Source organism: Eurosta solidaginis, chromosome 2 (assembly GCF_040869045.1).
Source record: "Eurosta solidaginis isolate ZX-2024a chromosome 2, ASM4086904v1, whole genome shotgun sequence".
Lineage (NCBI taxonomy): Eukaryota > Metazoa > Arthropoda > Insecta > Diptera > Tephritidae > Eurosta > Eurosta solidaginis.
In genome coordinates, this window is record NC_090320.1 from 215,764,241 (window position 1) to 215,833,807 (window position 69,567).

General features: G+C 40.3%; 3 protein-coding genes across 5 annotated transcripts; 2 read left to right on the forward strand and 1 right to left on the reverse strand.

Moving 5' to 3' along the window:
• The first annotated feature begins 773 nt into the window (after positions 1-773).
• On the forward strand, positions 774-16,360 carry Nfs1 (Nfs1 cysteine desulfurase). Of its 3 annotated transcripts, none has more exons than XM_067767065.1 (7): positions 774-910; positions 981-1,156; positions 1,336-1,427; positions 1,504-1,715; positions 15,102-15,310; positions 15,379-15,970; positions 16,038-16,360. In XM_067767065.1, the coding sequence occupies exons 2-7, from the start codon at positions 1,009-1,011 to the stop codon at positions 16,189-16,191; spliced, it is 1,407 nt and encodes a 468-aa protein (XP_067623166.1). In that variant the 5' UTR covers positions 774-910; positions 981-1,008; the 3' UTR covers positions 16,192-16,360. The 3 variants fall into 3 exon arrangements, with proteins under 3 accessions (XP_067623166.1, XP_067623168.1, XP_067623167.1); XM_067767067.1 differs by having other exon boundaries at positions 782-910; positions 1,005-1,156; XM_067767066.1 differs by lacking the exon at positions 774-910 and having other exon boundaries at positions 917-1,156.
• A 2,652-nt stretch (positions 16,361-19,012) lies between these two features.
• LOC137242600 (very-long-chain (3R)-3-hydroxyacyl-CoA dehydratase hpo-8-like) lies at positions 19,013-20,633 on the reverse strand. The gene has a single exon (XM_067769871.1). The coding sequence runs from the start codon at positions 20,496-20,498 to the stop codon at positions 19,761-19,763; it is 738 nt and encodes a 245-aa protein (XP_067625972.1). The 5' UTR covers positions 20,499-20,633; the 3' UTR covers positions 19,013-19,760.
• A 4,839-nt stretch (positions 20,634-25,472) lies between these two features.
• LOC137242601 (uncharacterized) lies at positions 25,473-27,396 on the forward strand. Its single transcript, XM_067769872.1, has 5 exons — positions 25,473-25,699; positions 25,762-25,903; positions 25,969-26,231; positions 26,303-26,444; positions 26,533-27,396. The coding sequence occupies exons 1-5, from the start codon at positions 25,552-25,554 to the stop codon at positions 27,152-27,154; spliced, it is 1,317 nt and encodes a 438-aa protein (XP_067625973.1). The 5' UTR covers positions 25,473-25,551; the 3' UTR covers positions 27,155-27,396.
• Positions 27,397-69,567: the final 42,171 nt, after the last annotated feature.

Genomic DNA, 69,567 nt, shown 5'->3' on the forward strand with positions numbered 1-69,567 from the left:
GTAAGTGACGGGTGACTACGCCTGGGTTGTGGAAGGCTAGGACGCAACTGCTGTTTTGGCCCTGGGACTTGACGTCCTTGGGGTACCCGGTGGATTTGGGTATGCGGCCTGGCTACATGGCGCAATGAAACCCGCTAAGGCGCAGACTACGGGACGTCCTAGGGCATGAACAGCAAGGAGCCACAAAAGATTAATAGAAGTTACGGGGACGTCTGGTTTTGGGATCTAGCCCAGAACAACCTGTCCGAGTATGACCGTCCTAAAAGATACTTTTCCGGCAGATGCAGCAAAACCATTGCCCGGGGTCAGGAGACGGATCCGGATTGGGTTCCATACCTTCCCGGAGCAAGAGAATATGGAGCAGTCCCGCTGCAAGGAGCTGCTGGGAGGATTAAAATTTGTGGGAGGGACGCAACAAATTAAATTGGGTTACACTGAAATGACAGTCCTTGGTCGGGAAAATCCCGAGTCGCTCCGGTACATAGAACCGACTGCCTTGGGAAACGCGCGCATCTACGTCAAAGATGACCCTTGAGCGAATGAAAAAAAGAGCAAGAAAAAAAGAGCTAAAGGTAAAGTGTCAATTCATACGTCATAAAAACAACTGATCTAATGTTTACATGCGCATTGCGAAATCTTTAGTGATTTGTGATGGAAATCAATGTAATGGATTAATCGTGCCATACCAACGCTAACCCCATACCATAGCCAACCAATTGGATTTTAGTTTCTCGCCATATCCATAACCTAAAAATATTTGAGTTGGTGAATTTCAGAACGCAAGAAGTTTTGATACATTTTGAAACACAGAAGCTGGTAACCATTCCAGCTGATAATCCGTTTGGGTATCTTTTGTTGTTGTTTGCTGTTTACAGCGTGTATCTGATAACAATTTTGCAAATTGAAGAAGGTAGATTATTGTGAAATATTTAATTTTTTAAGTTATTCTCTTAATTAGATTGACACCTTAAATATTCAAGACTAAACAGCTTACAATACTTTAGCAAAATGCTACAAATACTTGGAAGGCTACCGAAAAATACTTTTGAATCTAGGTTCTTCACAACTCATCGAGGTACATTGGCTATAATTGCTTTGCCGTCTGCCTACAAAAGATCTAAATCTATCGACGCACAACCGGCATCATTTTCTGAAGGTAATTACTAACCCTACCTAACTTTTTCGTACAACCTCCACCGCTATTGCGGAGCAAACGGTTCGCAAGGTAACAGTTACTTACATACATATGTGCGCACTTCGTTAAGTAAATGTCCCACAAGAGCGGTGCATATCTTAAACATGTTATTGATTTTTCTTTGTATCTCCTATTTGAAGAATTCCGTCAAAAGCAGATTCGATTCAACATAAAAGCAGAGCAAGTCGATGGAAGACCACTTTATCTTGATGCACAGGCGACTACACCACTAGTATGTGTAAATTTGTTCTTTTTTCATAACTTCTGTTTATGTTATCAAATGCCTCCTTAACATCATGCATATGTAGGATCCGCGGGTATTAGATGCAATGCTACCGTATTTGACGAATTTTTACGGAAACCCACATTCACGTACACATGCCTACGGTTGGGAGTCTGAGAAAGCTGTGGAATTAGCACGAGAACAAGTAGCTAAACTAATTAGTGCGGAACCGAAAGAAATCATTTTTACTTCAGGTGCTACTGAGTGCAATAATATTGCCGTTAAAGGAGTAGCGCGGTAAGTTAATTCACGCAATTATATATGCTGAAAAACAGATAGAAATCAATAACACCAACAACCACAACAATAACACCCTTGCAATGTAATTGGTAAGAAACACATGCATATGGAGTGTTTAGCAGCCAAGTCAGTAGATAATAGATAGATAATTAATTGAGGATCGCACTGCGACCATTGATCTATTGTGCCCTCAGCTGCTTCACAGCACCTCATCCAAGCCGACATCTTTGATGAACCCTAGCAGTTCACCTGGCTTGAGGGATTTGATGTGAGAATGCTCTGGCCATGGTGAGCCCATAAACTTAGCCCTACGTCTTGCGATTGCATCACACTGCAGGAGTACATGGTTCGCCGTCTCCGCTGTTCGATCACAAAATCGGCATGTGTTGCTCGATATTATACCCAGCTTTTGCATGTGACTGTTGAGTCTACAGTGTCCTGTAAGAATAACTGTTAGGATTCTTAGGTTATATTTCGAAAGGCCTATTAATACCCTATATCGAGTTGTGTTGTAACCCCCTAACAGCGACTTAGATTGTCTCAGGCCTGGCATATTACGCCAGTGTTCTTCCCTCTTTTCCCTCTCTTCTACTAATAGATGCCCTCTAATTTCCTGCGTGCCTACTGGCAGGAACGGCTCAGGACCAATAGGTCGTATCGTTGCTGCCTCTCTGGCCAGGCTGTCCGCCTGCTCATTACCCTCAACTCCCCTGTGGCCAGGAACCCAGGCCAACAGTAGTTCATTGTGTGCTCCCAGTTGATTTAGCTTTTCAACGCACTCAAGGACCAGTGCTGATTTTATTTCAGACTCCAATATCGCCTTGAGGGCGGCCTGACTGTCACTGAGTATGGCAATTGTTTCATTGGAGTATTCGCGCTGAAGGTTCAGGTCATGATTCCTCATCAATGCCCACGTCGAGACGTAGGCCCGTTTCTTCCGCGCTGCAGTTTATAACGCGCCACGTTTGCGTCTTGAGGCCCTCGTTTTGGTTCGTGAGGAGCCGGATCGCAAATTCTTTGGGGCGTTCCGCACTTCTGGGGAGGAACATTGTCACATTATGTGTGGGCGGTATATCATCCCCGCGCCTCGTACATAATGGTGGCCCTGTCCACCCCTCGAGTGTTGGTACTACCTCTTCGAGCCACTTTGCGGTTCTCTCGTCCTCGTGGTCTACATTAGGGCATGCCCACAACCCCTGAACACTCCCTCCATGATCTGTTCCTGGAGAATCGTCAGGTCCTCTTGACTAAGGGCATCCGCTGGGTAGTTCCTGGGCAGAACAGCCACTCGGATACCCCTGAGGGCGTCCGAGTAGCTATACTGCCTTGGTGCTGACTCAGCGGCTATCCCGGTCGCCCTGGCCAAATTCTCCCGGGGCATGGTTGTCGTCTTCTGCGGAGCATGGGCCCGTTGCCTCTTCGAACTGGGAGTTTCCTCCGGCGTGATCTGCCCGATCCTACGCTTTTCAGCGGGAGCGCGTGTATGCTGGCCAGCTGCCGCTGGAATAGAGAAGTAGAGAACATTCCGCCTCTGTTCCTCCGTTCGGCGGTAGCTGTTCTCTGCTCGTGGGCTGGTTTATGCCTGTGCTCGTCCTGCTCTTGCTTTCCTGGGCGACAGGCCCTCCTCGAAGTATCGGAGATACCATTTTACACCAGGCGCCATTTATCTGTAAGCGTGGTAGTGCAGGTTGCCTGCCTCTGTTATGCCTTCTGTTGGGCCGCTTCCACTCTTCCCGGTTTCGCTCAGTGTTGTTCCCTTTCTGGGACCTATCGCAGCTGCCTTGTGAGCTGCTTCCAGAATCATGCTCCGACGGTGGGCGCCCATGTTTACTCGGCTCTCTAGAGGGCCTGCTAGGATGGACGTTGTTACCTTCGCTCATTAGTCTAGAGGTACCGTCGGAGCTACGCTTAGTTGCTGTACCGCTTTCCTCGGGGGGCCCGCGATGCACTATGGTGGTACTGGGCCCTCCATGATTCGCGGATTTTGCTCGACGCCTGCCCCTCCTGTTCCCCTTTCTTGATTTGCCCGCGCTGCTCACCAGTGGCCGAGATGCCGCTGGGGATCGCGGGTTTCGTGGCCTTTTGCTTATTATGCTCTTCTGGCCCGCTCTGCTTTCCTTGGGTATTTGTGTTGCCTTTGGGTTTACGGGCTTCAGGTCCGTTCTCTGCGCACTACAGCGATGGTGGAGGGAGATTCATCGTCCCTGATATGCTCTAAGAAGAGCATTGCCTCCCGCTGCTCTTCTTGGAGACTGTTTTCTTTGTTATGTTGGTGTTGTTGTTTAGTTTTTTGTTGTTTTGATTATTGTTTTTAGTCATTTTTGTCGTACGACAACATGCTTGACGTGGCAAGCGTAGTTGTCAATTATTTATATGGGGAACTGGCAGAGGCCCTTGACGCGGTAAGGCCATGATTACTCCCCAAGGTGGCCCGGTGTTGGGGAGGCGCCGTTATAATACAGCCGGTGTTGTGAACCTCCTGGCTGCAAACCAGTCCAATGGGCACGGTGACGCATGACACCCTGGATTAGGAGGTGATAGTTCCTGGTTACCGATAGCATTCGACCACATCTGTCAGGTGAGGGCGGTTGCACCGCTCCCATCTGACCAATTAGTATCAAATGCGATCGGCATAAGCCCTGCACCGCTACAATGTGACTATCTTCGCAGAGGAGCCAAGTCAGTAACTCAAAATTTTTTACTTACATTTCCGACATCCCAAAAAATCGTGTTTTATATTCGGTGGGCAAAATATGTGCTGCCTTCGCTTACTGTCATTCGCAAGCAATAACTAGAAAGCTTTAGCACCTGAAAGTATGAACAGTGAGGTAGGACGTAAGTCTACAATACGCAAGTCAATTTCAGGCAAATACTGAAGCTGATTGACTTCTAAGCCCTCCATTTATTATTTGCTTTTTCGGTTCATCTTGTCATTAGGGTTTGTCAAATTTATTACGCTGTTAGTACCAACGATAACGCTGCAGATTTTCCTCTTTTATGTTTAATTGTAACCGCTGCGTCTTCCATCAGTAAATATTCATGAAAACAAACTCTGAAGTTCTTGGTAACGTTTTACAAGACGGTGCACCACCTAATTTTTATCAACGTTATCAAAGGTGGTATCAAAAGACGCGTCTCGATCTCCGTTTTTAAAATCCGGAAGCGAAAATAAATCGAATTTCCATGTGGTTGTTGTTTTTTGCTAGATTTGTTGTACACACAGACACTAGTGCAGAAAGGTTTTTTTCGGGCATTTAATTTTGATCCCCAAACCGTTGTCGGACCCACCCAGGGTTATGTTTTTAAATCGCGGCCGAAGGCCGCCAACGCTGAAAGGTGTTCTGTGCAAAAAAAAACTTCGGATCCTCTCGGGGTCATTTTACAGTTTTTTGTAAATAACTTTCGACAGAAATACAATTTTTAATTTCCGCTTCTTAAAACGGAGGTCGATACCACCTCTTTTGATACCACCTTTGATGATTTTGGATACTATCCGTTGCGAATCCTGTTTCCGAGGCTCTGACGACCCGGAACTCTTCATGGATATAGATGGTGGGAGGACAGTATGGCCTAGTATGTCGCATGTAGTCATAACAAATCGTTCGCGAGATGGTCAGGCTAGTATCTTAGCAAGGACCATCAACATCGACAACACTCCCCAAGGCCTTCGGGTTAGTGGTCACTCCAGCGGATTGGGGGGGTTAGAATATACCCGTGGTAGGTATGCCTGTCGTAAGAGGCGACTAAAATACCAGATTCAAGGGGCTGTGTAGCGCAACCCTTCAGCCAACGCAATATATAGCTTCTCCAAACCCAATTGTCAACCTCACCTATCCGCGGCGAATCCTGTTTCACTAACAGACGAGGCTCTGGCGACCCCAAGCTCCCCATGGAACTTGGGGTGGGGAGGGAGGGATGGCCTGAAGGTTTAATGTGGTCATATAAATCGTTCCCAAGATGGTCGGGCTAGTACCTTAGTGGTGATGTGTTACCGGAGCGTATCGGATCTGTATCAGGCAAAGGACCATCACATCGATAACACTCCCCAAAGCCTTCGGGGAGTAACCTTATCGCTACAACAACAACAAGAACAGCCTTTGGGGAGTGTCCTTATAGCTACAACAACAGCAACTAGGAAATGCGTCATATCCGTACAGCAGGACCTCAATATACTGTCACAAATTCTCCTACGCGACTCCTAGTTTATGTAGAAAGAAAGGCGGAGAGAATCTAGAAAGTTCGAAGTGATGTGCTTTTAATTATGATCTAGCAAATGAGCAACATGCGTTTTGAAAGGGAATCTAAGAAGATTAATATGTGTTCAAATTCTTGGATTCGCTTTCAGAACCCGACTCCCGTCACTTATTTCTCTTTTAAAACCCCAGTGGAAATGATGTAGTCGTTTTATAAATTTGTTTTTATACTCAGTTGAGCAGAGCTCACAGAGTATATTAAGTTTGATTGGATAACGGTTGGTTGTACATATATAAAGGAATCGAGATAGATATAGACTTCCATATATCAAAATAATCAGGATCGAAAAAAAATTTGATTGAGCCATGTCCGTCCGTCCGTCCGTCCGTTAACACGATAACTTGAGTAAATTTTGAGGTATCTTGATGAAATTTGGTATGTAGGTTCCTGAGCACTCATCTCAGATCGCTATTTAAAATGAACGATATCGGACTATAACCACGCCCACTTTTTCGATATCGAAAATTTCTAAAAACCGAAAAATTGCGATAATTCATTACAAAAGACAGATAAAGCGACGAAACTTGGTAGATGAGTTGAACTTGTGACGCAGAATATAAAATTAGTAAAATTTTGGACAATGGGCGTGGCACCGCCCACTTTTAAAAGAAGGTAATTTAAAAGTTTTACAAGCCTTAATTTGGCAGTCGTTGAAGATATCATGATTAAATTTGGCAGGAACGTTACTCCTATTACTATATGTACGCTTAATAAAAATTAGCAAAATCAGAGAAGGACCACGCCCACTTTTAAAAAAAAAATTTTTTTAAAGTAAAATTTTAACAAAAAATTTAATATCTTTACAGTATATAAGTAAATTATGTCAACATTCAACTCCAGTAATGATATAGTGCAACAAAATACAAAAATAAAAGAAAATTTAAAAATGGGCGTGGCTCCGCCCTTTTTCATTTAATTTGTCTAGGATACTTTTAACGCCATAAGTCGAACAAAAATTAACCAATCCTTTCGAAATTTGGTAAGGGCATTTTATGACGTTAACTCTTTTCTGTGAAAATGGGCGAAATCGGTTGATGCCACGCCCAGTTTTTATACACAGTCGTCCGTCTGTCCTTCCGCATGGCCGTTAACACGATAACTTGAGCAAAAATCGACATATCTTTAATGAACTTAGTTCACGTGCTTACTTGAACTCACTTTATCTTGGTATGAAAAATGAACGAAATCCGACTATGACCACGCCCACTTTTTCGATATCGAAAATTACGAAAAATGAAAAAAATGCCATAATTCTATACCAAATACGAAAAAAGGGATGAAACATGGTAATGTAATGGGATTACCTTAAAAAACTTTATAAAATGGTTGTGACACCTACCATATTAAGTAGAAGAAAATGAAAAAGTTCTGCAGGGCGAAGTAAAAAACCCTTAAAATCTTGGCAGGTATTACATATATAAATAAATTAGCGGTATCCAACAGATGATGTTCTGGGTCACCCTGGTCCACATTTTGGTCGATATCTGGAAAACGCCTTCACATATACAACTACAACCACTCCCTTTTAAAACTCTCATTAATACCTTTAATATGATACCCATATCGTACTAACAAAGTCTAGAGTCACCCCTGGTCCACCTTTATTGCGATACCTCGAAAAGGCGTCCACCTATAGAACTAAGGCCCACTCCCTTTTAAAATACTCATTAACACCTTTCGTTTGATGCCCATATTGTACAAACAAATTCTAGGGTCACCCCTGGTCCACCTTTATGGCGATATCTCGAAACGGCGTCCACCTATGGGACTAAGGATTACTCCCTTTTAAAATACTTATTAACACCTTTCTTTTGATACCCATATTGTACAAACAAATTCTAGGGTCACCCCTGGTCCACCTTTATGGCGATATCTCGAAACGGCGTCCACCTATGGAGCTAAGGATTACTCCTTTTTAAAATACTCATTAACACCTTTCATTTGATACCCATATCGTACAAACGCATTCTAGAGCACCCCTGGCCCACCTTTATGGCGATATCTCGATACGGCGTCCACCTATGGAACTAAGGATTACTCCCTTTTAAAATACTCATTAACACCTTTCATTTGATACCCATATTCTACAAACAAATTCTAGAGTCACCCCTGGTCCACCTTTATGGCGATATTTCGAAAATGCGACCACCTATACAACAACCACCACTCCCTTTTAAAACCCTCATTATTACCTTTAATTTGATACCCATATCGTACAAACACATTCTAGAGTCACCCCTGGTCCACCTTTATGGCGACATTTCGAAACGGCGTCCACCTATAGATCTAAGGCCCACTCCCTTTTAAAATACTCATTAACACCTTTCGTTTGATGCCCATATTGCACAAACAAATTCTAGGGTCACCCCTGGTGCACCTTTATGGCGATATCTCGAAACGGCGTCCACCTATGGGACTAAGGATTACTCTCTTTTAAAATACTTATTAACACCTTTCTTTTGATACCCATATTGTACAAACAAATTCTAGGGTCACCCCTGGTCCACCTTTATGGCGATATCTCGAAACGGCGTCCACCTATGGAACTAAGGATTACTCCCTTTTAAAATACTCATTAACGCCTTTCATTTGATACCCATTTCGTACAAACGCATTCTAGAGTCAACCCTGATCCACCTTTATGGCTATATCCCTAAATGGCGTCCACCTATAGAACTATGGCCCACTCCCTCATAAAATACTCTTTAATGCCTTTCATTTGATACACATGTCATACAAACACATTCCAGGGTTTCCCTCGGTTCATTTTCCTACATGGTTATTTTCCCTTATGTTGTCACCATAGCTCTCAACTGAGTATGTAATGTTCGGTTACACCCGAACTTAACCTTCCTTACTTGTTTTGTTTTCATTGTTTCACTAAAGCATATACATATAACAATTCCCGAAGGCTTAAGGTATGTAACGGATATAGGTAGTCCTTCTGGCTCTAGCCCGGCTGTCGGGAGGGATTTGTTTTTACCCCTCCAACCTTAAAATCTGGGTATTTTAGTCATCCCTTACGACAAGCTAGCCTACCGCTTGAATATACCCCCAGCGGGTTATGGGGTCAGAATATACCCGCGGTAGGTATGCCTGTCGTAAGAGGCGACTAAAATACCAGATTCAAGGTGCTGTGTAGCGCAACCCTTCAGGTTGTCAGCTATATAGCTTGTCCAAACCCAATTGTCAACCTCACCTATCCGCGGCGAATCCTGTTTCACTAACAGACGAGGCTCTGGCGACCCCAAGCTCCTCATGGAACTTGGTGGTGGGGAGGGAGGGATGGCCTGAAGGTTTAATGTGGCCATATAAATCGTTCCCGAGATGGTCGGGCTAGCACCTTAATGGTGCTGTGTTACCGGAGCGTACCGGATCTGTATCAGGCAAAGGACCATCACATCGATAACACTCCCCAAAGCCTTCGGGGAGTAACCTTATCGCTACAACAACAACAAGAACAGCCTTCGGGGAGTGTCCTTATCGCTACAACAACAGCAACTAGGAAATGCTTCATATCCGTACAGCAGGACCTCAATATACTGTCACAAATTCTCCTACGCGACTCCTAGTTTATGTAGAAAGAAAGGGGGAGAGAATCTAGAAAGTTCGAAGTGATGTGCTTTTAATTATGATCTAGCAAATGAGCAGCAACATGAGTTTTGAAAGGGAATCTAAGAAGATTAATATGTGTTCAAATTCTTGGATTCGCTTTCAGAACCCGACTCCCGTCACTTATTTCCCTTTTAAAACCCCAGTGGAAATGATGTAGTCGTTTTATAAATTTGTTTTTTTGTTTTCATTGTTTCACTAAAGCATATACATATAACAATTCCCGAAGGCTTAAGGTACATATGTAACGGATATAGGTAGTCATTCTGGCTCTAGCCCGACTGTCGGGAGGGATTTGTTTTTACCCCTCCTACCTTAAAATCTGGGTATTTTAGTCATCCCTTACGACAACCTAGCCTACCGCTTGGATATACAGCCAGCGGGTTAGGGGGTCAGAATATACCCGCGATAGGTATGCCTGTTGTAAGAGGCGACTAAAATACCAGATTCAAGGTGCTGTGTAGCGCAACCCTTCAGGTTGTCAGCTATATAGCTTGTCCAAACCCAATTGTCAACCTCACCTATCCGCGGCGAATCCTGTTTCACTAACAGACGAACTTGGAACTTGGTGGGGGGGAGGGAGGGATGGCCTAAAGGTTTACAGCCCAATTCTAAAAGAAAATTCCGTGCGAGTTTTTTCCCTTCTCCCATTCCTCGTATTCTAAATAAAAATTCCTTGAGATTTTTTTCACTTCTCCCTTTCCTCCTATTCTGAAAAATGTTCGAAAAAGCGGAAACCGGTTATGGGAGAAAAGTAGGTATTATGAATGTGAGGGAGAGGGAGATTTCTCTGCCATTTCATAGGAGTGTTTTCACTAGATAAATTGAAGGGAATGAATACGCTTCCCAAGGCAGTCGGTTCTATGTACCGGAGCGACTCGGAATTTTTCCCGACCAAGGACTGTCATTTCAGTGTGACCCCATCTAATTTGTTTCGTCCCTCCCACAAATTGTCATCCTCCCAGCAGCTCCTTGCAGCAGGACTGCTCCATATTCTCTTACTCCGGGAAGGCATCGAATCCAATCCGGGTCCGTCTCCTGACCCCGGTCCTGAGAAATGGTTTTGCTGCATCTGCCGGGAAAGAATCTTTTTAGGACGGTCATACTCTGTTCAGTGTGTCTCGTGCAAGGGATGGTTGCATCGGACAGGTTGTTCTGGGCTTGATCCCAAAACCCGACGTCCACTTTTATAAATCTTTTGTGGCTCCTTGCTGTTCACGCCCAAGGGCGTCCCGTAGTCTACGTCTAAGCGCCCCCCACTACCTTCCAGCAGCCCCGCTGCTCAGCAAGCCACAACAAGCACCCGCTGCTGCTCGCGCCCCACGGCGCCAACAACTCAAACAGCTTCTACCACTCATAACTACAATCTTCGCTGTAGAGTCGGAAGCAATGCTGAGCAGCAGCCCCTGCCCCCGTCTTCTCTCCCCCCCCCCCCCCCCCCCCCCCCCCCCTCTTTTCCGGCAGCAATCGTGTAGGTCAGGGAAACAGACTTAGTCCCTACCTCCGTTTGCACCGTTTGCCAGCATAGAATATATATGTACAGAATATAGATGTTCTGGTCTCCGCGACGGCAACCCCCCGACGGGTTTCATCGCGCCATGTTGCCAGGCCGCAAACCCAAATCATCCGGGTACCCCAATGCTTGCCCAAGGACGCCCAGTCCTAGGGCCACAACAGCAATTGCGTCCTGGCCTTTCCCAACCCAGGCGTAGTCACCCGTCACTTACCCCCAGAGCGGCCACGTCTCCCCTTATGCACTTCAGAATTCTGCAGTTAAACTGTAATGGACTAACTGGGAAGATTACGGAGATAGTCGATTTCATGAAGCGGCATAACATCCGCATTGCAGCGATTCAAGAGACTAAACTCACAGCAAGATCTGCATTGCAGGCCTGCTCTGGGTATAACGTCCACAGGAAAGACCGCGAAAGCGGAAATGGAGGCGGTCTCGCGTTTATCATACACCACTCTGTGCAATATTGTATATTTGATCCTGGCATCGACCGCAGGGTCAATGTCTTAGAACGTCAAGGCCTATATGTCCGGTCAGGCGATGCAAACCTAGAAATCATCAACATCTACATCCCTCCTGCCACCTGTTGCCCCAGTGGATACCGCCCTAATATCAGGGCCTTACTCACTGGCAACAATCGCATTATCTTAGGCGATTTCAATGCCCATCATGATCTATGGCATTCAAACTTGCGGGCGGACAGTAGGGTTGAGATGTTGGCGGATCAAATAGAAGAAACGACGTTCTGCACAATAAACGGAGACGCCCCCACACGTATGGTAGGAAGCTGTCACAGCTCGCCAGATATCTCAATCGTGAGCGCAGAACTCGTAAACTGCGTCAACTGGCAGCCGATGGTAACATTGGCATCCGACCACCTGCCCATACTTATTTCGCTTGAGCGTAACGCCGACTTCATCGTCACTGAAAAACGCACTTTCATAAACTTCAAAAAAGGAAAGTGGGAAGAATATAAATCCTTTACAGACAGCCGCCTAGCTGCCCTCCCTATCCCGACTGATGCCCGCCAAGGGGAGCGTGCCTTCCGTAAGGTCATTAAATCCGCCTCGGCACATTTCATTCCCGCCGGGAGAATTCCCGAAATCCGGCCACACTTCCCGGCGGAGGCCGCAAACTTAGCGAGAGAACGTGACCTTATAAGACAGCTTGACCCAGGCGACCCCCAAATAAGGGATATAAACCAACGCATCAGATTGCTTGTAGATGAACACAAGCGGGCGAAATGGGAGGAGCACCTAAGAGGTTGTAACCTCTCTACTGGTGTGGGTAAACTTTGGTCCACCGTAAAGCCCCTATCGAATCCGACTAAGCACAAAGACAAAGGGATTTTAGGGATTCAAGGGGTTGTGTAGCGCAATATATAGCTTCTCCAACCCAATTGTCAACCTCACCTTCGAGCGGCGAATCCCGTTTCACTAACAGACGAGGCTCTGGCGACCCCAAGCTCCTCATGGAACCTGGGGGGTGGGGAGGGAGGGATGGCCTGAAGGTTTAATGTGGCCATATAAATCGTTCCCGAGATGGTCGGGCCAGCACCTTAATGGTGCTGTGTTACCGGAGCGTATCGGATCTGTATCCGACAAAGGACCATCACATCGATAACACTCCCCAAAGCCTTCGGGGAGTAACTAATCGCTACAACAACAACAACAAAGTTTCCATCGCCTTTGGCGACAAAGTGCTTTCGGACGCGAAAAAATGCGCGAGTGCTTTCTGCCGACAATATATAATGCATCCTACGGTCGACAAAGATAGACGGAGAGCCAATAGACGCGCACATAAACACAAATTCAGCGCGTCACCAATCACCATCACCGCTAAAGAGGTTGAGGACGCCATTGGTCGTGCTAAACCATCCAAAGCAGTGGGCCCAGACGGCATAGCCATGCCGATGCTTAAAAACCTAGGGAAAGAGGGGTTCAAATATTTAGCACATGTCTTCAATCTGTCTCTTTCCACCTTTGTCATACCTGAGAAATGGAAAATGGCCAAGGTGGTCCCGCTACTAAAGCCTGGGAAACCAGCTAACATAGGTGAGTCGTATCGTCCGATATCTCCGAAACATCAAAACCAAGGAGAATTAAACAGGGGGTGCCACAGAGTGGTGTCCTATCCCCACTTTTGTTTAATTTCTACATATCTAAGCTACCTTCACCACCGGACGGAGTCACAATCGTTTCCTACGCCGATGACTGCACAATAATGGCCACAGGCCCGGGCCCAAAGATCGATGCGCTATGCAATAAAATAAACGGCTACCTCCCTGATCTCTCCAGTTTTTTCGCCCCGCGAAACCTGGCATTATCACCGACTAAATCTTCCGCGACCTTATTTACAACATGGACGCCCCAAATGTCGACCATTTTGAACATCCACGTCGGTGGCACTACGCTACCGACTGTCCGACACCCCAAAATCTTGGGTGTGACGTTTGATCAGGATCTACATTTTGGTGAGCACGCAGCCGCAATTGTTCCGAGAATTCAGAGCCGCAACAAAATCCTCAAATCCCTCGCTGGCAATACTTGGGGAAAAGATAAAGAAACGCTCATGACTACATACAAAGCAATTAGCCAGCCGATTACGTGCTACGCGTCACCCATATGGGCGCCAAGCCTAAAAATCACCCACTGGAAGAAACTACAGGCCTGCCAAAATACTGGTCTCAGAATCGCCACGGGCTGTCTTCTTATGTCCCCAGAACACCATCTGCATAATGAGGCGAGAATACTCCCCATCAGGGAGAGATCAGCACCGCCTAGGGGCTTAAGGAGTCATCTCCGTAAGCATTTTGAGGAAATACGGCACCTGAGAACCCAGCCGTATGAAGTGAAAAAACACAAGCAGGTCCTTGCTGAACTCCATAAACAGGCGTCGGACCTTTATGCCGGGAATTGCCCGGCGAATCCAGTACTTAACGAAAATTATCCAAAACTTGCGGAAGAGGAACGCATACTCCCCAGGGAAACGCGTGTCACTCTTGCTCAACTTCGTTCTGGATACTGTAACAGGTTAAACTCTTACCTATCCAGAATCAACCCTGACATACAAAATGTATGCCCCGCTTGCAATGTGTCCCCACATGACATCAACCATCTCTTCAATTGTAATGTGGAACCAACGCCTCTAACACCCCTTTCCTTATGGTCCACCCCTGTTGAAACGGCAAGTTTCCTTGGACTCCCGTTAGAGGATATTGATGACAATTTGTGATGGGTCGCGGCTATTAGGTGGGGCAAGCATTGCTACAACAACAACAACAACAAGGGAATGCATCAAAATAGTTAAAGGAAATTGGTTATTTTAAGAAAGAACACTTATTTGTACAAATTTGTGCTAAAATATGTATTTACATTCTACCACAATATTCTCACTGTTAATACAACAACAACAACAACCACAATATTCTTTATTTTAAGTCGAAAATATATCATAAGCAACGGAAGAGCTCTTCGCATATTTGATGCAGCTATCCAGAAATTGGGCAAAGGATTTTTTAAGAAGGCTTAAATAGATTTTGGCATATGGCGAAAGGCGAACTCAACTCGACTTGGCGGCCAGAAAATTGCTTTGCAGAATGAATGCAGGCAACTCCGGCGGATTTGTGTTATCCCGCCGGTCTTCTTCTTATGTTCCGCTGTTGATGTTGCTGTGGCACCAATTCATTACTCATTTCAGTGAATACCACATGAAATGCAATAAATACTGTGCAATGTTTATATTTTATTTCCTAATTTCCAACAAATTTGCAACAATAATTAAACTTCTCAATTTTTTAAACAAAATAAGAAATGCGCAACGAAATTTCAATTGACAAAACAGCTGACTTCGAAAATTCGAAATTCCTATTCCCCAATTATTCTTCTCCCTAGGAGAAAAGAATTGGAGGAATTTTTCCGAGGGAATAAAAAATCCGCGAGAACAAAATTCCGCGAGAATATTTAGAATTCGTCTGAATATTGTTTTATGTTTATATTTCAAAGATTTTATGGAAGCAAGAAAAAGCATGTCGTAACTACGCAAACGGAACATAAATGTGTGCTAGATTCATGCCGCGCCTTGGAAAACGAAGGCTTCAAAGTCACTTATTTACCTGTGAAAGCAAATGGTATTGTTGATATGAAACAATTAGAGGATGCTCTAACACCGGACACATCATTAGTATCTATAATGGCTGTAAACAATGAAATTGGTATGTACAAGTTTGTTTTCAATAAATATTTATTGAATGGTTTAAACGCAATCTTGCTTTCTTTGCAGGCGTAAAGCAACCAGTAACAGATATAGGAGCGCTTTGCCGTTCACGAAAAATATTCTTTCACACCGACGCAGCACAAGCAGTTGGCAAAATTCCAATTGATGTTAATGCAATGAACATTGATTTAATGTCAATATCTGGGCATAAACTATATGGTCCAAAGGGTATTGGCGCACTGTATGTACGCCGTAGGCCACGTGTACGTCTTGAACCCATACAGAGTGGTGGTGGACAAGAGCGTGGCCTACGTAGTGGTACTGTACCTGCGCCATTGGTTGTTGGATTTGGTACTGCATGTGATCTTGCATACAAAGAAATGGAGTATGATAAGAAATGGATAGATTTTCTTTCGAAACGTTTATATGATCGCATCACTTCACGATTATCACATGTTATACGTAATGGTGATACAGAGCAAACGTATAGTGGTTGTTTAAATTTATCATTTGCTTATGTTGAGGGTGAATCATTACTGATGGCCCTAAAAGATGTGGCATTGTCTAGTGGCTCAGCATGTACTTCAGCATCACTGGAACCTTCGTATGTACTGCGTGCTATTGGAACTGATGAGGATTTGGCTCATAGTTCAATAAGGTATACCAGCTTACCTTACTCAATTGTGTAGTTAATTTGAATGCAATTTATTGTTACATTTTTATAGGTTTGGTATTGGTCGTTTTACCACCATTGAAGAGGTTGATTATACTGCCGATAAATGCATCAAACATGTCGAACGTTTGCGTGAAATGTCTCCATTATGGGAGATGGTGCAAGAAGGTATTGATTTGAAAAATATCCAATGGTCGCAACATTAATTTTGTTTAGATATATAAATAAGGGACCATTTTGTATTGTACGCATCTTTTGATGTATGTATTTATGTATTGAATAAGTGTCGATTTATTTTAAAATTTCATATATTTTATGAAAAATTAATTAATTTAGTAACCTAATAAATATCGAAGATACATATATACAAAACAACGTTTAACGGTGGAAACGTCGTGTCGGCATTTGAGGTGCAGATTTCTTTCAAGGATATGCACTCTATGTCTAGAGATGTAAACCACATACTAGCATAAGAACAAAACCTCATTTAGGGGTTCAGCGCTATTACAAGGTTGTTTTGATACAATTTTGCTTTTAGCTCCTCTCTTCGGAACCGATTTTGCTTTCGGTTTCATTTTTGGATACTAGTTCGGGTAAAACTAGCTTCAATTACGGTTCCGGGTTTTTCTTCTGGCTCTAGCCAGGAGGCTTTTGTATCAAATTCAGTTTTTGGCCGGATCTGGTATCGGTACCTGCTGTGGCAAATGTTCGGTTTGGAATGTTTCCGTTTTCAGCTCCAGTATCGGTTATACTCCGCTTTGTTTTCTTGTCATCCCATTTTTTTCTATACGTTGCCCCTGGCATTAACCATAAGCATTGTTAACATCATCCACACCATTTTCATCATCCTAGTTTTGCTGCATCCTTTTATTCACTTTCATTCTCTTCACATTTACTTTTCCGTTCCCACTGACTCTTATATCGACTGCTAAGTATTCCATCATTCTATATCAGCTGTCCTTTCGGAAACGCCCTATTTCAGAAATTTTAAGGAAGCTCGTTCTTTCAGAAGTTGCTTGAAAAAATCCCTTCTTCAGTTGCTTAAAGAAATCCCTTCTTCAGAATTTTATTCAAAAATGCCCTATCTCCACCAGAGCTTCGTGTGCTAAATATGTGTATGATGCATGCATGTTTGCAACAGGATTCCCTCAAGAAGGTAAGGTTGGCAAGTACAAGCTATAACGCTTTGGTTGCTCTTAACAACCCTTTCTTTTCCAGCATATTGGGTTAGAGCATTTTCAGAACGCTGTGATTTCAGGGCCATACTTCTACCGAAATCTGGGATAGTCAGAGCCTCGCCTGCAAAACATGTGTATGATATAATCATATTTTTAACAGGTTGACAATTGGGTTGCGAAGCTTTAAAGCTATAAAGCTTTGTAAGGCGCTTACCAACCCCTTGAATCCCATCGGCATGATGTGGCTGAATGCGTTTGTAACACACAAGCCACAAGCCCACACATCGATGAGTATGTAATAAAATAAATGGCTATCTCCCTGATCTCTCCAGTTTCTTCGCCTCACGAAACCTTACATGGTCACCGTCCAAATCATCGGCGACCATATTAACAACATGGGAACGTAAATTGTCGACCATATTGGACATCGACATCGATGGCATTACGGCACCGACTGTCTTACACCCAAAAATTTTGGGTGTGACGTTCGATCAGGATCTACATTTTGGAGAGCATGCACCCGCAATTGTACCTAAAATCCAGAGCCGTAATAAAATCCTCTAAATCTCTTGCCGGCAGCACTTGGGGTGAAGACAAAGAAACGCTCATTACCACTTACAAAGCAATTGGTCCGCCGATTGCATGCTACGCGTCCCCGATATGGTCGCCAAGCCTAAACGTTTCTCACTGGAAGAAAATACAGGCCTGCTAAAACACTGCGCTCAAAGCCGCTACTGGCTTTCTTCTTATGTCCCCAGATCACCATCTACACAATGAGGCGAGAGTACTCGCAATTATGGAGAGATATGAAATGCTGAACAAACAGTTTCCCTTGAATACCCAGAAACCTGGGCATCCCAACAGACATCTGATTGATGACGCCACACCTCCCAGGGGTTTAAGAGGTTGTTGTTGATGTAGCGATAAGGTTACTCCACGAAGGCTTAATAGGTCATCTCCGTAAGCATTATGAGGAAATACGGCACCTGAGAACACAGCCGTATGAAGCAAAAAAGCACAAGCAGGTCCTCACTGATAACCACAAACAGGCGTCGGACCTCTATGCCAGGAATTGCCCGGCGAATCCAGTTCTTAGAGAAAAATACCCAGAACTCGCAAAAGGGGACGCACTCTCAACTTCGATGGGTGTGCTGTAACAGGTTAAACTCTTACCTATCCAGAATCAACCCCGACATACAAAATATATGTTTTGCTTGAGATGTGTCCCCACATGACACCAACCATCTCTTTAATTGCAATGTGTAACCAACGCCTCTAACACCCCTCTCACTATGGTTCTCCCTGTTTCCTTGGATTCCCGTTACATAATATTGATGACAATTTGTTGTTGTTGTAGAGATAAGGACACTCCCCGAAGGCTTTGGGGAGTGTTATCGATGTTGATGGTCTTTTGCCGGATGCAGATCTGGTACGTTCCGGTACCAGCCCGACCATCTCGGGAACGATTTGTTATGACCACATGCTACCTTCTTGGCCATGCCGCCCTCTCACCCCCTAGATCCATGAGGAGTTCTGGGTCGCCAGAGCCTCGACTGTTATGAAAGAGGATTCGCCACGGATAGGTGAGGTTGACAATTGGGTTTGGAGAAGCTATATATTGGGCTGGCAACCTGAAAGGGTTGCGCTACACAACCCCTTGAATCTGGTATTTTAGTCGGCTCTTACGACAGGAATGCCTACCTCGGGTATATTCTGACCCCCTAACCCGCTGAGGGAATGACAATTTGTGATCGGTCACGCCTATTGGATGGGCGAAGCACTGCTACAACAACAACAACATAGGGTGTACTACACTCAGCAGTGAATATATACATACGTTGAAATGAAATTATTTTTATAAATTGTACTTTAAGTTTATTACCAGTTGCAAAAAAAGTATATACAAAAATTGCCTTAGGAGATAAACACAAATTAAAAATAGGAATAGTACAATACAAAACTTAACTGCAAATGATTGAACCGCCTTATACCTTCAAAGCTTCCGCAACCCATATGTCCACCTCACCTACCCGAGGGGAATCCTGTTACAAATATGAATGTATCATACACATATTTAGCAGGCGAGGCTCTGGCGACCCCAAGTTCCTCATGGGCGTTATGGCCTAGAAGGTTTAATGTGGTCATATTAATCGTTCCCGAGATGGTCGGGCTAGTACCTTAATGGTGCTTTGTTACCGGAACATGCCGGTTCTATATCCGGCAAAGGACCATCAACATCGATAACACTACTCTAAAACATTCGGCGAGTGTCTGTATCGTTAATACAACAACAGTATTGAACCGCCTTAGTTAAATTAGTCGTCAACAATGCAATAAAAAATTAAAGCTTGTATTTATTTATAGCTGAGCATAGGTGAGGAGCCAATAAAACGCGGAATATTTAATGGCAGTTTTTAAATGTAAATTAAATGCTTTTTTGTGCTTCGAAAGTGTGGCTTTAATATCTAAGCTTCATAACAACAATTACATAATATAACAAAAGGTTTCCCAAAGTCCAAATAAATCAGGCATTAAGTGGTACGATTCGGTACATAACTATGTATGTATGTTTTCTAAATTTAACTTTTATGAACTCTTTATTTGGCTTTTTTGATTTCTTGCGTCTTGCTGCTACCTCTGCCACCCAATATCTTTTTGCGTTGAGCAAACATGTGTAAATACATTTGAGGGAAAAGTGGTATATACAAAAGCATAACTATCCAAAGTAGTGCAAAATAGGAAAACGTTGCATTCCATTTATTTGGCAATTGCGCTGACCATACAGTATTTGTTCTTGCATAACTTTGTGCCCACCAGAAACACAAAAGCTCTCCCGTTACGCCGATTGGATAGAGTGCAATAAACGTTGTATATCGTAGGAAAACAACAATATATGGCATACAATTTAAAATATTAAGTGCATAATAGCCATATCGTATAATTTCAGTAATAGCCCATGCGAGCAGCGCGATCGGCAGACCAGGTGATGTTTTACCAGTCGGTGTAGCCATAACGACACCGATTACAACCATCATTCGACTCAATACTTGAAAAGTTGTTATAACTGGATTTGACTTTACCAAACCAAATGAGGCATTTAAAATCTCAACAAATGCTGCATTTTGAAAAACTATTACTGCAAGACGTGTGTAATCCCAAAGATCTACTTGTGCACGAAATTGTTGTCCTTGAAGAAGATAGTAGTTTATCAATTGATAGAGAATATAGCTCCAGCCCACCACTTGAACGGCATTGTATACGAAAAGATAACCTTTGACCGCTACACTCTGTTGCTTTGCTGGAGACGCTTTTGTCGTCATTTTTGTTGCTGTCATATATTATACAACGAATTTGCGACGTCTTCACACTTTCACTAGTTTTTGTAAAGTGTATTTATTGCTGAAGCGAAATATCTGAGATACCAAATTTGTTTACTAAAAACAAGTCCCAGCCATTGTACAGGTTTACAAGTATGATATGTATGAGAGGGAAACAATTTCTTTCCCTTTCTAACACACGGCAGTTTGACACTTCGGTCAGTGTCAAACTAGCGTGGAACCCAGTGGAACCTGCGTGGAACATGAGTTTTGACACTGAACGAAGTGTCAAAATTCCCGGGGTTGCTTCGTCGAAAGCGACACAGGGAAGCAAAAAAGGGATCGGAATATCAGATATGGGTTGGTGTGATGGTACATTTTTTTGAACGAATTTAGTAGGAAATTTTAAGTGCACCCATATGGGTCCTTCAGAAAATTATAAAAAAGTCTTCAATTGGGGTATCTGAGGACGCGTAGTTATTTCAGTATTAAGAATACAAACACGTGAGTTAAGTTTTTCTACCCGTTCAAAAGTTCTCCGCGAAAAACAGTTTGAAACCGAGGTCGACTGCAATAACCCGTCCAAAAAAGCGGAAAGAAAAATGAATAGACGCGTTTTGTCCTGTTGTCAATAGTCCGAAGAGAAAAAGTATTCGAATTATTTGAAGCGAGGCCAAAACGCGTCTATTAATACCTCCCCCGACGGTTTTGGTCGTGTTTTACAAACGTCCCCGGTAATAAAGTATCACAATTTGTTAATTAAAATTGTCCAAAATATATGGTTATTAAAGAGAGATGTAATTAAGTGCTCGTTTGAAAGTAAATAAGTATATTTCTTTGTAATATAAGAAAAAAAATTTTAAGCAGTTTTCGATAGCAGCTACTAAACTTTTTTTGGTCCTAAGAAGTACAACAGTGCCAAATAGCATCCACAAAAAAAAACGAACAAGAACAAGCATTTTATTAGGTGAGCGTGGCTGTGTATGTGCGTACTGCTACATATCCTACTTGTAGACCTGCACAATGGTCCCAGCGCTGATATATAATCGATATATCACTTGATTGGGACAAGAGGTTAATCGATATATCGATACCTTTCTGCGTCTTGTAGGTAAAAAAAAATATTCCGAAACGCGGTACACCCGATTCATTTTGTCATCCCGAAATCCCGGCATAATATTTATTAAAATCCAGGGACTCCGGGATTTTCTTGGGATCTCATATTGCACATTTTAGAAGTTTGTTAACGTTTTACAAGACGGTGCAACACCTAATTTTTATCAAAAATTAGCAAAGGTGGGTAATTCTTTACTTTAGCCCACAACTGCTAAAACTCAACCAAATATCGGGAGAGGTATCAAAAGACGCGTTTTGATCCCAGGACCACGAATCCGAAAGCGGAAATTCAAAATTTTATTTCAAAAGATATTTCCAAAAAACCGAAAAATGGCCCCGTAGCGCTCCGAAACCGGGGGTGGGGTCAATAGTATTTTTGCGCAGACCACCTTTCTGCATTGGTGGCCTTCGGCCGCGCTTATAAAAAATTACCCTGGGTGGGTCCAACACCGGTTTGGAGACCAAAACTATATCCGCGCAAAACACTTTTACCCACAGTTTTTCTTGTGGGTACAACAAAATCATCAAAATTACAACAACCACATGAAAATTTTCAATTTTGTTTACAAATATCTCCGAAACGAAATAAAATTTGCAATTTCCGCTTTCAGACTCGTGATCCTCGGTCCAAAGCGCGTCTTTTGACACATCTCCCGATATTTGGACGAGTTTTAGCAGTTGTGAGCTAAAGTAAAGAATTACCCAAAGGTGGTATCAAAAGATGCGACACGACCCCCGATTTTAGAATCCGAAAGCGAAAATTTTAATTTTTATTTCTTTCAAAAGATATAAGCAAAAAATCGGTTCAAATCTTCATGTGGTTGTTGTTTTTTAGCAGATTTGTTGTACACATACACACATTAATGCAGAAAGGTGTTCTGCGTGCATTTAGTTTTGAAATCCAAACCGGTGTCGGGCCCACCCAGGGTAATTATTTATAAGCGCGGCCGAAGGCCGCCAACGCAGAAATGTGTTCTATGCAAAAAAAATATGGATCGGGCCCCTTATTTCGGACCCTCTGGGAGTAATTTTACGGTTTTTTGTAAATAACTTTCGACAGATTTTGATTTCCGCTTTCGGATTCTTAAAACGGAGGTCGAGACGCGTCTTTTGATACCAACTTTGATAATTTTCGATACAAATTAGGTGATGGACCGTCTTGTAAAATGTTACCAAAAGTTTTAACTGATGAATTATGTTCATATTTTTTATTTTTGCAAGAAGTAATTTTAAATCAGGGCAAATTACAGCCTTCTTTAGGCGTGACAAAACTCAATGATCTGACCTGAAAGGAAATAGACATTCTTCCGTCCGGTGGATCTAGTGGTACACATTTAGAACTGAGGTATAACATGCTCAACTTCCGATTATATGCGTAACAAGTCAAAATCTAGTGTTTCAGTTGAACCTTCATTTGCTTTAATATGATGAAGGTATTTTTTAAAATGAAGTGTTTTGAATTTGTTGAACTTTTTTTTGGAACACTTGTGTTAAAGTGTACAAGAAAATTATTTATTTTTGTTTAAAACGGAACAAATTTTCAATATTTTTATAAAATTTGTCTTGGATTATTTTAAAGCAGTGTACTGATTTAATATTTCGGTTTAAGTACTCGTATGCATTTACGTTACATCATTATTTTTGAATCAAAAATAAGTCTCTAGATAATCCCGAAAATCCCGGGATGGTCATTTTCAAAATCCGAACTCTCGGGATTGCAAAACATCTTCGTGACTTTGGGCTAACTTGTAGTTTAGTTTAACAACATGGCATAAAAGAAAGTAATTCCAGTTGTCGGGCCCAAATTGATATGAGATGGCCGTTGAAATGTTCGAGAGAAAAGTTCTTCGGAAGATTAATTTATTTTTAAGCTGCCGATTTATTCTTAAGCTGCCATACGACACTCTAATAAAAACTATGATCGAAACACTTAATTGGCTCAGCGTAAGACAGCTTATATTTTATCACAGTATGAAATTTGTGTTTAATATGAAGATTGGAATGTTGCCTGAGTACTTGAGCGATAAACTAATTTATACGTAGTCAGAGAAAACAACAATTTCAGACTTCCTTTCTTCTTAACAGAACTGGACAAGCAAAATATATTTTATAAAGGCTTAAAAAGTTTTAACGAACTTTCTAATCATATAAAAAATAGTAATAATTTAAGAACATTAAAGAAAAACTTGCTAGAGCACTGTGAAACTCTCCCGCAAAGGTAAACAAGTTTTAATTGTCCTTATTTTTGATTTTTCATGGACGGACACATGATGGAGAATGCACAACCAGCTAAGCCTTAAGCTGCAGAATCATTAAATGGATCGCCTGACAGAGTTGATGGGGCATAACGTGCTTTCAGCATAATTCGGGACAGAATTGGAAACACGTTCTTTTCAACATCCCATTGAACTGTGCTGATCGGAATCTTCTTGCATTCTCACAGCGTCATAAATGAAAATATATGTCCAAATTTTGTTGCCTTATGCTGGGAGCACTGGAGGATTGGAAACGCGTCCTTTCCAACCTCACTTTAAACTTTAAAGAGTGACTCTCAGACTCGTCCATTTGTCATGCTAATAAATATGCTTATCGGAATCACATGGCATTCCGACAGCATATTCAATAGAACTAAGTAATTTTAATTAATGAATTGTATTTAGTAATTTAAGTTTTAGGCCTAAAAAGGCGAAATAATAAATAAATTAAATTTATGGTCCTATCCGTGTTGCCAACGGCGAATATCGAAGGAGATATAATGTGAGCTATATGTTTTACGCAGATGTGCGGACTAGGTCATGTTGCGCGAACTGACCAAGACGCTCCCGCCAAGAAAGGGTTTCGGTCGTCACCGAAGTTTGGAAGTTGAGGAAGGAGAGACCTCCGCTGAGTTGAGACAAGCAGGCGGAGGAAGACGTGATAGTTTGCGTGACTTGTTACGAAACGGCCAAAATCGCTTAGGCGGCTAAGCGCCAGCTAATGATAATGTTCTGCGCAAAAATACTATGGATCTCAACCCCGGTTTCGGAGTGGTGTGGAGTAATGCTGACTGGCAACGGACAAAAAATGCTGCTGGTAACCATAGCAACGGGTGGTTACCATAGCAATCGGCGCGATTGGCGGTAGTCGTGCTCACACGTATTTGTTTTCGGCTTTGCGTTGATGAAAATCAAAATTTTTCGATTTTTTCGCTCGACAGCTGATCTATTTGATCGTGGCGAACGTGATTGACAAGAATTAGTGTGTTAGTTTTGTGAGAACGTGAAGTGAGCAAGTTCGCGGATGAAAAAGATTTTACGTTGCGGTTTATTGAAACCTACGAATGCAAAGGTCGGATGGAAAAAATTGCCAAAAATCAGGTAATTTTCTTAGTGGCTTAAGATTAGCATCTTATTATATTAAAATTGAATAAGCTACAAAACTGCATACTCGAAAAAATTCTTACGAAACAGTTCAAAAATGTTTATGAAAATTCGCAAAATTTACAAGCAATTTTTTTTTTTTTTACAAGCAATAACAAATCGTTATCAGATGACATGTTTACGTCTGCACGCTACGAATTTTCAATACAAATGGCGCTTGATGCTTTCTGCTTGTGTGGTGGCCGGGCAAGCGACAATCACCCGATACGCACACAACTTCCAACTTATCTACAATGGTCCCGAAGACATCCTACCCTGAATGCCTTAAGGCAGATTAAAATGACTGGCGAGAAAGCGGCAAGACTTTTCAATGTCACTGTAAAAGCGTCAAAGCTTTTATGTAAACTCGGTTTATATTCAACATATTTTGGTGGCGGACCTGTTGATAAACGAAATGTTTCCCAAAACACGGGAAAACTTTGCTTGTTTTAGCGATTATTGTGAATGGCTTCTGCGGCAAGAAGAAAAGAAGACACAAAATCTATAATTTTTGTTTACTAAATTAGTAAAGGTATTAATAGTTATAAATAAGTAAAATGGTTACACAAATTAACGATATTCAGCTAATCAAATTGGTTAAAGAGCACCCTATTTTGTACGATAAAATTCTTGGGAGAAAACCCGGAAGCGCTTCAATGAAAGATGATATTTGGCACAAACTATCACAGCAGATGAACTGCTCGGGTATGCGGCAAACATATACATAATTTTCCTTCAACTAGATATTTTTATATATTTATTTATAGAACGGGCATGCATAACACGCTGGAAAAGCTTAAGGGATCGTTTTGTTAAGGTATTTAAGAAAGCACAAGAGAATCCGGAAGAGACGGTAAACTGGGACATGTTCGAGCATCTACTCTTTCTAAGAGATCACGACAAAAATGGGTAGGATCTTACTTTTAAGCACTTCTTACTATCATAACGCAATTTATTTTATATATAACAATAAGGACAACTTTCGTTAACATAAAATATGAACCCAAAATCCAAAAACGTGGTCGAAAGCCTCTGAAACGAAACCATAAAGAAAGTCGTAAGCAAGAATGTGAAGATAGTGACGTTGATCCAGAGGAGTTAATAAAAAACCAGCAATTGATTGAGCTCGTAAAGGAACATCCAGTACTGTATGATAAGTATAAAATACGTGATTCAAAAAATTTGACGCTGAAAAACGATGCATGGCGTGATATTTCTGAGAGTATGGGAATATCGGGTAAATTTTTAAAATTTAATTTATTGTTTAGTGTAGTTAACTTTTTTAATAATCGTAATGTACACACATAGAAGAAGAATGCTATAAGCGTTGGAAGAAAATACGAGAACGTTTTTCACGCGAGTATCGCCATCAAAAATTATATCCGGATCATCCTGTAACGTGGGTGTACTTTCAAGACTTGCTGTTCCTGGAAGAACATTATAGGAAAGGGTAATAACGCTGTTTGCTTAAATACATACATACATATATATGTACGTATAATATTAGCATATTATATCTAATCTTCAAACAATTGTAGAATACCTCTACCTGTAGATGCTATCATACAAAAGCGCAAAGCAAAAATGGCAACAGAAAGCGCAGAAGATAATACATTGGATACAGATTGTGGTTTTACGTGTGTCAAGGATGAACGAGATGACGAATTAGATTTAGAAGATATTGACACCGGATGCACAGATTTAAATGCATCTTCTTTAAATGAGCTTATTATATTGCCAAGCAATAATATCATATCAAATGACGATTCGCATAAAATGCAACTAACTATACCTTCGGCAACTTCATCACATGAACGTCAACAAAATAAGCAAGACACTACTAACATAGCCAAAGAACCAGAGAAAAAATTAACAGCTTTAATAACAGGCATTCAAGAAGTGCTAAATCAATCACAGGACTGTCTCAAATCTTTACAAAAACAAAATGTGGAACATAAACGAGAATTGCAAGCAAATGCATTCGCTTCACTAAACACACAAGGAAGCATGTTACAGAAGGTGAATGTCCTACTCGATGGTTTGGATGTGACACAGCGAGCAATGGCAGAACGACGAATTGTACAATTTCTATGCGAATGTCAAATAAAGACATTAAATAATGACGATATTGAGGATGTGTCTTATACGCAGATTCATTAATTGAAGCGATGCTTTGATTAAGATGTTGTGTCACACTTTTAAAGTTTTATTGTTTTGTAATTGAATGCTTTTTATATATATTAATATTTGATAGTCATGTGCATTCAGATTGCAGAAAATATCTACTTTGTTATAGATCTTAGCGATGATACACTTGCATACAAATTTTAACTTCTGCATGCCTTTTATTGTATTTTATGGAGATGAACTTTTGATGTTAATTAAATAGGATTATATCATAATGAATGCAACTATTAAGGGTAATAGTCTAGTTGAGGGGTCGACTGCTAATACGCTATTAAGTTGAGGGTAATAGCCACCGTGGTGTGATGGTAGCGTGCTCCGCCTACCACACCGTATGCCCTGGGTTCGCACCCCGGGCAAAGCAACATCAAAATTTTAGAAATAAGGTTTTTAAATTAGAAGAAAATTTTTCTAAGCGGGGTCGCCCCTCGGCAGTGTTTGGCAAGCGCTCCGGGTGTATTTCTGCCATGAAAAGCTCTCAGTGAAAACTCATCTGCCTTGCAGATGCCGTTCGGAGTCGGCATAAAACATGTAGGTCCGGTCCGGCCAATTTGTAGGGAAAATCAAGAGGAGCACGACGCAAATTGGAAGAGAAGCTCGGCCTTAGATCTCTTCGGAGGTTATCGCGCCTTACATTTATTTTTTTTTAATAGTCTAGAACAGGGGTCGACTGCTAATAAAAAATATCGATATGTGTCAAAAGACGCGTATTGACCTCGACAACAATAATCCGAAGGCGGAAAATAAAAATTTTAACTCGGTCAAAAGATGATAACGAAAAACCGAAAAATTACTCTGGGTCCCTCCGAAACCGGGCGACGGATCCACTATTTCTGCGTTGGCTCCTTCGGCCGTGCTTATAAAAAATTACCCTGGCCTGTTCAGCAATGGGGTGGGATCAAAATTAAATCCATAGAAAATCCCTTTGTACACAAAAGTTACGTTCCAATGACGCGTGAACCAGATACGGATAGAGATTTAACATGCAAATGCAACAATGTAATCCATATGCCATTGTGAATGATATCATTCACAATGCCATATGTTTTGACAGGGTGATCAATATGGCGGCGCATAGGGCCGGCTATCTTCAGCGGGTGATAGCAAGAGATACAGAACGAGATAGCGATGTGTGTATTAAGAAAATTGCCGTCTTTCAGTGAGTTTTACAGCTCTGTCTCACGCTCAATTCTCACGGGAATGCTGTGGATCATTGAGAGACTTGAGAAGCAGATGTCGTGAAATTTTCGCACGCGTGAATTGTTATAGGCAGATGTCGCCGCTGTTTTTCATTTAGCTCATACGGCGAAAGGCTAAGCAGCGACATCTATTTTTGAAAAAGTAGGTATATTAAAGGCCGCGTTTCCAACTCAAAAAGAAGTAATTAACAAATTATCTGGCTCACAAATTGAACCAGACTTCTATCTGGATTTATCTGGCTCAAATCGTTGTTGTTGCATTTACATGGCTCAGGCTTTTGCCACCGGATGATAGCTAATGTCAACAGCCGTGATTTTTTTTACCCAGTATAGGGTGTACCGAAAACCGGCGACATAATCCTCTGATGGCCATAGTGTATAACATATAGCCGAATCAGTTGCGATGAATTGTGGGCACGTGCCGTTTTAAGCTGGAGTCATTGGTGCCGTATGTCGTATCGCTGTATCCGTATCCCTAACGTAATCATCTATTTATCGTTACGATGGTAAACCAAAACCCAATTGGTTGGCTACGATACGGTTACGACTTTAGCGGCACCAATAATCGATTGCATTGATTCTCATAAGGTTGGTCGAATCAGCTGTGTTACGCTAGCCTCAAGATACATAGATACATATGTCACCGGCAACCGTACTTGTTCTTGCGTTACACCCTTATCGACAAAATGTATCTCAACCAGGTATCTGCGCGCGTTGCGCAACATTAGTGGAAGGAGGCCTACATGTACAGGTATGAATGTGTGCATGCGCAAAAAAACGAAATGCAACTCCACATGCGTGGGTGTGAATTGAGTGAAAGTGGTAGGAAATTCCGTTTATACACGAATCGGGGTATGCGCACGATCGAGCTGAAGCTTAGAAAATCATTGCAAAAGTTGGATTTAAAGTGCGTGGGCGTGCCGCGGAAAAGTTAAAGCAAAGTATAGTGCCGGTCAAGTGGAAAAAAAGAAAAAAAAACTTCATGTTTTAATAAAAAAAAAAAAAAAAAATCCCGTAATTTTCGCAAAACGGTTTCAATTCCGTACAATCTGCACAATTGTAAAGTATAACAACGAGAAGCAAAGTCCGTTGGACATCCTGCCACCGGTAAGTACTAATGTACCGTTTATTTAACTAAATTCCTTAAAAGAAAAAAAAATCCTTTTGTGTTTTTTCCTAAAAATTTAAATTCGATAACTGTTTCATTTTCATTTGAGAAAAACATTCATTTTAAAATTAAAGTTTGAAAAAATTTAAAAGCCCATCATCTTTCGATTTTATGTACCCTTGTTGTACTCGTAAGTTGAGCGAAGTTTCCCTTTGGCAATAAATGCAAAAATCATTAAAATAGACCTTGATCTCAAATGACGCAAACGAATTTTTTTGCAGATAGTTGAACTTTAGCGATATTATTTTTCGCCACGGTAAAATTATATAACTTATTCCCTCAGTTGACATTAAATTAAAATTTAGCCAATTTTTCTTCAACTTAAACCTAATCTAAAGATTTTGTTTGCATTAAACATAAGTGGAAGAGAAAAAAAAATCTCTTTAAAATGCAGTCTAAAATTTAGAAAAAAAAATTTAATGAATAGAAAAATAAGTAGGTAGAAAAAAAAAATTTAATTTTTGGAAATTAGAAATTAGTTGAAATAAAATTGGGGTAAAATGAAAGAAAAAAAAAATTAAATAAACCCAGGAAAAAACAAATTAAAAAGAAAACAATTTTTGTTAAGCTGAATTTGTTTTGAATTTGAATTTTTGAGTAGCAGAAGTTAATGTAACTTAAAGTAAAAATCCGAATTAAATTAATGAAGTTTTCTTTTCTGGAAATGGTGTCACCCTGTTGGTTTTTCCCAGCTCCCCTGTGAGCTTGTTTTTTCTTTTCAAAAAATATTTTCCACCGAATAAGAAAAGGGGTCCATTGACTACGAAGAAGAGCCATTTTTGCATAGCGGCAGGTGGCTAGATCAAAAGGTAGATTTTAAGAGGGCAACATGAGGGCAACATTTTTTTACAGAAAAGAAAACGCTATAAAATTAACTTGAAATTAGTTAAAGGGACAAAAGATAATTGATTTTGAAAAATATTTGAAGTTGAAATGAGATTAGTAGGTGAAAACAGAAAGAAAGAACTTTTTCTTTGGGTTGCTTTATTGCATGCATATATGTATGTATGTATGTCCATACTTACTGCATTATGTGCCAATTGCGATTGGAAAGATAGGGTATGGCTGGGCATACATACAGGGGGCAGGAAGCAATAAAGGAAACAACGAGACATGATATTCAGCCTGTAGACAATTTTTCGTTTTTTTGTGTTTCTTTTATAGATTTTGGGGCAGGACCTAGGAAGTGGCTAAGGCATATACTTACCCGCATTTACAAACAGTATTTAAAGGTGATTGGAAATTTGGAAACACATTTGTTCCAACGACATATGTAGCGCACTGGATTGCCGTGGAATGTCATAGAGAGCAGGGAAAGAGAGAGAACGAGAGAAAGAGAGAGAAACTTCCAGGCTAGGAAGTGATCGTGGCCTGCAAGCGACATTAACTGAGCGAGAGCAGCGCCCACGCCAACGCCAACGTTCGACAGAGGAAGCCAGGCAACGTCAGCAGCAGTGACAGCATCGCCATCAGCAGCACCAGCAACGTCACCACCACCAAATACCAAGGAGGGCCGAGGGAACACATTTTTTTATTGTTTGCCGCATATAACCATTTTTTATTTTTATTATAACTATTGGTTAACTTCAAAAATTTTTTTTAAACATCACTATTTCCGTTATTTCTATAAGGATTTCGCTTGTGTTTTTGCTAGGAACATGTAGCTTGCACACTTCTCGTTTTTTTTTGTTTTTTTTTTGGTTACACGTAAGCACATTTTGTTGGCCTCTAAGTTAGCCTTCGGGCATTAAAATTTTTTTTTTGATAATTTTTCTTTGTCATTTTTTTTCCTTTACGCACAAATTTCTTTGGTTTTTTTCTTTGCGGTGGTCTAACAATTGTGTCTCCACACACTTTTGTATGCCAGCAACTTTTTTTTCGTAAGCAAATTTTTATTGCACTCACATACTTTTTGTGTGATTTTTATACTCAGTTGAGCAGAGCTCACAGAGTATATTAAGTTTGATTGGATAACGGTTGGTTGTACATATATAAAGGAATCGAGATAGATATAGACTTCCATATATCAAAATAATCAGGATCGAAAAAAAATTTGATTGAGCCATGTCCGTCCGTCCGTCCGTCCGTCCGTCCGTTAACACGATAACTTGAGTAAATTTTGAGGTATATTGATGAAATTTGGTATGTAGGTTCCTGAGCACTCATCTCAGATCGCTATTTAAAATGAACGATATCGGACTATAACCACGCCCACTTTTTCGATATCGAAAATTTCGAAAAACCGAAAAAGTGCGATAACTCATTACAAAAGACAGATAAAGCGACGAAACTTGGTAGATGGGTTGATGTTATGACGCAGAATAGAAAATTAGTAAGATTTTGGACAATGGGCGTGGCCCCGCCCACTTTTACAAGAAGGTAATTTAAAAGTTTCGCAAGCTGTAATTTGGCAGTCGTTGAAGATATCATGATGAAATTTGGCAGGAACGTTACTACTATTACTCTATATGTGCTAAATAAAAATTAGCAAAATTGGATTAAGAACACGCCCACTTTTTAAAAAAAAATTTTTTTAAATTCAAATTTTAACAAAAAATTTAATATCTTTACTGTATAAAAGTAAATTAAGTCAAAATTCAACTCCAGTAATGATATGATGCAACAAAATACAAAAATAAAAGAAAATTTCAAAATGGGCGTGGCTCCGCCCATTTTCATTTAGTTTGTCTAGAATACTTTTATTGCCATAAGTCGAACAAAAATTTACCAATCCTTCTCAAATTTGGTAGGAGCATAGATTCTATGACGGTAACTGTTCTCTGTGAAAATGGGCGAAATCGGTGGAAGCCACGCCCAGTTTTTATACACAGTCCACCGTCTGTCCTTCCGCTCGGCCATTAACACAATAACTTGAGCAAAATCCGATATATCTTTACTAACCTTAGCCCACGTACTTACCTGAGCTCACTTTTTCTTGGTATAAAAAATGGGCGAAATCTGACCATAACCACGCCCACTTTATCGATATCGAAAATTACGAAAAATGAAAAAAATGCCATAATTCTATACCAAATACGAAAAAAGGGATGAAACATGGTAACTGGATTGGTTTGTTGACGCAAAATATAACTTTGGAAAAATCTTTGTAAAATGGGTGTGACACCTACCATATTAAGTAGAAGAAAATGAAAAAGTTCTACAAGGCGAAATCAACAGCCCTTGGAATCTTGGCAGGAATACTGTTAGTGGTATTGCATATATAAATAAATTAGCAGTACCCGACAGATGATTTTCTGGATCACCTGGTCCACATTTTGGTGGATATCACGAGAACGCCTTCACATATACATCTAAGGGCCACTCGCTTTTAAAACCCTCATTAATACCTTTAATTTGATATCCATATCGTACAAAAACATACCAGAGTCACCCCTGTCCCACCCTAATGGCGATGTCTCGAAAAGGCGTCCACCTATAGAACTAATGCCCCCTCTCTCTTAAAATGCTCAGTAACACCTTTCGTTTGATACCCATATCGTACAAACATTCTAGAGTAACCCCTGGCCCACCCTAATGGCGATATCTCGAAAAGGCTTCCACCTATAGACCTAGTGTCCACTCCCTCTTAAAATGCTCAGTAACACCTTTCGTTTGATACCCATATCGTACAAACATTCTAGAGTCACCCCTGGCCCACCCTAATGGCAATATCTCGAAAAGGCGTCCACCTATAGACCTAATGCCCACTCCCTCTTAAAATGCTCAGTAACAGCTTTCGTTTGATACCCATATCGTACAAACATTCTAGAGTCACACCTGGCCCACCCTAATGGCGATATTTCGAAAAGGCGTCCACCTATAGAACTAAGGATTACTCCCTTTTAAAATACTCATTACCACCTTTCATTTGATACCCATATCGTACAAACACATTCTAGAGTCACCCTGGCCCACCCTAATGGCGATATCTCGAAAAGGCGTCCACCTATAGACCTAATGTCCACTCCCTCTTAAAATGCTCAGTAACACCTTTCGTTTGATACCCATATCGTACAAACATTCTAGAGTCACCCCTGGCCCACCCTAATGGCGATATCTCGAAAAGGCGTCCACCTATAGACCTAATGTACACTCCCTCTTAAAATGCTCAGTAACATCTTTCGTTTGATACCCATATCATACAAACATTCTAGAGTCACCCCTGTCCCACCCTAATGGCGATATCTCGAAAAGGCGTCCACCTATAGACCTAATGCCCACTCCCTCTTAAAATGCTCAGTAACACCTTTCGTTTGATACCCATATCGTACAAACATTCTAGAGTCACACCTGGCCCACCCTAATGGCGATATCTCGAAAAGGCGTCCACCTATAGAACTAAGGATGACTCCCTTTTAAAATACTCATTACCACCTTTCATTTGATACCCATATCTTACAAACACATTCTAGAGTCACCCTGGCCCACCCTAATGGCGATATATCGAAAAGGCGTCCACCTATAGACCTAATGCCCACTCCCTCTTAAAATGCTCAGTAACACCTTTCGTTTGATACCCATACCGTACAAACATTCTAGAGTCACCCTTGGTCCAGCTTTATGGCGATATCTCGAAAAGGCGTCCACCTATAGAACTAAGGATTACTCCCTTTTAAAATACTCATTACCACCTTTCATTTGATACCCATATCGTACAAACACATTCTAGAGTCACCCTGGCCCACCCTAATGGCGATATCTCGAAAAGGCGTCCACCTATAGACCTAATGCCCACTCCCTCTTAAAATGCTCAGTAACACCTTTCGTTTGATACCCATATCGTACAAACATTCTAGAGTCACCCTTGGTCCACCTTTATGGCGATATCTCGAAAAGGCGTCCACCTATAGAACTAAGGATTACTCCCTTTTAAAATACTCCTTACCACCTTTCATTTGATACCCATATCGTACAAACACATTCTAGAGTCACCCCTGGCCCACCCTAATGGCGATATCTCGAAAAGGCGTCCACCTATAGACCTAATGCCCACTCCCTCTTAAAATGCTCAGTAACACCTTTCGTTTGATACCCATATCGTACAAACATTCTAGAGTCACCCCTGGCCCACCCTAATGGCGATATCTCGAAAGGGCGTCCACCTATAGACCTAATGCCCACTCCCTCTTAAAATGCTCAGTAACACCTTTCGTTTGATGCACATATCGTACAAACACATTTTAGAGTCACCCCTGGCCCACCCTAATGGCGATATCTCGAAAAGGCGCCCACCTATAGACCTAATGCCCACTCCCTCTTAAAATGCTCAGTAACACCTTTCGTTTGATACCCATATCGTACAAACATTCTAGAGTCACCCCTGGCCCACCCTAATGGCAATATCTCGAAAAGGCGTCCACCTATAGACCTAATGCCCACTCCCTCTTAAAATGCTCAGTAACAGCTTTCGTTTGATACCCATATCGTACAAACATTCTAGAGTCACACCTGGCCCACCCTAATGGCGATATTTCGAAAAGGCGTCCACCTATAGAACTAAGGATTACTCCCTTTTAAAATACTCATTACCACCTTTCATTTGATACCCATATCGTACAAACACATTCTAGAGTCACCCTGGCCCACCCTAATGGCGATATCTCGAAAAGGCGTCCACCTATAGACCTAATGTCCACTCCCTCTTAAAATGCTCAGTAACACCTTTCGTTTGATACCCATATCGTACAAACATTCTAGAGTCACCCCTGGCCCACCCTAATGGCGATATCTCGAAAAGGCGTCCACCTATAGACCTAATGTACACTCCCTCTTAAAATGCTCAGTAACATCTTTCGTTTGATACCCATATCATACAAACATTCTAGAGTCACCCCTGTCCCACCCTAATGGCGATATCTCGAAAAGGCGTCCACCTATAGACCTAATGCCCACTCCCTCTTAAAATGCTCAGTAACACCTTTCGTTTGATACCCATATCGTACAAACATTCTAGAGTCACACCTGGCCCACCCTAATGGCGATATCTCGAAAAGGCGTCGTCCACCTATAGAACTAAGGATGACTCCCTTTTAAAATACTCATTACCACCTTTCATTTGATACCCATATCTTACAAACACATTCTAGAGTCACCCTGGCCCACCCTAATGGCGATATCTCGAAAAGGCGTCCACCTATAGACCTAATGCCCACTCCCTCTTAAAATGCTCAGTAACACCTTTCGTTTGATACCCATACCGTACAAACATTCTAGAGTCACCCTTGGTCCAGCTTTATGGCGATATCTCGAAAAGGCGTCCACCTATAGAACTAAGGATTACTCCCTTTTAAAATACTCATTACCACCTTTCATTTGATACCCATATCGTACAAACACATTCTAGAGTCACCCTGGCCCACCCTAATGGCGATATCTCGAAAAGGCGTCCACCTATAGACCTAATGCCCACTCCCTCTTAAAATGCTCAGTAACACCTTTCGTTTGATACCCATATCGTACAAACATTCTAGAGTCACCCTTGGTCCACCTTTATGGCGATATCTCGAAAAGGCGTCCACCTATAGAACTAAGGATTACTCCCTTTTAAAATACTCCTTACCACCTTTCATTTGATACCCATATCGTACAAACACATTCTAGAGTCACCCCTGGCCCACCCTAATGGCGATATCTCGAAAAGGCGTCCACCTATAGACCTAATGCCCACTCCCTCTTAAAATGCTCAGTAACACCTTTCGTTTGATACCCATATCGTACAAACATTCTAGAGTCACCCCTGGCCCACCCTAATGGCGATATCTCGAAAGGGCGTCCACCTATAGACCTAATGCCCACTCCCTCTTAAAATGCTCAGTAACACCTTTCGTTTGATGCACATATCGTACAAACACATTCTAGAGTCACCCCTGGCCCACCCTAATGGCGATATCTCGAAAAGGCGCCCACCTATAGACCTAATGCCCACTCCCTCTTAAAATGCTCAGTAACACCTTTCGTTTGATACCCATACCGTACAAACATTCTAGAGTCACCCCTGGCCCACCCTAATGGCGATATCTCGAAAAGGCGTCCACCTATAGACCTAATGCCCACTCCCTCTTAAAATGCTCAGTAACACCTTTCATTTGACTCCCATATCGTACAAACACATTCTAGAGACACCCCTGGTCCACCTTTATGGCGATATCTCGAAACGGCGTCCACCTATGGAACTAAGGATCACTCCTTTTCAAAATACTCATTAACAGCTTTCATTTGATACCCATATCGTACAAACACATTATAGAATCACCCCTGGTCCACCTTAATGGGGACATCTCGAAAAGGCGTCCACCGATAGACCTAAGGCCCACTGCCTCTTAAAATGCTCAGTAACACCTTTCATTTGATACCCATATCGTACAAACAAATTCTAGAGTCAGCCCTGGTCTACCTTTATGGCGATATCCCTAAATGGCGTTCATCCATAGAACTATGGCCTATTCTCTCTTAAAATACTCTTTAATACCTTTCATTTGATACACATGTTATACAACCACATTCCAGGGTTACCCCAGATTGATTTTCCTTATTTTGTCTCCATAGCTCTCAACTGAGTATGTTATGTTCGGTTACACCCGAACTTAGCCTTCCTTACTTGTTTTCTTTTCCTTTTGTGTTTTTTTTTTTTCGGCCGCATAATTTTGTGACCCACTCGACGCCCGCTACCGCGAGTGAGTGAGCGTGGAGTCAGTTGCAAAATTCCATTGAACCTTACTTAGGCAATGAACGTATGGTATTTTTACGAATAGGAAGAGACGTATGCATGTAAACTTTTCCTCCCTCACAGGTCCCCCACGGCTTGAAGGCGCCTACAATGCTGATGTGCTGAGATCAGGTGAGTGAGAAGACGAAGAAAACAAAGAAAAAAAAAAAACAAAAAAAATCTATCATATGCTCCTCGTTACATACATCCGTATGCAAGCATTGACCTATATATATATGCCTATGTACATAATGCCATAGCCTAGGTCAGGAATTTGCATTAATTTTAGCTGCTTTGGCTACTTTATTTTATATATATATACATACCGATAGATCTTTCTGCGGTTTATTAGAAGGAAAGATATGAAAAATGATTTTTTTTGTAGAAGCAAAGTATCTTCCTAATACGGAATACATTGGGGGGTGACGAGTTATACACAGCCTTCAATATCGTTCACATAATTTTGTTTGAATTCGACTATTTTTTTTTGTTTTTTGCTTCCAACTGGATTATTCTTTTTGAATTATAGTTGACAAGTTATTTGAAGATGTCAAGCTCTTGTTTAAATAGATATATTGGATTGCTAAATAGAATTGTTAAAATACTTTATTAGCCTTTTTTGCGGTAATTTTCTTCTCACACCTAGATTTAAGACTAGTGGTTAGGTTATCATCTATTTAGTTTGTTAGCGACTGTAAAATTGAATAAAATAATGTTTATAACGTTGACAAATTTGAAAGGTTGAAGCTAAATTTATTTCAGTAATGGAAGGCTAACTTTTCAGCTCTTTGGTGTGGGTGTTGTTCCAGGTAAGAAGAGGGTAAGTGGGAGGGTCAATGACGTGAAGGACTCTTAGACAGACGAACTTGAGTCAGGTTTTGGGGGCGCCGTAAAATTAGAGGAGTCAGCACGGCGCCCATGGCTTTGCGTAAGATACGCGAAGAGGGTGGGTAGACTCCCCCTGACTCTGGACCGGCCTTCTTTCCTTTTTTCTTCCATTTCCTACTTTCCCTCTAGTTCTGTATTCACCTCTAGGCATGAACCACTTTTTTTGTTGAGATAACTGCGGGTAAGGCAGGTGTGCAAAACCCCACCCCATCCGACGAGCTAGCAGGGGCTTGCAACCATGCCACATGCTACCTCCGCCTTACCACTAAAAGTCAGTATTCACAACAATGGCGCCCAACGATAATAGCCCGAATAGTTTTTTTCCGATTTCCCATTATATTTCTCCTACTTTTAGTCACCTCAATATCCCTTCTTGCTTTACTCACTTCTCTATCTTTATCCTTCACTACTTTCCGAACAGAGCTAGGGTTTTAGGCATCATGGTTGCAACATCACTAGCGATCAGTCGCAAGCGATATGTGCAGCCATGATAGAATCGAAGGGGGGTTGTATCTCTATCCTTTCAAGGTTCCTTTTGCTATCTCCAAAGCTGGCACTAGTGGTACTTGGAGGATTGGGAGGTGCATATGCATATGTGGTTTAAGTCTTCTTTTATTAAAATTTAATTTCCTTTTTTTTTGTTTCCTTTTTTTGTGTGCATGCAGTTGCTGAAGCTACTGCACACTCGTTCCAGCAACAAGTGTGAATGAGGCTTGCAACATGCATTCAAATGGGGGTAGTTTTACAGGGTGGGTATAAAGGTGTTGCATCCGTACTTCGGTGCCGAGTACTGGGTATCGACGTGCACCCTTTACAACGTTACATGGGGAATTAGCTAGCTGACACGACAAGAACAGAATAATATCGGACTGAGACCTTCCACAATGACCTCGCCAGGTGCAACACCACGAACACACCAAAGCAAATCAATATATACATAAACTAATAGAGTAAAGTTATTCCCGCCTTGAATTATTATTTTATACGAAGTATAAACCATTTTTTTGTTCGGTTGTATGTATAACTGATAAAAAGATCAAACACATACGTATATCTAAACACACCTTGATACTAAATATACCCACGTATATATAAATACATATAAATTTTATCATTTTTGAAAATTCTTTTTGTTTTAATTTTTCTTTTGGGCTGAAATTTCATTCAATTGAAAACTTAGTTACATAAACATTTTTTTATTTTTTTGTATTATTATTACTATTTGTTTTATTGTTATTACATCAACAGTAATTTCTTTTGCGAAGTGAGATTGCCGTTGTGGAGTTCGAATAACGAATAGCAATTCACATTGTTAGTTTTATAGTGAAACTTTCGATTTCTGGAAAAAAAAAAAAAAACTTTTGTGTTTTGAATGCAAAATACGTTTGGTTTTTTATATCAATTTAAGAGTTGGAGTTTAAAATATTTATTTTTAAAATTCAATTTTTATACTTTTTGTATTTTTTATAGTTTTTTTACTTCACCTTATTTCTTTAAATAAATTTTTTTTTACTTTTCTCTTTGATTTTTTTATTCGTGGTATTTATTTTCAACGGGGTGTATCCCGTTAATATTACAATTTATTTCCAATTACTTGAATTACCTCTTTGGCCGTTTTAATTTAAGGTCGGTTGTATTTTATTTGATTTAGGGTTCTAAATTGAATTTCGATAATCCATTGAATTTGAATTGTATTCCATTTTTAAACGTTACAATGTTTATTTAATCGTTTTTGAAATTAGTTTTGTACTTAAAAATTATTAAACATTTTTTTTTATCAGTATTTTTTTATTCTTTTATTTTTTTGTTTTTTAGATATAAAAACTCTATTACCACTTAAATTAAGCTTTACACTTTTTTTAATCAATTTTTAATTTTGAATTTTTGAATTTAAATCTAGGAGTTAATTTCCCTTAAGTAATTTGAGTTTCATTCTCCAAATTGCTTTGTTTTTTTACTTTTAGTTTTAATATAATTTCGAAAGGTTAACATTTCGTGTTTACCCTTGAATCGAAATTTTGAATTGTTTTATTTTAGTTTCAGTCTAACGTTGTTTTTCAATTGAAGTTTTACTCTTGAATTTAGACCTTTTTATGTTTGTTTTCGCAAAAATATTTAAATTTAATTCCTATAATTCAATTTTTTTTTAATTTTTTTTTTTCAATTTTATTATTTCTTCCTTGTCATCCCACTTGAATTAGTTGAATTTTTTTTTGGGAACTTCAGTTTATTTTAAGTTAAACTTGTTATCAAATCTTTGCTTTGAATTTTGAGAAAACCCCGAAAATTTTTAGTTTTCGTCTAATTGTTTTAGTTTCTTTTTTTAAGAACTTGATTCAATTTTCCTTGTTTTTTGCCTTTTTTTGGTTTGAATTGCTATTTAATTTCGTAATTTTCTTTTATTAGTTTAGTAAAATTTTTATGAGTTATCGGTTAAGTTTTTTTACTTGAATTTTTTTTTTCGTTTGTGAAACTTCTTTTTCTTCTAAAAAATTTTTTTTTGGGTTCTGAGTTTCAATCCGTTTTGTTTAAGTTGCTTTAATTTTCTTTGGAAGGAAAATTTAAAGTCGTTTTTAAATTTAGGTTGCGGTTACTGCGTGTTTGAGATTGTGTGAATCCGTAGAGTGTGTCTGGGTACATGTCCGACGGAGACAACAGGGAGGAGAGAGTTTTTGGTGGTTTGGGCCTGTTCAGCGGAGACAGGCGTATTACTCGTGGCTTTGCGCGTGCCCTTGGAAATCAGGTGGTTGGGTCACTGTTCAACCAAATTGATACAGGTATTCAACACCCGGTAGATTTCGTCCCTGTAGACTACTTTAACCAGTGCACTGCTAGGATTTTCGGCCCTTTTGAAGGAGGGAGCGGACGCGAAGCTAGTGTGTCCCTTGTGAGCCAGGTAGTGGCAAATAGGTCCGAAGAGAGCCTGAACTTTTCGAAAAAGCTCGACGAAATTTTAGGTATGGCAGACGATGAACATGGCGGTGCTGAGGGGCGTTGGTCCAGTAGGGAACCAGATGCCAGGGGTTCCGGCAGCTGAGGTTGCGGCAGCATCAGGAAATAGGATGGTGAACACCGATACCAACACCGAACAATTAAGTCGTTTGATGGCCATGATGGCGCAGCAAGGCGACCTAATGGCGCAGTGGACAAACGAACTCGGGAATATCAAGACCTATGTAGCCAACCTCAGCGGCCGAGTAGCCGAGATCGAAGCCTCCGCAGCACAGGCATTGGACCACCGCTCCACTCAGGCATCGACGCCGGATAACAGAGGCCAAACAAATTCAGAAGGAGCAGGCAACAACACCAACAACGGAGCAAGACCAACGGACGGAGGAAGTCAAGCCACACAGGAGCCACTGCGTTGGAAGAAAATGGACCTGGAAAAGTGGCATATAAAGTTCGACGGCACAGACAAAGGTTTCTCGGTAGAAAGTTTTTTGTTTCGAATTGAGAAGATGAGGGTACAGCATTAAATCACTCATCACCAACTGTTTACAGACTTTCATTGCCTCGTGTCGGGCGCGGCTTTGAAATGGTACTGGCAGGTGTTAGAAGATCATGCAGAAGATCCAAACTTCGGATACATGGACCTGAAGGCAGAACTGCTAGCCCATTTCAAGACCGCAGAGTCCGACTACGAGGTGATTCGGCAAATCATGGAACGAAAACAGTTAGTGCATGAGGGATTTGATGAATTTTATGGGGAAGTACATAATTTGACGTTCAGGCTTCGGAAGAGAATTCCTGAAAAGGAGCTAGTAGGAATAATTAAGGGGAACCTAAAGCCATACCTGGCTAACCTTACATTCTCATCGAAAATGGACACACTAGCCGAGCTAAAGGCTGAGTGCCGGCGTGCCGAAAAGGTTATAAAGGAAAACAAAAGTAGGTCTAAAGGGGCGGTAATCGAACTGGTCTACCCCGACGCACAGCTCCCAGAAGAGATGGGTAGTTCCAGGCCACTTGAAGCGATAGGGAACCCATTTAAAAATAGGTCGAACAGTGGTCAGCTGCCTGATGACAGGACACAAAACCTGGCACCGCGTGGTGCACCTACCACAACGTCTACAACCGGTACCAGACCAACTATAAACTCTTTCTGTCCCTCACCTTTCCACTTAATGTTGTGCTTCTCTTGTGGAATGCCGGTTGACCATTTTGTTAAGAACCCTTTGGAAGCTAGCAAGGAGACGCGATGCAAATCTAGCTTCCACAACATGGTCTGCTTTTCGTGTGGGGGAGACAGCTCTTTTTGTGTGTTCAAACCTCCTAAGGGAAACGGGAATCTGGCAGAGATGACCGGGGTACTCAGCCAGGAGAAGGAGCGCCCGGACAACAAACAATGAAAATTTTAAAAAGAGAAAATAATAATGGAAGAATCGAAACCAGTTTAGATGTAAGAAAGAAGAGAGAATTGAAGAGTTTATATATAAGGAAACTAGAATATGAGCAAGCCCGGAGGAGAATATTTAATGAGGAGATAGTAGAAAGAAAAAGAAGCAGAAATTTTAAAAAGATACAAAAGATGAGAGAAAAGAGAAAGATGTTTAGAAGAATCCGGAGCAAAATAATTTCGACAATAGTCACTTTAAAGGGTGACAATAGATTTTTTGCGCAAACCAAGATAGGGGGTAAAGACACATTAGCTTTGTTAGATTCGGGAGCAGGAGCATGTTGTCTGGGGAAAAATAGTGAGAAGTTTTTAGAAGGGCACGAAGCAAGGATTCTGCCAATAACACATCAATTTATTAAGACGGCAAACGGAGAAGAAACGCCAGTGACAGGCGTGGTAGTATTACCAGTGATGTGGGATGAGATGTGCAGGGACTTAGAGTTTTTAATAGTACCAGGGCTCCAACAGGAAGTATATTTAGGGATTGATTTTTGGAAGGTTTTCAACCTGAACGTAGTTAGTAGAGGCCCCACAGCTCATCCAACCCACACGACAGTAGCAGAGCTCGCTCCAGCCGAGGGGGACTTGTCCTTCGACGCTGTACAACATGTGTTATCCCCAGACCAGACAGTAGCTTTAGAGAGGGTAAAGGCACAATTCCCGTCGTTCGCTGTCTTAGGATTAGGCCGTACCGGATTAGAAGAACATTTGATAGAGGTACGCGATGAGAATTTACCTGCTAAACAACGCCACTACCCCATCTCTCCAGCGATTCAAAAGTTAGTGTACGCGGAATTAGATCGAATGCTTAGTATGGGGGTAATCGAAGAATCCAACAGTAGTTGGAACTCACCAGTTTCACTTGTTATTAAGGGAACTAAGAATCGACTTTGCCTGGATGCGCGTAAGGTAAATGAGCGAACGGTCAAGGACGCCTATCCACTCCCTCATATCGACGGAATACTTAGCCGGCTACAAAATACTAGGTATATATCAGCCATAGACCTGAAGGACGCCTTCTGGCAGATTCCGTTAGAAAAAAGATCAAGGGAGAAGACAGCGTTCACAGTGCCGGGGAGACCCCTCTACCAATTTACAGTTATGCCCTTCGGACTGTGCAACGCGGCACAAAGAATGTGTCGATTAATGGACAAGGTTATACCCGCTTCGTTACGTGAATGTGTATTTGTGTACCTTGATGACTTGTTAGTTTGTTCTGAAGATTTTTCGTCTCATATATGTTTGTTAGAAAAGGTCGCTCGGTGTCTTCGCGAAGCAAACCTAACGATAAACGTAGAGAAAAGCAAATTTTGTTATAAAGAAGTTCGATACCTTGGTTATGTTGTAGGTGACGGCTGCATTAGAACCGATGCAAACAAGGTAGCAGCTGTGAGGGACTTTCCCGAGCCGAAAACCCCGAAACAGTTACGACGGTTCCTAGGCATGTCAGGCTGGTACCGACGCTTCATACAAGATTACGCGACTATTGCAGCTCCGCTGCACGACTGCCTCACCAAGGAAAAGATAAAGAAATTCACTATGACTGATGACGCTAGACGGGCATTTGAACAACTCAAACGAAGCATAATATCGGCTCCCGTCCTAACACATCCAGATTTTAACAGGCGTTTCTACATCCAATGCGATGCATCGACAGACGGAGTGGGCGGGGTTCTTTTCCAACTCGACGAAGACAATAACGAAAGACCAATTGCATACATGTCTGCAAAACTGAACAAAGCACAGAAAAACTATAGTGTGACAGAACAGGAATGCTACGCAGCGGTTCTAAGCGTAAAACGTTTTCGACCTTATGTGGAGGGCTTGCCCTTCACGATAATAACGGACCACGCGAGCTTAAAATGGCTTATGAACCAAAAAGACCTTGCTGGACGACTTGCTAGATGGAGTTTAAAACTCCAAAGTTTCGATTTTGACATCGAACATAGAAGAGGCTCACAAAACGTTGTACCGGACACTCTCCAGAATGGACATGGAAGAAATAAGACCAAGTGACAGAGTCATGGACTTATGTCTAGACTCGCCATATTTTGACTCAGACGAATACCGTGAGCTACAAAAAACAGTGACGGACAACAAGGATAAATTGCCAGACTTATGTGTATCTGACGGATACGTATATAAACGGACGCAGTTCGACCGGGGGGATGTACTTCAAGCGGACCAAGCCTGGAAGCTTTGAGTTCCGTCGGAGCTGCGATCGGGGCTGGTAGAGTCTGCTCACAGCTCACCTTCAGCTGGTCACGGTGGAATCCACAAAACTTTGTCCCGTTTACGCGAACGATATTACTGGCCAGGAATGGTAACAGAAGTTTGTACTTTTATTAAAGGATGTGAAGTCTGCTCAGAAAGCAAGACACAAACTGCTTTTCACAAGCCCCTTATGGGTAAGCAACATGTAACCGAACGGCCTTTTCAGCGCTTGTTTGTAGATTTTATGGGTCCTTATCCTCGTACGTCTGATGGTAATGTCTTCGTGTTTGTATGTTTAGATCATTTTACAAAGTTTGTATTCTTGAAACCTATGCGCAAGGCAACTTCAGCGGAGGTGGTGAAATTTCTGGAACGAGATGTCTTCCATATATTCGGGGTACCCGAATACATCCATTCGGACAATGGAAGACAATTCGTTTCGGGAACTTTCGCCACCCTCCTAGGGAAATATGGTACTACCCATATCAAGACAGCCTTTTATTCACCGCAAGGAAACGCCGCAGAGAGGGTCAATCGGTCGGTTCTCCAGATCGTAAGATCATTCATTAACGAAAACCAAAAATCTTGGGACCGACATATTAGTGATGCGGCGTTTGCACTTCGAAGTGCTGTCCACTCCGCAATCAACATGACGCCCTATCATGCCACTTTCGGTATGCCTATGATACTGCATGCAGCATCATACGAGCTATGCCGAAAGTTGGGGTCGCTGAAGGATGTTGATTGCGAGGTGGAGACAAATGGTGATAGATTGCAGTTACTGAGGGACAGAATTAAAAAGGAGCTGAAGTTAGCATACGAGCGTAGTAAGAAAGTGTATGATACCAGAAGTAGGGACGTTAGGTTTAAAATTGGACAAGTGGTATACCGCCGGAATTTTAAACAGAGCTCCCAGATTGACAACTATAATGCCAAACTGGCACCCAAGCAAGTCAAATGTATAGTGCTTAAAACAATAGGAAATTCAATGTACGAGCTAGGGGATGCCAACGGGAAAAGAATCGGGGTATACCACGCTAAGGATATATTCACGAAGTAAATGTTATATGTTGCATGTTAGATGTTGCACGTTGAATGTTAAATGTTAACAATGTGATTGTCAAATACCTGACTAATCTTCTACCTCCGGCGACATAATTATTTATCTGCACACCTGACGATTCCCATATCTGACTACCTTTCCATGGACGTAGGATTTTTAGCATTTTTTACACCCAGTGATCTTTTTTTATACACCTACTTGACCATTTAGTAATTATTAAACCCCTTTTTATTTATTTATTCAATTGTTTATTTTTTTTATTTTTTTTTAGCCAATTAGCAATAATCAGCAATCTGTGATATTTTTTTCTTCTACGACCTTAATCCTAACTGTAATATATTTTACTAACAATATTGACAGACTACTAAAACTGTGATATTTTTTTATTTTAAACCTAGCATTATGAGTGAATTTGTGATATAGTCAGTTAGCAGATACTTAGATATTGATGTTGTATGTACGGGTAGCAAGTACGTGTTGCACATACACAGCTATACCTGACTTGGAAGATTTTTTTTTGCCCGGCATTAAGTCGTGGGTCGAGGCCACACATTGGGGTAGAAGAAGGAAGAGATACATTATCGGCCGCGTATGAATTTATTTTACGCACACGCTCCATGGAGCAAGCCCCATCGGCGGATGCGAGCCTGTTACGCTAGCCTCAAGATACATAGATACATATGTCACCGGCAACCGTACTTGTTCTTGCGTTACACCCTTATCCACAAAATGTATCTCAACCAGGTATCTGCGCGCGTTGCGCAACATTAGTGGAAGGAGGCCTACATGTACAGGTATGAATGTGTGCATGCGCAAAAAAACGAAATGCAACTGCACATGCGTGGGTGTGAATTGAGTGAAAGTGGTAGGAAATTCCGTTTATACACGAATCGGGGTATGCGCAAGATCGAGCTGAAGCTTAGAAAATCATTGCAAAAGTTGGATTTAAAGTGCGTGGGCGTGCCGCGGAAAAGTTAAAGCAAAGTATAGTGCCGGTCAAGTGGAAAAAAAGAAAAAAAAAAACTTCATGTTTTAATAAAAAAAAAAAAAAAAATCCCGTAATTTTCGCAAAACGGTTTCAATTCCGTACAATCTGCACAATTGTAAAGTATAACAACGAGAAGCAAAGTCCGTTGGACATCCTGCCACCGGTAAGTACTAATGTACCGTTTATTTAACTAAATTCCTTAAAAGAAAAAAAATCCTTTTGTGTTTTTTCCTAAAAATTTAAATTCGATAACTGTTTCATTTTCATTTGAGAAAAACATTCATTTTAAAATTAAAGTTTGAAAAAATTTAAAAGCCCATCATCTTTCGATTTTATGTACCCTTCTTGTACTCGTAAGTTGAGCGAAGTTTCCCTTTGGCAATAAATGCAAAAATCATTAAAATAGACCTTGATCTCAAATGACGCAAAAGAATTTTTTTGCAGATAGTTGAACTTTAGCGATATTATTTTTCGCCACGGTAAAATTATATAACTTATTCCCTCAGTTGACATTAAATTAAAATTTAGCCAATTTTTCTTCAACTTAAACCTAATCTAAAGATTTTGTTTGCATTAAACATAAGTGGAAGAGAAAAAAAAATCTCTTTAAAATGCAGTCTAAAATTTAGAAAAAAAAATTTAATGAATAGAAAAATAAGTAGGTAGAAAAAAAAAAATTTAATTTTTGGAAATTAGAAATTAGTTGAAATAAAATTGGGGTAAAATGAAAGAAAAAAAAAAAATTAAATAAACCCAGGAAAAAACAAATTAAAAAGAAAACAATTTTTGTTAAGCTGAATTTGTTTTGAATTTGAATTTTTGAGTAGCAGAAGTTAATGTAACTTAAAGTAAAAATCCGAATTAAATTAATGGAGTTTTCTTTTCTGGAAATGGTGTCACCCTGTTGGTTTTTCCCAGCTCCCCTGTGAGCTTGTTTTTTCTTTTCAAAAAATATTTTCCACCGAATAAGAAAAGGGGTCCATTGACTACGAAGAAGAGCCATTTTTGCATAGCGGCAGGTGGCTAGATCAAAAGGTAGATTTTAAGAGGGCAACATGAGGGCAACATTTTTTTACAGAAAAGAAAACGCTATAAAATTAACTTGAAATTAGTTAAAGGGACAAAAGATAATTGATTTTGAAAAATATTTGAAGTTGAAATGAGATTAGTAGGTGAAAACAGAAAGAAAGAACTTTTTCTTTGGGTTGCTTTATTGCATGCATATATGTATGTATGTATGTCCATACTTACTGCATTATGTGCCAATTGCGATTGGAAAGATAGGGTATGGCTGGGCATACATACAGGGGGCAGGAAGCAATAAAGGAAACAACGAGACATGATATTCAGCCTGTAGACAATTTTTCGTTTTTTTGTGTTTCTTTTATAGATTTTGGGGCAGGACCTAGGAAGGGGCTAAGGCATATACTTACCCGCATTTACAAACAGTATTTAAAGGTGATTGGAAATTTGGAAACACATTTGTTCCAACGACATATGTAGCGCACTGGATTGCCGTGGAATGTCATAGAGAGCAGGGAAAGAGAGAGAACGAGAGAGAAACTTCCAGGCTAGGAAGTGATCGTGGCCTGCAAGCGACATTAACTGAGCGAGAGCAGCGCCCACGCCAACGCCAACGTTCGACAGAGGAAGCCAGGCAACGTCAGCAGCAGTGACAGCATCGCCATCAGCAGCACCAGCAACGTCACCACCACCAAATTCCAAGGAGTGCCGAGGGAACACATTTTTTTATTGTTTGCCGCATATAACCATTTTTTATTTTTATTATAACTATTGGTTAACTTCAAAAATTTTTTTTAAACATCACTATTTCCGTTATTTCTATAAGGATTTCGCTTGTGTTTTTGCTAGGAACATGTAGCTTGCACACTTCTCGTTTTTTTTTTGTTTTTTTTTGGTTACACGTAAGCACATTTTGTTGGCCTCTAAGTTAGCCTTCGGGCTTTAAAATTTTTTTTTTGATAATTTTTCTTTGTCATTTGTTTTCATTTACGCACAAATTTCTTTGGTTTTTTTCTTTGCGGTGGTCTAACAATTGTGTCTCCACACACTTTTGTATGCCAGCAACTTTTTTTTCATAAGCAAATTTTTATTGCACTCACATACTTTTTGTGTGATTTTTTTCTTTTCCTTTTGTGTTTTTTTTTTTTTCGGCCGCATAATTTTGTGACCCACTCGACGCCCGCTACCGCGAGTGAGTGAGCGTGGAGTCAGTTGCAAAATTCCATTGAACCTTACTTAGGCAATGAACGTATGGTATTTGTACGAATAGGAAGAGACGTATGCATGTAAACTTTTCCTCCCTCACAGGTCCCCCACGGCTTGAAGGCGCCTACAATGCTGATGTGCTGAGATCAGGTGAGTGAGAAGACGAAGAAAACAAAGAAAAAAAAAAAACAAAAAAAATCTATCATATGCTCCTCGTTACATACATACGTATGCAAGCATTGACCTATATATATGCCTATGTACATAATGCCTTAGCCTAGGTCAGGAATTTGCATTAATTTTAGCTGCTTTGGCTACTTTATTTTATATATATATACATACCGATAGATCTTTCTGCGGTTTATTAGAAGGAAAGATATGAAAAATGATTTTTTTGTAGAAGCAAAGTATCTTCCTAATACGGAATACATTGGGGGTGACGAGTTATACACAGCCTTCAATATCGTTCACATAATTTTGTTTGAATTCGACTATTTTTTTTTTGTTTTTTGCTTCCAACTGGATTATTATTTTTGAATTATAGTTGACAAGTTATTTGAAGATGTCAAGCTCTTGTTTAAATAGATATATTGGATTGATAAATAGAATTGTTAAAATACTTTATTAGCCTTTTTTTGCGATAATTTTCTTCTCACACCTAGATTTAAGACTAGTGGTTAGGTTATCATCTATTTAGTTTGTTAGCGACTGTAAAATTGAATAAAATAATGTTTATAACGTTGACAAATTTGAAAGGTTGAAGCTAAATTTATTTCAGTAATGGAAGGCTAACTTTTCAGCTCTTTGGTGTGGGTGTTGTTCCAGGTAAGAAGAGGGGAAGTGGGAGGGTCAATGACGTGAAGGACCCTTAGACAGACGAACTTGAGTCAGGTTTTGGGGGCGCCGTAAAATTAGAGGAGTCAGCACGGCGCCCATGGCTTTGCGTAAGATACGCGAAGAGGGTGGGTAGACTCCCCCTGACTCTGGACGGGCCTTCTTTCCTTTTTTCTTCCATTTCCTACTTTCCCTCTAGTTCTGTATTCACCTCTAGGCATGAACCACTTTTTTTGTTGAGATAACTGCGGGTAAGGCAGGTGTGCAAAACCCCACCCCATCCGACGAGCTAGCAGGGGCTTGCAACCATGCCACATGCTACCTCCGCCTTACCACTAAAAGTCAGTATTCACAACAGCTGTTAAAAGGTTACCGATACGGTTGCCGATAAAGCACCAATGTCTCCAGCTTTAAGAGGGGATATGTCATTTGCCAGGGGTCTTGCGAATCTAACTACTCTGTTCATATATGCCGCAGACAGGAAAAACACTAAATACTTTAGTATAATAATCGAAAGAGTGTGAGTCGTAGAGACAAAGTTTAAGGTTTAGTTTATTTCTATAAAAACACATTATAAGTACAAAATACATATACACTTAAACATTTTAACTCACCGCAGTTCTCTCGACCTCCTTCTTGCAAATGATAAATAAATGTGACTGAACTGTCAAACTAGGCGCCAAAATATGATTGGCCATTGTTGCAGAATGAAGAATGGCAGGTGAGAAAACTGGGTGATTCACATTCACAATTTATAACAATTCATGACAAGGTTTGTTCCAACTTGGATGCAGGGCGTCGTAACACACCGCTGCAAGCTTTCACGTCAGCGCGGCGAATCTCACCGTCGACGCCTTGGTATACTTTCACCACCCTACCACGACACCAGCCCCGCCTTGGTACGTTCGTGTCACAAACGAGAACTAAGTCTCCCACATGCAAAGCCTTTTCTCGGCGACACCACTTTACCCGACGTGTCAACCTTGGCAAATATTCCGATATCCAGCGCTTCCAGAAGCGATCCCTGTATTGGCGAGACGGTCACCACTGTTTGCGAAGGGTGCACACTTTTTGGACAGGATCATCAACGCTAGGAGTGTTTGCTGTGTTCGCTGAGCCCAACAGAAAGTGGTTAGGCGTCAATGGCTCGTCCTCGTCGCTGCTCACTGGTATGTGTGTAAGAGGCCTGGAGTTGATGAGGTTCTCTATTTCAATCAGTACGCTTGCTAATGTATGTTCTTTAGGAGACTGTTCTTTCAAAGTGTGCCACAGAGCGTGTTTTACGCACCGCACCATTCGTTCCCATACCTCACCTTCAGATGGGTTACTCGGCCAGTTGAACACCCACTCGACTCCCTTAGACGACAGCTCATTTTGGATTTTCTAACAATCAAAAGCTTCCGTGAATCGTTTCGCTTCCCTGTCGACTCCAGCAAAATTTGTTCCGTTATCGGAACGCAAACGTGTAGGTACTCCCCGCCTGTTGATAATGTTGCGAATACAAAGTATACAGGAGTCGGTGGATAAGTCTTGTAGCAGTTCCAAGTGGATTGCCCTCACCGTCAGGCACGTGAACAGGGCAACGCATCGCTTTTCGGTACGTCGACCAATAGAAACGTTGATTGGGCCGAAATAATCAAGGCCAGTAAAGGTGAAAGGGCGAATGTATGACGTCAGATGGTCTCGCGGAAGAGAGCCCATCAATGGGACAACCGGCTTCGCCTTTAAAATTTTGCAAACAGAGCAACTGGGCACGACTGCGTGCAAAATTTGACGAAGACGCGGAATCCAAAACGTATGGTTTGGCATCATATGGAAGGCAAACCGTAGCATCGATTCTTCCGTAAACTCTTAGTAACCCGTTTTCATCCATATAAGGACAGAGTTGCTTGTCAGCAATATCTTTCATCTCAGCAGCGTATTTTTCTTCTTGGACTAGACGGCATAATGTTAACTGTGATCTCTCGAGTTCCTCTGCTGTTAAGCCATACATTTTCTCGGACGTCTTCCGTTTTCTGCATGCTGAGATAAATCTAAGAATCCAAGCGATAGTGCGTTTAAGTTTGGCAAAGGATGAAAAACGACTAAAGTCAATAAATATTTTACGTGCAACCACTAACGCGAACTTTGGTTTAATTTCTTCTTCATCAAACGATTCATGTCGATTTGTTCCAAGAGAGTTTCCGTCATGCCAGTTGTCCTGTGGAGTTTTAAGAAAATGCGGACCGTTGAACCAGCGCGATGATGGCGAGAAATCTGTAGGACACTTAGCACGAGTGGCTTCATCTGCTACATTGTCTGTCGTAGACACCCACCTCCAATAGCTTGGCTTTGATCCGTCCAGAATTTCCGCAATTCTATGCGCAATGAAGGGCTTATACCGGCGATTCTTACTATTGATTCAATGTAACACGGTACTTGAATCGCTCCATATATAAAAGTCATTAATTTTGAAAGAATGTTCATTTAAAATAGTATTCATCAACCTCGTTCCCATAACTGCTGCCTGTAGTTCAAGGCGCGACATCGTTAGAGGCTTCAACGGAGCGGTTCTGGTCTTCGCGCAAACAAATGAAACTCCAATCACATCATGAACTGTGATGAACCTCCAGTAGGCTGCTGCTGCGAACGCGTCCTCACACGCGTCGACAAATACATGTAGCTGCAATTGTTTCATAGTTGTATTATTAAAATAATGGCGCGGGATATGGCATGGTGTAACATTGGTAAGTTGCTGGCGGAACCTCTCCCAGGCTGCGTTCACTTCGGCTGGAATTTGTTCATCCAAGAGTTTGACGCTTATAGTAAAGTGGGATAAAAAAACCTATAGGATCAAATATAGACATAACGATACTAAGAATCTCTCTTTTTGTTGGACATCTTAATCCATCCAGGACGATTTTATCAGTGTAATTAAACTTTATTTTTATAATTATCAAAGGTAGCAAAGGCTACTGCAATTTCACCATGTGATTCGCGATTCGAATCCCGGTGAAACCTTTGATAACATTACAAAATTGCCTGATGATGATTACGTTGGCGGTTTTCGACATGGATCCATCGCAATATGCCAGTAAATGTGTCTTTCTTTTCAGTTTCTCTTAGAAAAACATAATAATTGAAATTCAATTATTATAAGCCGGTCTTAAATATAAGTATAAACTGAACACACCATTAAACAAACATACATAAATAGTGCAACTAAACTTTACTTCGAAATTAAAATCATCAGTACTAGGTTGCCAATACGTCCCTAAAACCTTTTCGGAAGCGAATGTTTCCTTGCGATTCATTACTTCGGGCGACTTCGATATAAAATTTCGTATGACAAATCCGGCATGTTGATGTATCTCACACACTAAGCAGACCTTAATGGCTTCATCAAAGGAGTCAAAACTGTCGACAAAATCATCCACATAATGGTACTCGAGTAAGGTCTTTACTGCTCGTAAGTTATCCTCTTGACGGTGTCTCAAAGCGTTCACTGTCTTCACATGATGAGCTAAGCATGGTGAACAAGCTGCCCCAAAAGTCATTACTATCATTTCATATACGTCCGGTGGTTTTGTCTCATCGCCTCCTCCCCAAAGAAATCGTTTTGCTCATCGATCGCTAGGTTGCACCACCACCTGGTGAAACATTTCCTTTACATCGCCGCATACTGCAACCTGACCCTCGCGAAAGTGAAATAATATTTCGGCCAGCGGGCGATACTGCTGAGGCCCTTTTAACAAATGCGAATTGAGTGAGGTCCCATTCGAATAAGCTGCTGCATCGAAGACAAGGCGCACTTTCATCGGCTTATTTGGGTTCACCACGGCGAAGTGCGGCAAGTACCAAGTCTTTGGATGATAAGAGGCTATTTCGTCAGCGTTAACCTTACGAGCGTATCCCTTCTGCACGTAACTGTCGATGATTCCACTATATGATTTGGCGAATTCCTCATTGCGTTTCATCTTTCGTTCAATACTAACTAACCGCTTGAGTGCCATTGAATAACTTTCGGGCAGAACACTATCATTGGACTTCCATAACAGACCTACTTGGAACCTCCCGTTGATCTCTATAGTATTGGCTTCCAACATTGCGTTAACTCGTTCGTCATCGTCACTTAATACAGGTGGCACAGATTTCACTCCAAAGTTTTCTGTTTTAAAATAGTCAGATACGATATCGTGAAGCTCCGAATCATTTAGCGAACGTGTTAGTAAACATGTAGCGTTTGGCTTATACGCCCTATTAGTCTGTCCAAAAATCACCCAACCAAGCTCAGTGTGTGCTGTGTATGGCCCGTTTCCATTTCTTCCCATGATTTCCGAAGGTAACCCCAGATGGCAGTGATCTAATCCAATAAGCACCTTCGGCGTAGCGTTAGAATATAGCGGCGGTGTGTATTTTTTACCATATTTCAAATTCTCCACATCTTTCCCTGACAAGGTTTGCGTGGGTAGATTAAGATTATTTACGCCATAAATATTACGCAACATATGCTTCTTCTTCATCCCGCGAGGTAGAGGTCGACCAATACCATCGACTCCTGAATCGCTCTGCCTCCAAACCATTGGATATCGAGTTGCTTCCGTTGACCGCTGACACCTAACTTCTCCAATAAGTCCCTGTCGACCATTGTTACTGACGATCCCTCATCCAATAATGCGTAGACATCCACACTCTAGGTTGGACCATGAAGCGTCACGGGAACTACTCGAAAAAGTAATTTGTTGCTTGAAATATAATAATATATATAAAATAGTCACACTTTTGCCTGTATATCTCGTGCAAAGCGTAGTTTCACCTAGGGTTAACTCCTAATAAGCGTCGCGAACACAATTTCTTGAAATCATTTGTCGCTCCTTGGCGGTCATACATAGAGGCGACTTAGGGTTGCTATGAATGGTCTATTAATACTCATGACTATCGTGGCACAGGGCGCCGCCAGTTTTTTCGGCTGTTTTTAGGAGCTACAATTTCCGATATGCGAACAGTAGGAATGCCTACCACCAGTCGCTACCACGTCTCCTGAGCCTCACACCATATGCCAGTACAGAAGCTATAGGACTGCAACTACGAACTCATACCTTCGTCGACGTCACTTTCCTATAAGCTCTAGGTGTAGCTCCGAAGACTTTCCAACGGATGCTTTTGTCGCGCTATGCTGCCGAGCTACACCTTGAAACGCTTGTTGTTGTTGTTGTTGTAGCAGTGCTTCGCCCCACCTAACAGCCGCGACCGATCACAGATTGTCATCAATATCCTCTAACGGGAGTCCAAGGAAACTTGCTGTTTCAACAGGGGTGGACCATAAGGAAAGGGGTGTTAGAGGCGTTGGTTCCACATTACAATTAAAGAGATGGTTGGTGTCATGTGGGGACACATTGCAAGCGGGGCATACATTTTGTATGTCGGGGTTGATTCTGGATAGGTAAGAGTTTAACCTGTTACAGTATCCAGAACGAAGTTGAGCTAGAGTGACACGCGTTTCCCTGGGGAGTATGCGTTCCTCTTCCGCGAGTTTTGGATACTTTTCTTTGAGTACTGGATTCACCGGGCAATTCCCGGCATAAAGGTCCGACGCCTGTTAGTGGAGTTCACCAAGGACCTGCCTGTGTTTTTTCGTTTCATACGGCTGGGTTCTCAGGTGCCGTATTTCCTCAAAACGCTACCTTGAAACGCTAGGGAGTGACTATTCGGCCAAAGATGCCGCCCTCGAAATCATAAGCAGTCTAAGTGGATGTCATTGCGACATAGGTGAAAATCGTATAATCCTCGGCGCATCTACATAATTAAAATTTTACAAGGACCCTGGATAAAATTTTTAAAATGTAGACCAAAGATTGCAGACGTTTGTGTTCACAACATTGATTTCAATAGTCTTCGTTAAATCAAATTTAGAATGAAAGTCGACGGATTTTAAGTTGAAAGTTGTTAACTACTGTTTTCCGGCCTTAAGATATAGGAGCTCATTATGGATGACCGCGTAACTTCAGTTTTCAGACAAGTTCGACTGTCCACTACGTTAGGGTAGTATCACACATGGTCATTAGTTCCACTGTCTTGGGAAAGCTTTTGCTTCACCACTTTGAATGTTCTTGCGAAGGACAAAGCCTCACCTGGTAGATATATATGCCTACGTATTCACAATTGTAAAAGGAGCCGTAACGTGTAGGTGATATTTAAACTTGGTTGATAGGCTATAATCAATGTGATTAACTCCAAGGGACTAGTTTTGGATAGGGCCGCCAACTTTAGGAAATGTCAAACCGGGGGACTTGGGTGTTGAAGGATGAAGTGTGAAAATCAAAATTAACATTTCAGACGCTATTGTATAGTTTCGCAAATAAACAACAGATGTTTGAATGCAAGACTTAGTGATTTTTCAAACCCTTCTCATAAGTACATATATCCTCAACTTAAGTATGAGGTAAGAATAATTTCAAAGGAGTGCTTATGCCCCTAAAACCTACTAAAGGATTTTGCATCACTGATTACTTATTCTTCCAGCTAATCGCAATATAAATTTTTTTTAAAAATCGGCACTTTTTTGGGTGATTTGCTTTATTTAACAACTTGAGGACAATTTGAAAACATGTTCGCCTTGGGTCATTTTATTTGAATTCATTGTCCATTATTAATTTTTTGAAAAAAAAATATGAAAAGTGAACATAAAAGCACTTTTAGTGCTTTGGTTTAATAACTTGGTGAATTGGGTGATGCAAAGTCCGTGTTAAGCTGACATCGAAAGCGCCTGTTTTTTTAAATAACTTTTGAACAGTTAGAAAGAGTTAAATTTCGCAATTAGTTTCTTATAACTGGCACTGATGCGCATCCGTTGATACCACTTTCGACCATATCCGACCAATTTTCGACATGAACAATAAATGGCCTAAACAGTCTTAAACGTAACGCGCCGGATGCCGCGCCGCCACGCCGATATTTTTGACATTCGGCGACGGCGTGCGAAAAACGTCCAAAATCGGCGACGGCGGCGGCGTTTATCGGCGGCGTATATCTCTACTCCGTACCCATCTGCCCTTATTTTTTTCAGCATATTAAATCCAATTAAATTATGATTGCTCATCTTGATATCGTGCGAATATATTTCTTGAAGGCAAACTATGTCTATTTGATATAATTGATTGAAAATGTTTAAGTGACTTTTGTTGAGCTTAAGGCTTTGCACATTATATTGGAGCACTTTTATTGAGGTCATAGTCATGATCGTGGTTTTGCAACGTTGTTAGCCTATTGCTAACATTCTCTTGACATAAATTACCTATTAACTGTACTATCGGTTCTTTATTATCTATTTGAAATTTTTCAATTAATAGTGACAAAAGTTTTTCGATTTCCGATACTCTAGACCAGCTCGGTTTTGAATAACACGGTTCCTCCTGTTTCTTAGCTTTTTGGTGAACTTGTTTCTCCTGTTTTATTTTTTGTCCACTTATTACCGCACTACTGTATGATCTTGGGACAAGCCGTTTATTTACCACCTTATCATTGTTAATTCTCTGCACATTATTGCCTTTCAAGGCTGGAAAACTTTCACCACTTTCTTCTAATATTCTAAATCTGTTATTGTAGTTGATCGTACTATGATATGTCTCAATCGCCTCAACCTTGGACATTTTCTTGATCGTCATAATTTCTAACACCTGCCACACAAAATACACTTGTTTGGTTCCTTACACTCCTTTCCGCAACCTTCCTCTTTACCACATAGAATACATCTATTCTTGGCCCTGCATCCCATTCTGGTGTGTCCCAATCTCCCACAATTGTAGCAATGTCTAATTCTAGGTATATAATGTACCACTTTAAATTTAACATGAAATATGTCAATAGCCTCTGGTAGCTCCTTTCCTTCAAACGCAACTTTCACAGTATACGTTGGCAAAACATTTTCTTTATTGTTAGGGTCCCTTTTAGTAATACGCATCACCGACATTACCTTACACTCACTTATAATATTTTCTTTTAACTCCTCATTAGTGAACGAAAGTGGTATATTTCTAACCACACCTATTGTTTCAACAAAATTCTTTGGAATATAAGATCTCAAATTGGCATTCATTAATTCTTCATTGAGCACACATGCATTTGCATACTCATAAGTTTCAAAAAAAATTTTATAAAGCGATTTGCCGATTGATTTTATCGTTTTAATTCCTGGAATTTTAAAGCGTCTTATTTTTTCCCACAAAAACAATCCATTTCTCATTTTGTCGTTATTTATGAAACTACACTCTGACGTGTCCATTAACACACAGAAATCACCGCCATGATTCTTTCTGTAAATTTCGGTATTCCTTTTTTTAACCTGGGTACTATCCCTTTCTTTATTTTCACAATCCACCTCCTGTCCTTTTACAACAAAATCTGCCTGAGCACTTATAGCTTCCTTACTTGTTCCCTGAGATTGAGTAACACCCTGATATTGGCTTATGTTTGACTTTTCCACTGAATTTTCCTCTTTTTCTTTGTCATTGGTATCATTCGCACTGTCACCTACTGTAGCTTCTTTGAATTCGTTCATTTTCTTCATTTTAGCCAACTCCTCATTTTCTGCCGCCATCTTGGCAAACGTGCCTTTTGGCACTATCATGCCTTGTAACGGAATATAATTCCCGTTACTATTTTCCGTCTTGATTTTTTTAGATCTTTCTTCTCGTTCTTTTTTAAGTTTTTGACTTTCAGTCAACTCTAATTCATTCTTTTTGTTTTGTCTTTTCCTATAGCTTGTCCTTTTATTCACATTTCTATAATCTAACCATACTAAATCCATATCCGAGTCCGTGTCCATTCTTGTCCTATCCTCATCATCTCCGTCCCCTACAACCGACGCCGCCACGCCGGCCATCTTTCAACACCAACAACAACCAATGCTCCAAAAAACTTACCCAACTTTAATAGCACAAAGTATATTCCAAATAGGTTTTACGTCTGGCCAAAAAACTTACAATTTCACAATATTACAATGTTCTTTGTCCTTTTTTTTTAAAACACAACTTTCACAATTTACAAGTCGTACCACCTCTTTCCTTTTTTTTTTATTACAATTTTTTCTTTTTTTCCTTATTCACCCGTTTTCCGAATTTCGTCCGTATCATCCAAAAATCAGCGTAGAAATGGTTTTCTCCATTGTAAACTTTACCAAGTAGCGCAACTAACAGCACACACAAAACATCACTAGTCGCCATATTACGGAAATCTTAGGGAAATTGAAGTTAAATTTTTAAACAGACATAAAATGTTATAATTTTGGAATATATAGCATCTAGGACACCTTAATCGCAGTAATTGAAAGAAAATGCTTGCTTATACTCAAGTATTTAATTATTTTTTCTAAATTTATCTTTAATATTGATGCAATGATTGATCCAGTGCAACTCTGGTCTTCCTACTGTTCTTCTTTCCACTCCATTCGAGTGCCTATTTTCACGGCCTGCGAGTGCCTTCCACTCTATTCGCAACTTAACCTCGAATTAAGCTGCCAAACTATATAGTAAACAATAGTTTTCTCGACCTCCTTCTTGCAAATGATAAATGAATGTCACTGAACTGTCAAACTAGGCGCCAAAATATGATTGGCCATTGTTGCCACATGTTTGGCATATAAATAGTAGAAGAATGAAGAATGGCAGAAGGCGAGAAAACCGGGTGATTCACATTCACAATTTATAACAATTCATGACAAGGTTTGTTCCGGTGGTCATTTCATCACAGGATACATAGAACTAGTATAGAGGTGAAACATAGACACATGTTCCAGGTACATCTGAGTATAATTCTTATTGAAATTTAGTTGTACTAATTTTATGGCCGAGGCACAATGACATTTTTCATATACATTCGTTTAACACAAGTTTATGCATTCCAATAACATCGCCACAATCAACCAATATGTTGCGTTTGTAAATATGAAGGAACTTCAGACTTGGCAATTGATGTTTGTTACGCCTTGCCCATTCACATACAAAATTTCGCGGAGCACTGTTGTAAACATTCTCCCTATACAAAAAATACATGCTAACATATTTTGTGTCGTACCCGTATTCGTTTGTTATATTGCAGTTTTTAATTGCGAAAAATGTTACAAAATTTACCACCCAGTGAGAAAAATTATTTCACTTGCAAAATGTGCCAACACCCTTAGCCAAAGCAAATGTCAAATTCCTCTTATGATTTGCTTGCAACAAAATTTGGGAGTTGACTACTTTTCCATGTCAGATGACGCCAGTGTCGCTCAATCTACCATTCTTCATAAAAATAAGTGCAATCTACTCTTAATGCATAACATTGAGTTACACGCATCTATTTATCAAAAAGTGCTTATGTGACGAAGCTTTTATTGTATTGTTTAATTTATTCAGTCTATGATTAGAATAATCATCGACAAACACAAGATCAAGCACCCTCGAAAGAGTATTAAATAAATTATTGATTTGAATCAAATTGCAACTTAAAATATTATCTATAAGGTTGATTTCATAAGAACGCGTGACATTCGTATGATTTAGAATACCATTACATTGAAAGTCTGTCCAAACAATATTAGGCAGATTGAAATCTCCAAGTATGCAAAAACTCGCATCAGGGTGGCTTTCGCATAGATTGACGATATTCTCGACATGAGATGAGTATAAGGAATCACCACTGTTCGGCGGTATGTACGAGCAACATATGAAAAATGAGCTAAAAGAACTGGAAATACAGACGCACAACTGGTCTAGTAATGAATCATGATATAGAAGTTGAAACCTTGATGAATGCAGGTTTCTGTTAACTGAAATCAACACTCCACCCCCTTTCTTTTGACCAGTTTTCACGGAGTCTCGATCTTTCAGGAAGGTTAGGAATAACTTAGAGTCAAAGTATTCTTCATCAAAGAAGTCTTCATTGAGCCACGTTTCCACAATGACATAAACGTCATAGTCCATACGAGACGAAGACAAAAGAAAATCATTAGATGTCGCATGCCGCCGACATTTTGATAGTCCCCCCTATATGAAAATTTCCATTGTGCCTTGGCTTTTACATGCCCCTTTGCATTTTCTTTTCCTAGCAAACAATTCAACGAGACTCCTCAAAACAGTATTTTTGCGTTTTTTTCCTTTTCGAAACAATCGGGAAGAGCAAGCACAAAAATTTATTGGTATGGTTAATTATTACCATCGATATATACCAAAATTAGCCGAGTTTACGACAGTTATCTATGATTTAATTAATAGAACAAATAAGAAAAGAGACAAGATTTTAATTTGGGACGATGCATCTAATAAAGCTTTCGAATACATTAAAGAAAAGTTTGCATCTGCGATAATGTTAAATCATTTTAACAAAGATCCAAAACTTTCTTTAAATTTAAATGCATTCAATACGGCAATAGGTGGTGTCATACATCAAACGTTTAACAATAAATCAGAACCACTTGCATTCTTTTCAAAGAAATTGTCTCCAACCGAAATTAAATATAGTGCATTTGATAGGGAACTATTAGCTATTTATTTGAACATTAAACATTTTCGTTACCTTCTAGAAGGACGTCAATTTACAGCTATCACAGATCACAAGCCTCTAGTATTTCCTTTAAATTCAAAAACAGAACGCAGTCCAAGACAAACTAGACATATGGAATTCATTGCACAATTTACGAATGACATTAGGTATATTAAATGGCAGGAAAATGTTGTAGCTGATACATTATCTCGTGCGTTTGAAGTAGAAGCGATTAATAATTCGGGCATTAATTTAAAAATTTTACAAAGTGAACAACAACAAGACAGTGAATTAGGCAAACTTACCTCAGAGCAAACATTTTTAAATTTGAAACTATTAAATATTCCTGTTCTTAACTTTAATATATGGTGCGAAGTGTCAGGAGAAAATCCTAGGCCATTCATTCCAAACAATTTAAGAAAAATAATATTTGATATGTTACATGGGATTTCATATCCTGGCAGTAGAGCTACACGTTGTTTGATAGTTAAGAAATATTTTTTGCCAAAAATGAATAAAGACATCAATACTTGGTCCAAAGAATGTATAAGTTTTCAAAAATCAAAGTACATCGTCATACAAAATCTCCAGTTGTGAAAATTCCAATTCCAAAAACTAGATTTGAACACATTCACTTAGATATTGTCGGCCCTTTGCCTGTTTCAAAGGGATATCGTTACATATTAACTATAATTGATAGATTTACACGTTGGCCAGAGGCATTCGCGCTAAGAGGTATTTCTGCAGTTACGGTTGTAAATAAATTTTTTAAGGAATATATTTCACGTTTCGGGTTCCATTGGAAATAACAACGGATCAGGGATCTCAGTTTACTTTAAACTTGTTTTCAGAATAAACGAAACCTCTTGGAAGTCATCAAATAACGACTTTTTCCTATCATCCCCAAGCTAATGGAATGATAGAACGTTTCCATAGACAGCTTAAATCTTCAATAATGGCTAGGAATGGGTTTAGGGATTGGAATGAAGAGTTACCAATAGTGCTTATGGGTTTGCGATTGATTTTTAAGGAAGATATTTCGGCAACACCAGATGAAATGGTTTATGGACAAAATTTAAGATTACCTGGTGAATTATCTGTTTCAACTACAGATAATGTAACTTCAGCGGATGTTTTAAATAGTTTGCGTGAACATTTTAAAAATTTTCAATCAAATTTGGAACATCATCAAAATTCTAGCGGTATTTTTTTCCAAAAGGTTTAAAAGATTGTCATTTTGTGTTTGTACGTGTGATAAACAGACATTCTTTGCAGCATCCGTATGAGGGTCCTTATAGGGTTATTGAAAAAGATATTAAAAACTTTAAAATTGAGATAAATAATGAAATTAAATCTATTCCTATTGATCGTTTAAAACCAGCAATGATTGATAAAATACAGATACCTAACACAAAAACAAAAAAGAAAGTTACTTTTAATTTATTTAACGTTAAATCTCCGGAAGGGGGAGTATTGTAGGGTTATATTTATATTCAACTTTAAATGTACCTACTTTAAATAAATTTGTAACGTAGCAAGATAACGTAGCATAACATATTTGAAGTATTTTATAAGACAAGTGTATAGCTATTCCTTTCACTTTAAAACTTTTGTTACCATGGTAAAAGTAGTATAACTGAAGAACTATGTTTGTCTCTTTCTTTCTTTTGCATTTGCATTGTATAACATTTTTCTTAATAGGATTGCCTTAAAATAATTTTGCTCTGGCGCAGACTACAAAAAGGCTGCGCACTCTTAATTTTCACTCATTTCATTTTGCGATCGGCGGTAAGAACACTTATCAGTAGAGTTTTACTTTAGCTGTGGAAAAATACATTTTTGTGAACCTATAGACATTTTTGCGAACAATAATAAATAATTATAACGAAACCAACCAGCTGTTTTCGATTTTCATTTGAACGAGAGTAGAAATTAACAATTTAAACTCTACAATTGGCGCCCAACAAAGCGGCTGAATTGTTTTCTTCAAAATTTTACCACGAAGAAGTCCACGTTTTAACAAAATGGTGTCTCTGTCTAACGAACAATTTAAGGAGCTACTGATGTCAATGAACAATCCTAATACACGTGTGGGTACATTTAGCACTTGCAAAGCTCGGTACAATGGCGAGAGGAGCCCTATCAAAGTCGAAGAGTTCATCGCAGCGATTTCTACTTTTAAAATGGTGGAAAAAATTAACGACCCTCGACGCAATAACGGGAATGCCTGTTGCTCGAGGGTGATGCTGCGGAATGGTGGCGCGGTGTGAAGGATCAAGTATCCACATTCACGGATGTAGTTCGCATGCTACGCGAAAGTTTCTGTCCCGCAAAACCGGCATGGAGAATATATTGTGACATATTCGAATGTAAGCAGCAGAAGAGCGAGCCGACGGACACCTTTATCCGGAAAAAGCGAGCATTATTCCCTCAATTACCTAACGCTCCAGCAGAAGCTGATCAAATCGATATGGTTTTTGGCATGCTTAGTGCGTTTATCCGGGAGAGAGTAAGCCGTCATAAGGTAAATACATATGAGCAACTTCTCAAAGAAGCGCGAGAAACAGAATTGTTTTTGAGCGAACGTGAAAGCTCGAGAAAAGTACAGGATCAAGTTTCCCGATACACTTTTTGCCATAAAAAGGGACATACGTGTGAAACTTGCTTTAAAAAGCAAAAATCTGACACGTCTGACGCAAATGCCGCTACAATTGCCGCTGCACTAGCTGTCAAACCGAAGTTTGCATGCTATGGATGCAATGCATCTGGCGTAACACGCGCAAACTGTACCGTGTGCAATAAAAGTAAACCGTCATCTGGTAAGGTGGTGAATTTCAACGCAATATCCCCCGTAAATGTTGGTAGAAACATACTAGTGGTAATTGTGGAGCTGTTCGGTGTACCGGGACAAGCGTATTTCGATACTGGAGCTCGTACAAGTGTGGCAAGCGCTAACCTCAAACGCGTCATGGATTTCAAGGGGTGTAAGTATGAAAAAGTTACTTGTGACATCGCTTTAGCGGATGGAATCGTGTCAAGGAAAGAATGTTTCGCAACTATATGCAAAATCGTAATTGGCGGTCGGTGTTTAAACATCCAATTCATAATACTGCCAGAGGCAGACTGTAATCGGACGTTGATTGGAGCCGACTTTCTTGAAAAAGAAAATTTCGTAATAAACATGGGGCAGAAATATTGGTATTTCGAAGACAACCCTACGCAACAATTCGATTTTGGTGAAAACGTACCAGTAAACCTGATCGAAACCATTAAAGTAGCGCGTATTATTACCCCGAAGCGCAAGATTCCAGTTAACAACCCTCCTCCAAAGTCACATGCTTCAGATCCTGAGTATTATGGTCCACACATACCAGGAAATGACTATTCGCCAGGTTCGATCCAAGCCATATTTAAAGATTCACGATCATGTACCAATTTTTAGTCCACTTTATCGTCTTTCCTTTGCGAAAACACGTGAGATAAAAACAGAAGTTGAAAAAATGATAGATACTGATATTATCATGGAAGGTGAATCACCATGGGCATCCCCCGTTGTAATGGTGCCAAAGAAAACCGGCGGAGTCCGAGTATGTATTGACTACAGGAAGCTAAATGCAGTAACCGTACCTGACAGGTATCCTTTACCACGTATGGATGACAATTACATGCAGCAAAAACAACTAAACATATGTCAACTTTAGATTTGCAAAGTGGTTATTATCAAATAAAAGTAAATGATAAAGACTCTTACAAAACCTCTTTTATTACTCCTTTTGGAACATTTTTATTTAAAAGAATGCCATTCGGTTTGCGTATTGCACCGGCAACTTTCCAGCGTCTCATGGACCGTTTTAAGGCTTCTATTCCCAAGCTTCAATTATTAGTTTATCTAGACGATTTGATTGTGTGCTCGTCTTCTTTTGAAGAGCACTTCAAGGATCTTAACATTGTCCTCTCTAAATTAAACGAATTTTGCCTACGGGTAAATAATGCTAAAAGTAAATTTTGTTGCGACGAGGTAAAGTATTTAGGTCATGTTATTACAGCTGATGGCATATGCGTTGATGTGGAGAAGACAGCCGCCATTAGCCAAAGAAAAGGACCGAGAAAAGTTAAAGAATTAATTTCACGATCGACAGAACTTTTTCCTCTAAAAGAAGCAACCGCGGAATGTTGTGAAAAAACGTTAATTGACGAAATATTTCTCCGTTATGGGATTCCCAGTCGACTAAAATCTGATAATGGTGTCCAGTTTATATCAGCCATAATGCAAAAAGTTTCATATTGCATGAGAATTGAGCAACAGTTCACACCCGTCTATCACCCGCAAGCTTATCCCGTCGGGCGTAAGAATAGGGACATCAAAACACAATTAGCAATACTTGTTGGCAATGAACATAATACGTGGAATCTAAATCTACCATCAATCAGATTCGCACAAAATACTGCCAGGTGCCAAAGTACTGGCTTTACTTCAGCATACTTAACTTTCGGAAGAATCAGCACTGAATTGAAACGTGCAAAAGAAACACAACATCACATGCAAGACAAACACAAAGACTACTTTGATCGGCGGAGACGCCCTCAAGACGACTTTGAACTTGGTACAGAAGTACTAGTCACTACACATACTCTTAGTCCAGCATCGAAAAACCTCACATCAAAATTTGTCCCGAAAAGGGACGGACCATATATTATCATCCGAAAAGTTGGCTCAACGTCGTATGAAATCGCTTCTAAACAAAACCCAAATTTATCGCTGGGAACATACCATGCTTCCTCACTTACAAAATTCAATCAAGGCAATCAAGATGATTCTCCAACACCTGTACGGCCTTTGAAAAGACGAGGACGACCCAAGAAGAATTAAACAAGTGTTGTCGTGCCCTCGAGACGAGTTAGTCACGCCAAAGGGGGAGACTGTAACGTAGCAAGATAACGTAGCATAACATGTTTGAAGTATTTTATAATACTGTTTTCACACAGAAACTTAATGACCTCATTTCACCTTCTAATTAAATCGTAATTTTTTTGCTTTCACACAGAAGTAACTGCTCAATTAGTATGAAGGATGAAATGTCAAGCGAATAAAATGACAATGCTATATAACAGACAATCATGGCGGAACTATACAAGGTGGCAGCATGGTGTCATACCTACAAACAAAAAAAATTCCATGTACTTGTAAATTCGATGGACAAATGTCACAATCGTACTGCGCCGGAAGTTGATGTATCAAATCAAATAAAAAAGGTTTTATTCAGTTGTTCGATGCGGCCACCTTGTATCGTTCCGCCATGCAGACAATGACATTTACTTTGAAAAATGACATTTTTAAGCACTGAACACACCAAAAACTAAGAAGCGGAAGGCTGCCAACAGAGTTGCATTGTGCTTTTGACTTCATTACGCATTCGATTAGCTACTAATGAAATAATTATAGATTCGAATTTTGTAGGGAAGATTGAGCTCAATAAGCGTCTTAATGTAGAAAACTGCCTTTATTATTCAATAAGCCGTCTGTGTGAAAACAGTATAAGACAACTGTATGGCAACTCTTTTCATTTTAAAACTTTCGTTACCATGGTAATAATAGTATAACTGAAGAACTATGTTTTTCTTTTGCATTTGCATTGTATAACATTTTTCTTAACAGGATTGTCTTAAAATAATTTTGATCTGACGCAGACTATAAGAAGGCTGCGCACTCTTAATTTTCAATCATTTCGTTTTGCGATCGGAGGTAAGAACACTTATCAGTAGAGTTTTACTTTAGCTGTGGAAAAATACATTTTTGCGAACAATAATAAATAATTATAACGAAACGATCCAGCTGTTTTCGTTTTTCATTTGAACGAGAGTAGAAATTAACAATTTAAACTCTACAAATTGAATTTTTTTCTTGTTAATTTGTTATATTTCAATTTTGAAATGATTCTTTCAAAAATTTTCATTCGGTTATGAATTTTATAAACGTATTGTAATATACATTTAGGAGTCAATAAAATAAAGATATTTTTATAAAAAAAAAAAAATATTGTGTGTACAATGAAATAGTGGTATATTTATCAACTACCACATTAGTCTCATAAATAATTCGTACTGGTTTTTGAATTTTGATGTTTTTTTTTTGAATGTGATTTACATTATAACTGTTAAATTTTTTTTTTTTTATTTACTTAGTTTTACGACAAAAGAAAGTGAAGAACATAACTAATGAATTTTGCAAATAATTTTTGCTGCTTTTTTTTCTCGCAGGTGTATATAAAATTAAAAAATATAAAAATATATACGTATAAAATCATCAAACATAGAGTGACAAATATACAAATTTAATGTAAAGTATATATTTTTTATGTACGATTGAAATGTTCGCTATTGTTGCCTGTATTCGGCGGCCCTGCTGTTGTTGTTTGTCAAGCTGGTGTTGCAGCAGGCCTATGTTTAGCGGCCCTGCTGCTGTTGTTGTTCAAGCTGGTGTTGTTGCAGCAGTCTATGTTTAGCGGCCATGCTGTTGTTGTCCAAGCTGGTGTTGTTGCAGCAGGCCTATTTTTAGCGGCCCTGCTGTTGTTGTTGTTCAAGCTGTTGGTTGTTTCAGCAGGCCTATGTTTAGCGGCCTTGCTGTTGTTTTACGAAGGCTGGTGATTGTGGTAAGCCTGGTGGTTGTTGTGCGTTTGGTAGGCGCTGCCGATGGGGTTGCGGTTGGTGTGGGCACTGGCGAGGGTGGTTGCGCAGTTGGTGGTGGCTGCGCTCGTGGTTGGTACGTCGCAATGGTTGTGGTTGCGTCTGGTAGTATGAGCGCGTGGTGTTGGCGCTGTTAATAGTGAACGTTTTCGTTGGTATAGTCGTCGTGTAGCTCTCAATAATGGCGGCTATCGTGTATTCCCTGAGCAAATGTAAGTTTTTGCACACTCACTTGTTGTACTGTCGATAGCTTATAATTGCAAGGTCTCATGCCAACTACTTTTCACCATGGAAAATGTCCCACCTACTGGTCCTATGACTCGATAAAAGACATCGCATCGCAGGAACCGCCGTCAACGAATTTCATCAATGAACTCAAATCCATGTTTATAAAAGACATTGGTTCACCCGTCGCTATGAATGTATACGTACAATGGCCGATTTAATTGATTGCCTTGAAAGGCGAGATTACATCAATGAACAAAATGTAGAGCCGCTGCGTCTTCTGGATATTAACGCACTCAACGAAGCTTTCGATCACTATACTTCACGAAATGCATTGAAAGAGGAAGAAGCTACAAAACCCAATATCACGATATACAAATGCCCAATGACATGCATAGTAAGCTTTCAATTAGTGGTAACACATGCCAATGATGCAAAATGGCAATTATCGTAAGGAAAATGCTTTTCGTATACCGTATCTTGCTACTACAAGGACGTCTAGCAATGATAACACAACCCCAACAGCTAATGCGCCTTCCACCTCTAGCTATTCTCCAGTTGCCTTACCTGGACAAAACGTGCTGCTATTTATGAATGTTATCACTACACTTAGGTACTCATTGGCGTTTATTTGGTCGTGAATTAGATATACGCGAAAGTGCGTTAGATGAAAAAAATTTATACAGTATCCACGTGAGTTAAGTAGACGAGTTTATAAAGTAATGACTGCATTCGAAGAGGATGATTGTCATGATCCCAAAATGGCCGCACACGCCATGGTATTGTGGAAAAATTTCGTTCCATTATTGCGACTGCGCAGTGGAACGGCGCCGTTGAATCGCATGATTTAACTGTGGTTGCCATGGTGGAACCATAAAAGGTGGTAGTCGCGGTGATATTCCTGCAGCCATCATTAAAAGCCCGATACATTTCGCCTTTGTGAACCGATGGACTACTGTCAAAATCGTACTGCGCTGAAAGTTAATGTGTCAATTCGTATAAAACTACAAGTCAGCTGTCACCTGGTATAGTTATGCCATGGTGGTTGCTGTTATTGGGAATTTTCCCACACCATTGGATTATTTCGCGATGCCGCCTGCGCGAAATTAACAAAATTTTGCTTTAATCATCCCAGGCAGACATGAGTGAGGGTGAATCCTACCTTTTTCCCTATCACCAGCCAACTGGTACGTTCCAAGGGTGACTCTCCCAAGTGGACCATAACAAATTGATGGCGATGAGACAACAAAATTGGAGGAGAAAAATGAAACACCGACGACAATGGCGAACACAGACC

Excerpts from the sequence above, each read along its gene's own strand:
- Nfs1 (XM_067767065.1), top strand. The coding sequence starts at position 1,009 with ATGCTACAAATACTTGGAAGGCTACCGAAAAATACTTTTGAATCTAGG. Across the intron at positions 1,428-1,503 it reads CACAGGCGACTACACCACTA|GATCCGCGGGTATTAGATGC; the intron begins GTATGTGTAAAT and ends ATGCATATGTAG. Across the intron at positions 1,716-15,101 it reads GCCGTTAAAGGAGTAGCGCG|ATTTTATGGAAGCAAGAAAA; the intron begins GTAAGTTAATTC and ends TATATTTCAAAG.
- LOC137242600 (XM_067769871.1), bottom strand. The coding sequence starts at position 20,498 with ATGACAGCAACAAAAATGACGACAAAAGCGTCTCCAGCAAAGCAACAG.
- LOC137242601 (XM_067769872.1), top strand. The coding sequence starts at position 25,552 with ATGGTTACACAAATTAACGATATTCAGCTAATCAAATTGGTTAAAGAG. Across the intron at positions 25,904-25,968 it reads AGAGATCACGACAAAAATGG|GACAACTTTCGTTAACATAA; the intron begins GTAGGATCTTAC and ends TATAACAATAAG. Across the intron at positions 26,232-26,302 it reads TGAGAGTATGGGAATATCGG|AAGAAGAATGCTATAAGCGT; the intron begins GTAAATTTTTAA and ends GTACACACATAG.